Source organism: Ranitomeya variabilis, chromosome 2 (genome assembly GCF_051348905.1).
Source record: "Ranitomeya variabilis isolate aRanVar5 chromosome 2, aRanVar5.hap1, whole genome shotgun sequence".
NCBI lineage: Eukaryota > Metazoa > Chordata > Amphibia > Anura > Dendrobatidae > Ranitomeya > Ranitomeya variabilis.
Window position 1 is genome coordinate 1,068,732,668 of NC_135233.1, and position 72,089 is coordinate 1,068,804,756.

Sequence of the window (72,089 nt, forward strand, 5' to 3'; positions counted from 1 at the left end):
AACGCTGAGGAGCCGGGGCGCGGCGGCGGGGGGGTAGTAATGATGGCTGTGCTGCGTCATATTACGAAGGAAAGTCCCACCTCCGGGACGGTTTCACGGCTTCAGGGGACACATTTTAAAAGTGTTTAGTTCTGTGTTTGCAAGGAGCATGATGAAAAGAGCCACCTTTTCCTTTTGCATCTTTTGTGCTGCACAAGCTGGCTCTTTCAGCTACAAACGCCTTGGGGGGGGGGTTAAAGGTTCCCTTTCGACTTTCTCAGGCTTCGGCCTACATTGTGTTCCTCTGCTTTTCCACCTGCCCCTGGGCTCCAACACCGCTAGTTGCCGTCCAGAAGTGCTGTACGCACAGTCAACAGTCGCTCCTCTGTTATTGGGGTTCAGTAACGTCAGCTGTTCCCCTGCTGTGTGTGTGGCAATCCCTCCTACCTCCTCCAACCTCCTCCAACCTCCTCCTCCTCCACCTGTCCCTGGGCTCCAACACCGCCAGTTGCCGTCCAGAAGTGCTGTACGCACAGTCAACAGTCCCTCCTCTGTTATTGGGGTTCAGTAACGTCAGCTGTTCCCCTGCTGTGTGTGTGGCAATCCCTCCTACCCCCTCCAACCTCCTCCAACCTCCTCCTCCTCCACCTGTCCCGGGGCTCCAACACCGCCAGTTGCCGTCCAGAAGTGCTGTACGCACAGTCAACAGTCCCTCCTCTGTTATTGGGGTTCAGTAACGTCAGCTGTTCCCCTGCTGTGTGTGTGGCAATCCCTCCTACCCCCTCCAACCTCCTCCAACCTCCTCCTCCTCCACCTGTCCCTGGGCTCCAACACCGCCAGTTGCCGTCCAGAAGTGCTGTACGCACAGTCAACAGTCCCTCCTCTGTTATTGGGGTTCAGTAACGTCAGCTGTTCCCCTGCTGTGTGTGTGGCAATCCCTCCTACCTCCTCCAACCTCCTCCAACCTCCTCCTCCTCCACCTGTCCCTGGGCTCCAACACCGCCAGTTGCCGTCCAGAAGTGCTGTACGCACAGTCAACAGTCCCTCCTCTGTTATTGGGGTTCAGTAACGTCAGCTGTTCCCCTGCTGTGTGTGGCAATCCCTCCTACCCCCTCCAACCTCCTCCAACCTCCTCCTCCTCCACCTGTCCCTGGGCTCCAACACCGCCAGTTGCCGTCCAGAAGTGCTGTACGCACAGTCAACAGTCCCTCCTCTGTTATTGGGGTTCAGTAACGTCAGCTGTTCCCCTGCTGTGTGTGTGGCAATCCCTCCTACCTCCTCCAACCTCCTCCTCCTCCACCTGTCCCTGGGCTCCAACACCGCCAGTTGCCGTCCAGAAGTGCTGTACGCACAGTCAACAGTCCCTCCTCTGTTATTGGGGTTCAGTAACGTCAGCTGTTCCCCTGCTGTGTGTGTGGCAATCCCTCCTACCCCCTCCAACCTCCTCCAACCTCCTCCTCCTCCACCTGTCCCTGGGCTCCAACACCGCCAGTTGCCGTCCAGAAGTGCTGTACGCACAGTCAACAGTCCCTCCTCTGTTATTGGGGTTCAGTAACGTCAGCTGTTCCCCTGCTGTGTGTGTGGCAATCCCTCCTACCCCCTCCAACCTCCTCCAACCTCCTCCTCCTCCACCTGTCCCTGGGCTCCAACACCGCCCGTTGCCGTCCAGAAGTGCTGTACGCACAGTCAACAGTCCCTCCTCTGTTATTGGGGTTCAGTAACGTCAGCTGTTCCCCTGCTGTGTGTGTGGCAATCCCTCCTACCTCCTCCAACCTCCTCCAACCTCCTCCTCCTCCACCTGCCCCTGGGCTCCAACACCGCTAGTTGCCGTCCAGAAGTGCTGTACGCACAGTCAACAGTCCCTCCTCTGTTATTGGGGTTCAGTAACGTCAGCTGTTCCCCTGCTGTGTGTGTGGCAATCCCTCCTACCCCCTCCAACCTCCTCCTCCTCCACCTGTCCCTGGGCTCCAACACCGCCAGTTGCCGTCCAGAAGTGCTGTACGCACAGTCAACAGTCCCTCCTCTGTTATTGGGGTTCAGTAACGTCAGCTGTTCCCCTGCTGTGTGTGTGGCAATCCCTCCTACCCCCTCCAACCTCCTCCAACCTCCTCCTCCTCCACCTGTCCCTGGGCTCCAACACCGCCAGTTGCCATCCAGAAGTGCTGTACGCACAGTCAACAGTCCCTCCTCTGTTATTGGGGTTCAGTAACGTCAGCTGTTCCCCTGCTGTGTGTGTGGCAATCCCTCCTACCTCCTCCAACCTCCTCCAACCTCCTCCTCCTCCACCTGCCCCTGGGCTCCAACACCGCTAGTTGCCGTCCAGAAGTGCTGTACGCACAGTCAACAGTCCCTCCTCTGTTATTGGGGTTCAGTAACGTCAGCTGTTCCCCTGCTGTGTGTGTGGCAATCCCTCCTACCCCCTCCAACCTCCTCCAACCTCCTCCTCCTCCACCTGTCCCTGGGCTCCAACACCGCCAGTTGCCGTCCAGAAGTGCTGTACGCACAGTCAACAGTCCCTCCTCTGTTATTGGGGTTCAGTAACGTCAGCTGTTCCCCTGCTGTGTGTGTGGCAATCCCTCCTACCCCCTCCAACCTCCTCCAACCTCCTCCTCCTCCACCTGTCCCTGGGCTCCAACACCGCTAGTTGCCGTCCAGAAGTGCTGTACGCACAGAGCCAAACACCTCGCCAATGTGTTAGTGGGGTTCAGCACCGCCAGCTGTTCCCCTGCTGTGTATACGGCAACGTGTACTGCGACCGCCACGCAGGCACAACAAGTTAAATGTAAGGGAACCTGACCCCCCCCCCCCCAGGCGTTTGTTACTGAAGGAGCCACCTTGTGCAGCAGTAATGATGCAAAGGGAAAAAGTGCCTCTTTTCGTGATGCTCCTTGCACATGCTGAACCAAACACTTATGAAATGTGTCCCCACACAGCGTTAAACCGTCCGGTAGGTGGAACTTTCCTTTGTCGTGTGACGCAGCACAGCCATCATTTTTACCCCCTTGGCGCCGGGCGCCGCCTCCTCAGCGTTGTTTTAATCTGTCCCGGAGCCTGCGCTGTTAGGTTAGCCCTTGGCCATGCACACATGTTGCGCTGCCCGTCTTCTGACCTCATTTGGTGTCAGGCTGGCTGCGCCTGTGCGGGTGCGGTGGCCGAGATCCCGCCTCGCAGTGTCGTCTAATGTAATCCCACCGCGGGCCTGTGATCCGTGCCCGTGCGCAGTGCATATCCTCTCCTCTCACTCCCCTCCCTACGGCTTCTTCAGACTGTGCGATGTCAGCTGGTCCCTAATAGCATGCCACGGCCGTGACACCGCACAGTCTGAAAAAGCCGTAGGGAGGGGAGTGAGAGGAGAGGATATGCACTGCGCACGGGCACGGATCACAGGCCCGCGGTGGGATTACATTAGACGACACTGCGAGGCGGGATCTCGGCCAGCGCACCCGCACAGGCGCAGCCAGCCTGACACCAAATGAGGTCAGAAGACGGGCAGCGCAACATGTGTGCATGGCCAAGGGCTAACCTAACAGCGCAGGCTCCGGGACAGATTCAAACAACGCTGAGGAGGCGGCGCACGGCGCCAAGGGGGTAAAAATGATGGCTGTGCTGCGTCACACGACAAAGGAAAGTTCCACCTACCGGACGGTTTAACGCTGTGAGGGGACACATTTCATAACTGTTAGGTTCCGCATGTGCAAGGACCATAATTAAAAGAGCTAAGTTTACCTTTTCCAGCATTAGTGCTGTACACAATGGCTCTTTCAGCTACAAACGCCTGGGGGGGGGGGGGTTAAAGGTTTCCTTTCAACTTGCTCGAGTGCAGGCTTCGGCCTACACTCCGCTCCCCCTGCTCCTCCTGCTGACCCTGGGCTCCAACACCGCCAGTTGGGGCCCGGTACTGCTAGCTGCACAGAGAAAAACACCTCGCCAATGTGTCAGTGGGGTTCAGCACCGCCAGCTGTTCCCCTGCTGTGCAGCCGGCATCGTGTCCTGCAAAAGCCACGCAGACACAACACACCCAAAGCTGCCGCCAGTGCAGGCTTCGGCCTACACTCCCCTCCCCCTGCTCCTCCTCCTCCTGCTCCTCCTCCTGCTGTCCCTGGGCTCTAACACACCGCCAGTTGGGGCCCAGATGTGCTAGCTGCACAGAGAAAAACACCAGCCAATGTGTCAGTGGGGTCCAGCACCGCCAGCTGTTCCCCTGCTGTGCAGCCGGCAACGTGTCCTGCAAAAGCCACGCAGACACCAGAACTGAAATTGAAGGGAACCTGTCCCCCCTCCCCCAGGCGTTTTTACGTTATCCAGCCACCTTGTACAGCGGTAATGCTGCATGTGTGCAAGGTGGCTCAGAAACGTATTCTCCTCGCACATGTGGAACTGAAAACACGTCTGCAATGTGTCCTCTGTGTGACCATTTAACCGTCCCGGTGGTGTGACTTTCCTTTGTAATGACACGCTGCAACCCCCTTGGTAGCGCTGCCCGTCTTCTGGCATCATTGTTTGGCTGGCTGCGCCTCTGCGGCCGCCCTGACCCACACAACGCCCCTCGGTGTCTTATTTATTGGGACTGCGAGGGTGTGTTTGATGGGCATGAGCAGTGCATCAGTTCGCCTGTCCCTCATCTCCTTCCGCCTTCTTCAGACTGTGCGGCTTCATGGCCGTGGCATGCGATAAGGGATCAGCTGACGCCACATAGTCTGAAGCAGGTGTAAGAACCCAAGCGAGAGGCGAACATATGTACTGCGCCAGGCCATGAATCCCAGCCCCGCAGTGTTTTAACTATGTCAAGACACTGCGGGGCTGTGATTCATGGGCATCGCGAACCGCACCAGCCAACATTAAATGAGGTCAGAAGATGGGCAGCGCTAGGCCAGGGGATAACACGACAGCGCAGACTCCTGTACAGCAAATAACAACGCTCAGGAGGCTGCACCCAGCACCAAGGTGGGATTCTTGACATCTGTGCTGCGTCTCATTACAAAGGGAACTCGCGCCTCCAACACAGTTTGACTGTATAAAGGGCTAAATGTTATACGTGTTCCATTCAGCGTGTGCAAGGAGAAAAATTACAAGAGCAACCTTTGACTTGCGCAGCACTGCTGCTGCATAAGCTGTGGCTCTTCTACTTTGTAACCCCTGAGGGGGGGTTAAAGGTGACTTTTGAAATCGGTTCAATTAGGCTTCGGCCTACACTCTGCTCCACCTGCAGAGCCCGGGCTCCAACAACGCTAGTTGCTGTCCGGAAGTGCTGGCTGCACAGAGCCAAACACCTCGCCAATGTGTCAGTGGGGTCCAGCACCGCCAGCTGTTCCCCTGCTGTGTAGCCGGCAACGTGTCCTGCAAAAGCCACGCAGACACAACACACCCAAAGCTGCCGCCTGTGCAGGCTTCGGCCTACACTCCCCTCCCCCTGCTCCTCCTCCTCCTGCTCCTCCTCCTGCTGTCCCTGGGCTCTAACACACCGCCAGTTGGGGCCCAGATGTGCTAGCTGCACAGAGAAAAACACCAGCCAATGTGTCAGTGGGGTCCAGCACCGCCAGCTGTTCCCCTGCTGTGCAGCCGGCAACGTGTCCTGCAAAAGCCACGCAGACACCAGAACTGAAATTGAAGGGAACCTGTCCCCCCTCCCCCAGGCGTTTTTACGTTATCCAGCCACCTTGTACAGCGGTAATGCTGCATGTGTGCAAGGTGGCTCAGAAACGTATTCTCCTCGCACATGTGGAACTGAAAACACGTCTGCAATGTGTCCTCTGTGTGACCATTTAACCGTCCCGGTGGTGTGACTTTCCTTTGTAATGACACGCTGCAACCCCCTTGGTAGCGCTGCCCGTCTTCTGGCATCATTGTTTGGCTGGCTGCGCCTCTGCGGCCGCCCTGACCCACACAACGCCCCTCGGTGTCTTATTTATTGGGACTGCGAGGGTGTGTTTGATGGGCATGAGCAGTGCATCAGTTCGCCTGTCCCTCATCTCCTTCCGCCTTCTTGAGACTGTGCGGCTTCATGGCCGTGGCATGCGATAAGGGATCAGCTGACGCCACATAGTCTGAAGCAGGTGTAAGAACCCAAGCGAGAGGCGAACATATGTACTGCGCCAGGCCATGAATCCCAGCCCCGCAGTGTTTTAACTATGTCAAGACACTGCGGGGCTGTGATTCATGGGCATCGCGAACCGCACCAGCCAACATTAAATGAGGTCAGAAGATGGGCAGCGCTAACAGCGCTAGGCCAGGGGATAACACGACAGCGCAGACTCCTGTACAGCAAATAACAACGCTCAGGAGGCTGCACCCAGCACCAAGGTGGGATTCTTGACATCTGTGCTGCGTCTCATTACAAAGGGAACTCGCGCCTCCAACACAGTTTGACTGTATAAAGGGCTAAATGTTATACGTGTTCCATTCAGCGTGTGCAAGGAGAAAAATTACAAGAGCAACCTTTGACTTGCGCAGCACTGCTGCTGCATAAGCTGTGGCTCTTCTACTTTGTAACCCCTGAGGGGGGGTTAAAGGTGACTTTTGAAATCGGTTCAATTAGGCTTCGGCCTACACTCTGCTCCACCTGCAGAGCCCGGGCTCCAACAACGCTAGTTGCTGTCCGGAAGTGCTGGCTGCACAGAGCCAAACACCTCGCCAATGTGTCAGTGGGGTCCAGCACCGCCAGCTGTTCCCCTGCTGTGTAGCCGGCAACGTGTCCTGCAAAAGCCACGCAGACACAACACACCCAAAGCTGCCGCCTGTGCAGGCTTCGGCCTACACTCCCCTCCCCCTGCTCCTCCTCCTCCTGCTCCTCCTCCTGCTGTCCCTGGGCTCTAACACACCGCCAGTTGGGGCCCAGATGTGCTAGCTGCACAGAGAAAAACACCAGCCAATGTGTCAGTGGGGTCCAGCACCGCCAGCTGTTCCCCTGCTGTGCAGCCGGCAACGTGTCCTGCAAAAGCCACGCAGACACCAGAACTGAAATTGAAGGGAACCTGTCCCCCCTCCCCCAGGCGTTTTTACGTTATCCAGCCACCTTGTACAGCGGTAATGCTGCATGTGTGCAAGGTGGCTCAGAAACGTATTCTCCTCGCACATGTGGAACTGAAAACACGTCTGCAATGTGTCCTCTGTGTGACCATTTAACCGTCCCGGTGGTGTGACTTTCCTTTGTAATGACACGCTGCAACCCCCTTGGTAGCGCTGCCCGTCTTCTGGCATCATTGTTTGGCTGGCTGCGCCTCTGCGGCCGCCCTGACCCACACAACGCCCCTCGGTGTCTTATTTATTGGGACTGCGAGGGTGTGTTTGATGGGCATGAGCAGTGCATCAGTTCGCCTGTCCCTCATCTCCTTCCGCCTTCTTCAGACTGTGCGGCTTCATGGCCGTGGCATGCGATAAGGGATCAGCTGACGCCACATAGTCTGAAGCAGGTGTAAGAACCCAAGCGAGAGGCGAACATATGTACTGCGCCAGGCCATGAATCCCAGCCCCGCAGTGTTTTAACTATGTCAAGACACTGCGGGGCTGTGATTCATGGGCATCGCGAACCGCACCAGCCAACATTAAATGAGGTCAGAAGATGGGCAGCGCTAACAGCGCTAGGCCAGGGGATAACACGACAGCGCAGACTCCTGTACAGCAAATAACAACGCTCAGGAGGCTGCACCCAGCACCAAGGTGGGATTCTTGACATCTGTGCTGCGTCTCATTACAAAGGGAACTCGCGCCTCCAACACAGTTTGACTGTATAAAGGGCTAAATGTTATACGTGTTCCATTCAGCGTGTGCAAGGAGAAAAATTACAAGAGCAACCTTTGACTTGCGCAGCACTGCTGCTGCATAAGCTGTGGCTCTTCTACTTTGTAACCCCTGAGGGGGGGTTAAAGGTGACTTTTGAAATCGGTTCAATTAGGCTTCGGCCTACACTCTGCTCCACCTGCAGAGCCCGGGCTCCAACAACGCTAGTTGCTGTCCGGAAGTGCTGGCTGCACAGAGCCAAACACCTCGCCAATGTGTCAGTGGGGTCCAGCACCGCCAGCTGTTCCCCTGCTGTGTAGCCGGCAACGTGTCCTGCAAAAGCCACGCAGACACAACACACCCAAAGCTGCCGCCTGTGCAGGCTTCGGCCTACACTCCCCTCCCCCTGCTCCTCCTCCCCCTGCTCCTCCTCCTGCTGTCCCTGGGCTCTAACACACCGCCAGTTGGGGCCCTAGGAAGACAAGCTTGAATAGGTCCCCATCCGGGTTCCAGTACCGTCAGCTGGTTCTCGGCAGTGTCTTTTGCTCTTGTACCTTCTGCTCCCCATCCTGGTTCCAGTACCGTCAGCTGGTTCCGGGCAGAGCCTTTGGCTTAGGTGCCTCCCTCTGGGTATCCGAGTTCCACCAACGTCAGGTGGTCCTTGGTAGTGCTTTCAGGCACGGGTACCTCCTGCTTAGTAACCGGGTTCCAGTAACGTCAGCTGGTCCTCGGTAGTTCCATTGGCTCTTGGACCTTCGGCTACCCATCCGGGTTCCAGTACCGTCAGCTGGTTCTCGGCAGTGTCTTTTGCTCTTGTACCTTCTGCTCCCCATCCTGGTTCCAGTACCGTCAGCTGGTTCTGGGCAGAGCCTTTGGCTTAGGTGCCTCCCTCTGGGTATCCGAGTTCCACCAACGTCAGGTGGTCCTTGGTAGTGCTTTCAGGCACGGGTACCTCCTGCTTAGTAACCGGGTTCCAGTAACGTCAGCTGGTCCTCGGTAGTTCCATTGGCTCTTGGACCTTCGGGTAGCCATCCGAGTTCCAGTTCCATCAGCTGTTTCTCGGCATTTTCTCAGCCTTCTTGTACCTTCTGCTACATTTCCAAGTTCAAGACCCGAAAGACGATGACCCGGAAGACCACCCCTAAGATGATGACGACACCAGAGACGACAACCACCGAGATGACGACGACCCTGGAGACGATGACCCTGAAGACGACCCCGATGACGACGACCCCGATGACGACGACCCCGATGACGACGACCCTGGAGATGACGACCCTGGAGATGACGACGACAACCTGGAAGACCGAGAAGCAGAAGAACAAGAGGCTGCAGAACAAAGAGCAGAAGAACATTAAGCATAAGACTAAATATCAGAGCAAAAGATATTATCTAAATTATAAGCAGAAGAAGACTAAGCAGTGTATGGGGGTGAGTCCGTTCCTCCTCGTGGTGCCCCTGGATAAAGCCTGATGCTGCAGGCCAAACTGAACGCGGACAAATGTAACTGTTTTGTGACAGGCAGAACGGAAGGTGTAATCTTCAAACTTTTATAGATAACAACTACGGGAATGCCTGTCACAAATAAGAATATGATGAAGAAGTTGAATATAAAAAAGATAATAGTTAAATAAAAAGAATATGAACAATGTAAAAAAAAAATATATATATACGTAGAAAAGAAGAAGATGAATAAGGTGAAGAAGTTGATGTCACAGAAGCCGATGATGAGGATAATGAAGAAGAAAGTGTGGGAGAAGTAAAAAATAGGGTGAAGGGCGTGGAAGTAGTGAAACATCAATATCTGACAAAATAAATAAAAAATTAACATAGTCAAATTCTTTCTAACGCCGAACGTCATAAAAAAATTAAAAATACTGCTATTCTATTTGATTGGGATAAACCCCTGTGCCTTTAATGTCTCCGCCACCTCCCCCAATACATCCTACATTATTCTTAGTTGTTTTCCTTCATGTAGAATTAACCTACAAGGAAAGAAAGGGTTTATTTTAATTCCGATATTTTCGTCCCATTGACTTGCATTGGGATCGGGTATCGGTATCGGATTGGATTCCGATACTGTGATGGTATCGGCCGATACTTTCCGATACCGATACTTTCCGATATCGGAAAGTATCGCTCAACACTAGTGATGAGACATTATTGAAAATATGCATTATTGACCGGATATTGACATCAAATTGTGGTGGTGATTTGAAGAGACGTTTAGCCCAAAAAGAAGTGGAGTGGACCGACAAACTAAAAATGCAGAATCCACAGGGGTTGAACGAATACACCTTGTGCGTTATCAATTTAACAGGTTTTATTTCTGTTTTTATAGTTTTATTTTGCATTTCTCTCTATATATGGTTTTTTAGTCTTAATGACCATGCTTGCCTGGTTAGCACAAACTACATATTTGTTGCTTACATATAATCTGCTGTCTTCCTTCTTTTACAGCTTTTATTTCACTTACACTACCATACCACTTTGGAATATGGATTTATTATCTATTTTCTTTACATATCCAATGGCAACAGAGCCAGTGTTAGGGGCAGGCAGACTAGGCATCTGCCTAGGGCCCCCAGCCAGTGATGTGCCCCTAACAGGCAGACCACGCAGCCGCTATGGGGCTCGTGAGTCATTCGGGCCCGGTGCCAGTGCCCCCCTGAAATTAGTATTTCATGACAGTGATGAGCTCACCTACTACAGGTGAAATAGTAATTTCTTCCCTTGGTATGTGTTAATTTTACTTTACTACTACTATTGATTACTATATACCGATGGGATATTTGTACATATAACTCTATCAGCCAAATATATTAAACATTTTATGTTCATGCATACAAGCACTTACTTACTATTATAGGATCATACTTTTTTGATCACCTGTGATAGTGCTTTCCTTGTACACATGTACTGGTGAAATTTCTATGATTAACTCACCTACCACATACACACTGTGAGGGGTTGACACGCTTAGCTGCTCCTTGAGATAGACGCAGGCACAAGTGAGGTTAACGTCTCTGGGTGGTTTATTGCATCATAAACCCAAAAAATGGTAACAGAAAACAGCCTGTCCAGCTCAAATGAAAAGAAACACTTCATACACTGTGCTGCCTAGGTCCTCTGGGACAACACATATGGCAGCTGTCTCAGGAGCTAACAATCAGGAGGCTTGCTTTCCTCCACACACATAGACAGAGGGGAAAAAACTGGCTGGACATTTAACTCCCTCCAGCCACACCCTGGAGGTGGATATATGGTGGGTAGGCATCCCGCCCATCTCTGACCTACCCACCATAAAAGCCATGCCCAGATAGCGACTGGATTGCTCTCAGCACATATAATGCTGGAGATAACAATTAGGGCTTTTACATCACGCAGGAAAGCAACCTTTGTGACACATATCTCCCCTTAAGTATTACACCAGTGACTCTGTCACAACACTTATGGTTATATCTATACACATGAATGTATGTACAATATAACTTTGTTTAAGGTGTCTCTGTTTGTCTTTTTGTGTTTGCTGTAATAATTTTGCATACACATGTTCTTAATAAATTTATACAATAAAATGTTACTTTTTTAAATGATTCTTGTCATATATTTCATCTCTGGCATCATCTTTTTCTTTCCTAGGTTATCTAATTACATTTGTGTGCCACATGGGTAAGAGCTATACCTTTAGGTTTTGGCTACTTTCACACTAGCGTTAACTGCATTACGTCGCAAATCCGTTTTTTGCCGAAAAAACGGATGCGTCAAAAAAGTGAAAAACGTATGCAACGCATACAGCATTTCGATGGATCCGTCGCAAATCCGCTAAACGTTTCCGTCGAAAATACTGGATGCGTTGCATACGTTGCATCCGTTTTTACCATCCGTTGCATCCGTTTTTACGACGGATCCGTTTTTAAAATGGGAGGCTCCCAAATTTGATTGGCTACTGGAAAATATGGAAAACTATATAGTTACTGTTTTTACAGCCCATCTTTGAGGGTTTTAGTTTTGTGGCAGCGATGGAAGGTGTTCTTGTGAGGATTGCTAGTTTGGTTACCGACGTTATCTTTGAGACGAATCGCCTGGATATCATAGTGCGGGAGAAGGAGGCGGCAGCGGAAAGACGTAGGATGCTTCTGCAGCAACGGAGACGGAGACGACTGTGGATTCATCCGATTAATGAACTACGGATGATGATAAAGGGATCCAAACCCTAACCCTACCCCTAACCTCACACCTAACCGTTTAATGAACATTTTCTGACAGTCATAGTGCCACGTATTTCAGTGCCACGTACTATAAATACTATAACTACGTGGTTATATGTGGCACTGAAATATCGTGGCACTTAAATACGTGGCACTTAAATACGTGGCACTTAAATACGTGGCACTTATATACGTGGCACTTAAATATGTGGCACTTATATACGTGGCACTTATATACGTGGCACTTATATACGTGGCACTTATATACGTGGCACTTAAATACGTGGCACTTATATACGTGGCACTTATATAAGTGCCACATATATAAGTGCCACGTATATACGTGGCCATATATGTGGGGTTGAAGGCCCAGGCCAGGTTTATATAGATTTGGGGGTGTCTGGCCAATTGGCAACAAAATCCAGCTTCTGAGCATGCTCAGTGTAAAAAAACGTATTGCAGCGCTGCATTGCGTCGTACGACGTGTCCCGACGCATCCGTCGCTCATAGGCTTCCATTGTAGCCAACGGCGCATGCCGCAGGATGCGTCGCGACACGTTTTTTAGGCGGAGACAAAAAACGCTACAAGCAACGTTTTTTGCCGACGACGTATCGCCAAATTTCGACGCATCCGTCGTAAAACGTACACGACGTATGTCAATCCGTCGCAATCCGTCGCCAATACAAGTCTATGGGGAAAAAACGCATCCAGCTAAAACTTTTGCTGGATGCGTTTTTTCGAAAAAAAAGACGTTTTGAGACGTAATGCAGTTAACGCTAGTGTGAAAGTAGCCTTATTGAGACATATTGGTAAATAGTTTAAATATACCAGCGAAATGTAACAAGAGCCACGTTACTGTGTATGGATGAATCATTGTGTTCTGTCCCCACATGAGGTGAATGGAGATGTAGTTAACTAATAAGGGTTGTAAGAGAATCGTACCTTCAGTTTTCCTCACTGAAGGGCAGACAGGACCAATGCTGTTCAGTGTCCGGAGAGATGATGCACACCAGGGATTGTGAAATCCAGACTTGTTTATTTGGAAATCTGGACATACAGCGTAGGATGGTCTACAGTAACTTCTCCAGAGTTGAGCCAGGTACAGCGAGTGTATTAGTGACAGCGAGTGAGCAGCAAGAAGTCGAAAGACTGATGCCTTCCTAAGCCCGGTTCAAGCGTGTCCTCTCAAAACAGCAAGTAAACTAAAAATGAAATGGCTGCCAGAGTAAGAGAAGACTTGACCCCTGAACCGGACATGGAAGACATGCCCACATGACTTAATTATAACAAGCTGCCATATGGAAAAAGTCCATTGGGTGGCAGCAGAGCAGAAATGTAAGAACATACATAGCATACAAGTATAACTGAGCACGTTATTTCCCTCATCCCTAGTTATAATGTATACTAGATGGTGGCCCGATTCTAACGTATCGGGTATTCTAGAATGTAGGTAGTATATAGCACAGGCTACGTGCTATATTGCACAGTGACGTAGTATATAACACAACCGACATAGTATATAACATAGGTACATAGTATATAACAGAGCTACGTAGTATGTAACACAGGCACATAGTATATAACATAGCCACGTAGTGTATTGCACAGCTACGTAGTGTATAGCACAGGCCACGTAGTATATAGCAGAGCCACGTAGTATATAACATAGCCACGTAGTATATTGCACAGGCGCGTAGTATATTGCACAGCCACGTAGTATATAACACAGTCACGTAGTGTATTGCACAGCTACGTAGTGTATTGCACCGCTATGTAGTATATTGGTGAGCGACGTAGTATATAGCAGAGCCACATAGTATATAACATAGCCACGTAGTATATTGTAGAGGCACGTAGTATATTACATAGCTACGTAGTATATTGCACAGCCACATAGTATATAACAGAGCCACGTAGTATATTGCAGTCGACGTAGTATATAACAGAACCGACACAGCCACATAGTATATTGCACAGCTACGTAGTATATAACACAGAGCACGTAGTATATTGGACAGTCGACTTAGTATATAACACAGAGCACGTAGTATATTGCACAGCCATGTAGTATATTGGACAGTCACGTTGTATATTGCCCAGCTACATAGTATATACGTAGCACAGATGTAGTATGTAACAGAGCCCACGCAGTATGTAACACAGCCCATGTAGTATATAGCAATATGGGCACTATATGCGTGGTTAAAAAAGACTTAAAATAAAAAATAAACATATACTCACCTTTCGAAGGCCCCTTGAAGTCCTGCCGCCTGTGTGCGGTGCACGCAGCAGCTTCCGGTCCCAGGGTTGGTATGAGCGCAGGACCTGTGATGACGTCGCGGTCACATGACCGTGACGTCATGGCAGGTCCTTCTTGCATAGCATCCTTGGCACCGGAACCTGCCGCTTACACTGCCGAGGACAGCGCGTGACGTCGGAAGGTCAGAATAACCTTTTTTTATTATTATTATTAGTAGTAACAGTAGATCTTTTTACTATTGATGCTGCATACGCAGCATCAATAGTAAAAAGTTGGTCACACAGGGTTAATAGCTGCGTTAACGGAGTGCGTTACACTGCGGTCCGTTAACGCTGGCATTAACCCTGTGTGTGCGCTCAGCGCTGACTGCAGGGCAGTAAAGCAGCGGCCATTTCGCTGCCAGACTATGGCCATCGCTGATTGGTCGTGGCAATGGTCGTGGGCTTTTTGCCATGACCAATCAGCGACTTGGATTTCCATGACAAACAGAGGCCGCGACCAATGAATATCCGCGACAGACAGACAGACGGAAGTACCCCTTAGACAATGATATAGTAGATGATATCCATTTAAGGAATAACAAATGCTTTATTCAGTTATATTTGTTCTGTATTGTAATGTTTGGAAAATTTTTGAAAAAAAAAGATATTTGGAAAAAACAAAAACACTTGCTAATCGCTGAAACAAAAATAAAATGCCAAAATTGCATCCTTTAAAGGGATTTCGAATAAAGTTTGTGTTCGTGACGCCACCTGTGGTATTCGGTCAGTGGGGACCGACGCTGCTTAAAGGGGTCCACTGGAGTGATGTTAAGGCAGCTGAGATGGTTTTGAACAGCTGACATGTGCCCGTAATAGCGGCGGGTGGAACATGATCCACCCGCCGCTATTAACTAGTTAAATGCCGCTGTCAAACGCTGACAGCGGCATTTAACTAGAGCTTCTGGCCATTGGGCTGGAAATGAGCGCATCGCTGACCCCCGTCATGTGATCAGGGGTCAGCGATGTTTCGGTATGACAACCAGAGGACTATTGAAGACCTCTATGGTTGTTGATGCCGGCTTGCTGTGAGCGCCACCCTGTGGTCGGCGCTCATAGCAAGCCTGTAATTCAGCTACATAGGAGCGATCTGATGATCGATCCTATGTAGCTGAGCCGATCCAGTTGTGCCAACTTCTAGCTTCCCATGGAGGCTATTGAAGCATGGCAAAAGTAAAAAAATTAAATAAATAAATAAATAAAATATATATATAAAAGTTTAAATCACCCCCCTTTCGCCCCATTCAAAATAAAGCAATAAAAAAAATCAAACTTACACATATTTGGTATCGCCGAGTTCAGAATCGCCCGTTCTATCAATAAAAAAAAAGGATTAACCTGACCACTAAACGGCGTAGCGAGAAAATAATTCAAAATGCCAGAATTACTTTTTTGGTCGCCGCGACATTGCATTAAAATGCAATAATGGGTGATCTAAAGAACATATCTGCACCAAAAAGGAGACGCTACGGATATCGGAATTTTTTTTAATTTTTTTAGCAAAGTTTGGAATTTTTTTTTTACCACTTAGATAAAAAAGAACCTGGACATGTTTGGTGTCAATGAACTCGTACTGACCTGGAGAATCATAGTGGCAGTCAGTTTTAGCATTTAGTGAACCTAGCAAAAAAGCCTAACAAAAAACAAGTGTGGGATTGCACTTTTTTTTTGCAATGTCACCGCACTTGGAATTTTTTCCCCGTTTTCTAGTACATAACATGCTAAAACCAATGATGTCGTTCAAAAGTAGAACTTGTCCCGCAAAAAATAAGCCCTCACATGGCCACATTGACGGAAAAATTAAAAAGTTATGGCTCTGGGAAGGAGAGGAGCGAAAAACGAAAACGAAAAAAGCTAGGGTCTTGAAGGGGTTATATAAGTGTTACACATCTATGACGTGTAGTTTCACCACACTTCCTGATAGGTGCAGCAAATGTTTTTATCAGGGTGTATTAGGAAATGAGTGAGCTCATTATGTGCGTTCATAGCTCAGAGAGTTTACAGACATGACTTATGCCCCAGTAATTCGCACCATGATCTAATGTGAACTTCAAAGAAAGAAAAGTTCAGTCCCTCCCCCAGTCACCAATGAAAAACTTCAGGAAAGAACTTGTACCCTCCCCTCTGATGCACAGTACAAGCCCTGCCTGAGTCAGCTGGAGGCTCACAACACAATATAGCACAATGGTGCTGGAGCAGTGAGAGCCAGGCCAGGATTACAGCTGCAGCTGCGAGGACAGTCCCTGCCAAGTCTGCTGTCAAGGTTTGTAAAAAAAACTTTTCTGATATACTTCTACACATACAGCAGATCAGGAAACTACTCACTGCCATGCTGTGTAAATGCAGACCCTTAAGTCCTGAACCTGTGGCTATCCTGATGTTCTTGAACTATGCTCCAACTCCTAGCTTGCCTGACTGCCTGCAGCGGAATGTAGATGTATCAGTGGCAGCTCTGCTACATTTTACTTTGGAGAAGGGAAGGGTAGTAGTATTTATTTTCTTAGTGTCACTACTTTGATATTTACTTTCCTCCAATGGCTAGAACACCGCCGATCTGAGGATATCCTGCATGTGCCATGAAACGCTTTTGATCACTTTTATTCTTTTCTTATCAATTAGACAGGTCACAATAATATGAAGGGTGTGATCTAATTACTAAAACACTCTTCTTTTACTGAGATGTCTTATTTTACATAGTTGTTATAGTTGAAAAGAGAGGCTTGTGCACAGTGTCCAACCTATAAACCTGATGTCTTGATCCGAAGGAAGGCAAAAATCCCATGAGGAAGATGCTAATTGCTAGAGTTGGTGCAAATCGATTTGCAGGACCAGGTCCATTGCCCTCATCAGTAATCTGTGGCTGCTAGATGGGAGCCCTGAGAACCACCTCCTGCCTTACATGCATTTGTCGCTCGTCCTTAGATTACTCGACTTGGTGCTACATCATCGTTGTGGCGTAATGCTCATTTCACATCGCGCCAAGACAATCAAAAGAAGAGCCGCAGATTGTCAGGTAGACCGTGACCCCTTAAAGCTTTTGTCAAGCAGTCAGAGATTACTGACATAGCGGAGTCAATTAAAAGCCACTCTACTGATTGCTCAATATTAAGATAATAAGAAAAAATAGGAATGATATAAATAAATCACTGTATCATTTCATCACAGACTCTATTACTCATGACCTGTACTATTAGATTTATTGAGCGGCATCCAGGCCCTGCTCAAACTTTAGAAACGCAGCCATTACATGTTGTGGCAAAGAGTTCAATAGTCTCATTCATTGCTTGCACTGTTGATGATTAAACTTTCTTTCCTCTAATCGTAGAGGATTCCGTCTTATCGTCATTGCAGTAAAAATATCTTTAAAAAGATCTCTATACTGTCCTCTCATATATAAGTATACTGTAATTAGATTGACCCTAAACTGACTATCACAAAGTTTGATAACCTGTCTCCTGCTGTTTACCCTTTCCCTTAACAACCTTGGTTGCTCTCCTCTGAACAAGCTCTAGTTCAGTTATGTCCTTAGGCCGGTTGCACACGATCCGGAAGTTGCATCATTTTGGACACGGGTGAATCCACATGTGTTCACTGAACCATCAGATTCACCACAAGACAAATTGACATGCTGCGGTCTGAAAAGACGCACTGCATGTCAGTCTCCGCAGGTGAGCCACGGGCGTCTGTGGACATGGGATTTCTAGAAATCCAATCCGTCATGCTGTAACATCTGGCTGCTGCAGTTTTGATGCTGCATAAATATGTAGCGTCAAACCCATAGCAATAACTGGTCATGTGCACATACAACCCTTAGACACTGTAGACCAAAACTCTACAAAAAAAAAACCTGTGTGGTCGCACTTGTGACTTGTCTGAAAGAAAAACTATGTCCTTGTCATCTATGCCTCTTTATCACGTATCTTGGCAGCAGCTGCCTGGTACTGCTCACTAAAGTAGAATTTGCTGTCTACCAATACCCCCAAATTCTTTTCAGTGATAGGTTTCGCCAATGTCTTTTAACATTCAATACATAATTTAGTATTGACCTCATACTTATATACATTAAACCTGATTACAATTTCTTAGCCCAAGCCCACAGCTACCCTATACTTCTCTCTAAGGCTAGGGTCAGACTAGCCTATATTTTCTCATCCGAGAGACTCGGGTCAATTATGCTAATCACACGGTTGAGAAGACAGAAAAAAAACTCTCTGTCTTCTCCATTCTGTCAATCTGTGAAAATAGTACTGCACTGAGATGTCATCCGAGTGCAATCCAGTGGTTTACACTGACTTATTGATTTGCATAGTGGAGTATGATCTGAGCATCAGATCCTTCTTAGGCTTGCCGCAATTTTTTTCTTCTGACTCGGGGAAAAAAATCGGAGTTTTGCACGACAACGTAGAATATCATGAGTGCACTGCAATATTTTGTGAGATAGCACTCGTGCTGGTAATGCAGGTCTCTTCACAAGCCCTAATAATAAACTATTACAGTGGGTACTGGAAAGTATTCAGACCCCTTTAAATTTTTCACTCTTTGTTTCATTGCAGCCATTTGGTAAATTCAACAAAGTTCATTTTTTTCTAATTAATGTACACTCTGCACCCCATTTTGACTGTAAAATAAAACAGAAATCTGGAAATTTTTGCAAATTTATTAAAGAAACACTGAAATATCACATGGTCATAAGTATTCAGACCCTTTGCTCAGACACTCATATTTAAGTCACATGCTGTCCATTTCCTTGTGATCTTCCTTGAGAATCTACCCTTTCATTGGAGTTCAGCTGTGTTTAATTAAACTGATAGGACTTGACACCTGTCTATATAAGACCTCACAGCTCACAGTGTATGTCAGACCAAATGAGAATCATGAGGTCAAAGGAACTAGCCAAGGAACTCAGAGATAGAATTGTGGCAAGGCACAGATCTGGCCAAGGTTACAACAGAATTTCTGCAGTACTCAAGGTTCCCAAGAGCACAGTGGCCTCCATAATCCCTAAATGGAAGAAGTTTGGGACCACCAGAAGTCTTCCTAGACCTGGCCGTCCAGCCAAACTGAGCAATCGTGGGAGAAGAGCCTTGGTGAGAGAGGTAAAGAAGAACCCCAAGATCACTGTGGCTGAGCTCCTGAAATGCAATAGGGAGATAGGAGAAAGTTCCATAAAGTCAACTATAACTGCAGCCCTCCACCAGTCGGGCCTTCATGGCAGAGTGGCCCAACGGAAGCCTGTCCTCAGTGCAAGACATATGAAAGTCCCCATAGAGTTTGCTAAAAAACACATGAAGGACTCCCAGACTATGAGAAATAAGATTTTCAGGTCTGATGAGACGAAGATAGACCTTTTTGGTGATAATTCTAAGCGATATGTGTGGAGAAAACCTGGCACTGCTCATCACCTTCTCAATATAACCCTAACAGTAAAACGTGGTGGCAGCATCATGCTATGGGGGTGTTTTTCAGCTGCAGGGACAGGACGACTGGTTGTCATTGAAGGAAAAATGAATGCGGCCAAGTACAGAGTTATCTTGGATTAAAACCTCTTCCAGAGTGCTCTGAACCTCAGACATGGCCGAAGGTTCATCTTCCAGCAAGACAATGACCCTAAGCACACAGCTAAAATAACAAAGGAGTGGCTTCAGAACAAATCAGTGACCATTCTTGACCGGCCCAGCCAAAGCCCTGACCTAAACCCAACTGAGCATCTCTGGAGAGATCTGAAAATGGCTGTCCACCAATGTTCACCATCCAACCTGACGGAACTGGAGAAGATCTGCAAGGAAGAATGGCAGAGGATCCCCAAATCCAGGGGTGAAAAACTCATGGCTGTATTAGCTCAAAAGGGTGCTTCTACTCATTACTGAGCAAAGGGTCTGAATACTTATGACCATGTGATATCTCCAGTTTTTCTTTTTTAATAAATTTGCAACAATTTCTACATTTTTTTTTCAGTCAAGATGGGGTGCAGAGTGTACACTAATGAAAAAAAAATGATTTTTTTTAATTTGCCAAGTGGATGCAATGAAACAAAGAGTGAAAAATTTAAAGGGGTCTGAATACTTTCCTAACCAACTGTATTATTATTAGTGATGACCTTACAGAACTTAGTATCCTCTAATGATTTTTGACAGTCCTATTATTTACTTCAGCCGAGAACAAGAACGTGGAGTTCTAATCTATAATTGGCTGAAAAATGTTCTCTGGGAGTTAAATAGTGAAGCCTATTTTGGGGGGCATGACAAATCTTGGGGGGAATTCATATAAAACTTCTTTTATGCAGCTTCCCCAGACCACACAACCTTTTTTCCAAGAGAGCAGGGTGCAACCACATGGTCTGCTCTCAGTCAATCAGTAAAAGAGGTCTTTGTTTTTGTGTATTACTTCTGGAACCCAACAGCAGCTCCTACGGTTGCTCTGTACTCTGATCAGTGGGTGCAATAGCCCACACTTACATACTGGGAATATTTCAGAGTTGGTATTATAACTGCTAAACCCAGAACCTTAACCAAATGTTTTGTGAGCCTGAAATCCCTATTATGAACATAAAACTTCAAGGAAAGCATGTAGGATGGTGATGTAGGAGTATCTGTGTGATTAATAACACTGTATTACTCTAAGCAATCTTCCTTGTATAGATGTCATTTCCATGTATCATCATCGTCTCCGTGATTCACAGCATTACACAATTCATCCTTTGGGATACGTAAATGGAATTACATAAACAGTCTGCAGATTTCAGTGCTTGGTGGTTGCCAATTTAGTTGCAGGACAGGATTTCATATTAAAAGGAAAGGGATTGCCTAATTCTTTTGTATTAATTTATCCTCTTCAAGATCTCTGACATAAATGTATGTCAAAGGTCATATCCCTGACTTTGATGCAGGCTTCTTTTCAAATACAGCTTTTTTTTTTTTTTTTTTTTACAGCAATCCTACGAGCAGCTCTCACTGAAATTCTACTTGGTCTTACAGACCTTATCTTCACCTCCACTGTTCCTGGTAATCGCCATTTCTTAATTACATTTGAACTGAGGAAAGGACAGCTTAAAAACGCCTTGCAAGTTTCTTATAGCCTTCTCCTGCTTTGAGGGGCTCCACAATTTTCATTTTTTGAGTGCTAGGCAGCTGCTTAGAGGTTGGGTTTTTATAAAGCTGTGAAATTTCCATCACCTGGCCTTTCCTAATGATGAAAGTGAACAAGCCATTACCCTAACTGGCTAATTAAGGTCTGAAACCTTGGTCAATTATCTGAGCACACAAATCTCCAAGGGTTCCCAAACTTCTGCATCAGCCCATTTTTCATTTTGTATTTTTAACTCCTTCACGACCTTGGACGTACTCAGTACATCCTGGTTAGGAATTGCTTTTTGGCCTTGGATGTACTGAGTATGTTTTATGTATGTATGGGTTTTTTTTGTTTTTTTTTTTCTCTCACAGAGGCTGTGTGTGTGCGGTCGCTGCCGGGTGTCAGCTGATTATCACCTTAACCACCTAAATGCTGCGGTGGTACATTGCAATGCATTAGGACTGCGATCAACCTACAGAATGCTAAAGTCCTATAGTGGGACAAAGTAAAAAAAAAAAGCTACTATGCAGCTCAATCAGCGAAAAAATTAAAAAGTTATAGCTCAGAATAAGGTGATGCATAAATATATATATATATATATATATATATATATATATATATATATATATATTATATAAAATAGTTTTTGTGTGAAAGCGTCAAAATAAACTATATAAATGTGATGTCAATGTAATCTTACTGACCCAAAGAATAAAGCTGCCTTATCAATTTTAACACACGTGGAACGGCATAAAAAAAACCCCATTCCTGAATTACTGGATTTTGTTCATTCATTCCCAAAAATCAGAATAGAAAGCAATAAAAAAATGCAATGTGCCCGTAAATAGTACTAATAACATCAACTTGTCCTGCAAAAAACTAGCCCTCACATGACTCCGTCGGTTGAAATATGGAAAAATTATAGCTCTCAACATATGGCGATGAGGGAAAAAAAAAAGCATTTTTTAGTGTGTGTGACAGCAGCCAAACATAAAAAAACTATATAAATCTGTTATTGCTGTAATCGCACCGACCCAAAGAATAAAGTTGTCTAATTACTTCACCCCTTAACGACCGCCGATATGCCTTTTAACGGCGGCAGTTAAGGGTACTTAAACCACAGCGCTGTTAATTAATGGCGCTGTGGAAAAAGTGTTTAGAGCCCCCCCAGAGTCAGATTTTCTCTGGGGTCTCTGCTGCCGGGGGTAGCCGAGACCCCAGAGAACATGATTCGGGTCGTTTTCTACCGACCCCCGAGTTGCAATCGCCGGTAATTAACCGTTAACCGGCGGTCGCAAAAAAAAAAAAAAAAAAAGGGGTCCCCAATCGCCCCCCGATGCTGCTCGTGGCTCCCCATGGGCGCCGCCATCTTCTTCCGGCAAAAAAAAATGGCAGGCAGTGCGTCCGCCGGCCGGCACCCGGAAGATCTTTGGGGTCTCGGCTGCCGGGGGTAGCCGAGACCCCAAAGAATATGATCGGGGTCGGTTTTTACCGACCCCTGTTTTGTGATCGCCAATAAATAACCGTTTACCGGCGACCACAAAAAAAATGCGGTGTGTTTATTCTCTGATGTGATCGCACATCAGAGGACAGAAAATAGGGGGATCGGGGACCCTGTTATACTTACCGGAGTCCCTGGGTCCTCTTCTGGCCACTGGCATCTTCCTCCGGGAAGAAAATGGCGGACACATGGGCAGTGCGCCCGCCGTGATGTGTCGGCCAGCAGAGGAAGATTCTACCTCTTGTTTTATTTTGGTCACTGAGATCCTATCACAGTGATCAAAATTAAAAAAAATAGTAAATACCCCCCCTTAGTTAGGAAAAAATAATAAAATTAAAAAAAATTATGTATTTCCATTTTCCAATTAGGGTTAGGGCTAGGGTTAGGGTTGGGGCTAAAGTTGTTGTTGTTATTATTATTATTCATTTTTATAGCGCCATTTATTCCATGGCGCTTTACATGTGAAGTACGGGGCAAATCTAGACAAACACATTAAACAGGAGCAAAAACAAGGCACACGGGTACATAAGGAGGGAGGACCCTGCCCGCGAGGGCTCACAGTCTGCAGGGGATGGGTGAGGATACACTAGGAGAGGGTAGAGCTGGTTGTGCGGCGGTTCAGTAGGTTCAGGATCACTGCAGGCTGTAGGCTTGTCGGAAGAGGTGAGTCTTCAGGCTCTTTTTGAAAGTTTCTATGGTAGGCGAGAGTCTGATGTGCTGGGGTAGAGTTCCAGAGTATGGGGGAAGCACGGGAGAAGTCTTGGATGCGGTTGTGGGAAGAAGAGATGAGGGGGGAGTAGAGAAGGAGGTCTTGAGAGGATCGGAGGTTGCGTGTTGGTAGGTACCGGGAGATCATGTCACAGATGTATGGAGGAGATAGGTTGTGGATGGCTTTGTAGGTCATTGTGAGGGTTTTGAACTGGAGTCTCTGGGCGATGGGAAGCCAGTGAAGGGCTTGGCACAGGGGAGAGGCTGGGGAATAGCGGGGAGACAGGTAGATTAGTCGAGCAGCAGAGTGTAGGATGGATTGGAGTGGTGCCAGAGTGCTAGAAGGGAGTCCAGAGAGTAGGAGGTTGCAGTAGTCAAGGCGGGAGATAAGGGCATGCACTAGTGTTTTTGCGGTGTCGCGGTCAAGGAATGTGCGGATCCGGGAAATGTTTTTGAGTTTGAGGCGGCAGGAGGAGGCAAGGGCTTGGATATGTGGCTTGAAAGAGAGGGCAGAGTCGAGGATCACCCCAAGGCACCGGGCGTGTGGGACTGGGGGAAGTGAGCAGCCATTGACATTGATGGATAGGTCGGGTGGAGGGGTGGAGATGGGGGAAAGATGATGAATTCTGTTTTGTCCATGTTCAGTTGTAGAAAGCGAGCAGAAAAGAAGGCTGAAATAGCAGACAGACAGTGCGGGATTTTGGTAAGTAAGGAGGTGAGGTCAGGTCCGGATAAAGTTAAAGTTTAGCATTTCTGTAGCGATGAGAGCCCACCTAATTTACAGGTGGATGTCTCCAGAAGCATGAGCTGGGCATAACATAGTGGTGACTACAACGTATTGGTGACTACAACGGCAGTTTTCAATTTTCACTCTGCAACATTCATTGCTGCTTGTTTCTGGAAAACACCCATGGAGTCAAAATAGTCACTACAACTCTAGATAAATTCCCAAAGGGTTATAATTTCCAAAATGGGGTCACTTGAGGGGTAATTCTGTTCTTCTAGCACATAGGGCCTCTGTATATGGAGTCCCCAAACTATTTTAGGAAAATCTGAGCTCTTTGAGGAAAATAGTGCTCCATCCCTCCCGAGTCTCTCCGCATGGCTAAGCAGCACTGTACAGCCACATATTGGATATTTCTACATTCAGCAGAAATTGTGGAACACATTTTGGTGCAATTTTTACCAATTTCTCAGTGAAAAAATTTTAAATCTGGGGCTAAAACAAAATTTTGGTGGTAAAGATGTAATTTTTTTCTTCTTCTTCACAGTCCAATGGTATAAAATTCTTTGATGCACCTATGGTGTCAATATGATCACTGCACCTCTAGATAAATTAATTGATTTAGTTTGTAAAATGGGATCTCTTATAGGGAGGGTTCTGCTGTTACGGTACCTCAGGGGCGCTGCCAATGTAGCATGGCACCAGTCCAGCAAAATCTGAATCTCCAATATGGTGCTTCTTCCCTTCTGAGCTTTGCACTGTGCCTCAAAATAGTTTTTGATCACATATGGAGTATTGGTATTCTCAGGAGAAATTGCACAACAAATTCTGGGGTACATCTACTGTTAGCTTGTGACAATAAAAAAAATAACATTTTAGGGGTAAATATTTGATTTGCTTAGTTTCACGGCTCGACATTATTCACTTTTGTGAAGCACCTGAGGGTTCAAGGTGCTCAGCACACATTTTGAAAAGTTACCTGAGGGGTCTAGTTTCAAAAATGGTGTCACATGTGGAGGACTTCCACTGTTTAGGCAAACCGGGGCACTCCAAATGCAACATGGCATCTGCTAATCATTCCAGAAAATTTTGCATTCAAAAAGTCAACTGGCGCTCCATCCTTCCAAGCCCTGCTGTGTGCCCAAACAGTAGCTTTCCTCCACATATTGGGTATTGGAGTGCTCAAGAGAAATCGCACAACAAAGTTTGGGGACCGTTTTTTCCTGTTACCCTTCCAAAAATAAAAAAAATTGGGTCTAAAGTAAAATTTTAGTGAAAATAAAGTTCCTTCCACATTCCAAAAATTCCTGTAAAGCACCTGAAGGGTTAATAAACTTCTTGAGTGAGGTTTTGAGCACCTTGAGGGGTGCAGAATTTAGAATGGTGTAACTTGTGGGTATTTTCTGTCATATACAGGTCCTTCTCAAAAAATTAGCATATAGTGTTAAATTTCATTATTTACCATAATGTAATGATTACAATTAAACTTTCATATATTATAGATTCATTATCCACCAACTGAAATTTGTCAGGTCTTTTATTGTTTTAATACTGATGATTTTGGCCTACAACTCCTGATAACCCAAAAAACCTGTCTCAATAAATTAGCATATCAAGAAAAGGTTCTCTAAACGACCTATTACCCTAATCTTCTGAATCAACTAATTAACTCTAAACACATGCAAAAGATACCTGAGGCTTTTAAAAACTCCCTGCCTGGTTCATTACTCAAAACCCCCATCATGGGTAAGACTAGCGACCTGACAGATGTCAAGAAGGCCATCATTGACACCCTCAAGCAAGAGGGTAAGACCCAGAAAGAAATTTCTCAACAAATAGGCTGTTCCCAGAGTGCTGTATCAAGGCACCTCAATGGTAAGTCTGTTGGAAGGAAACAATGTGGCAGAAAACGCTGTACAACGAGAAGAGGTGACCGGACCCTGAGGAAGATTGTGGAGAAGGACCGATTCCAGACCTTGGGGAACCTGAGGAAGCAGTGGACTGAGTCTGGTGTGGAAACATCCAGAGCCACCGTGCACAGGCGTGTGCAGGAAATGGGCTACAGGTGCCGCATTCCCCAGGTAAAGCCACTTTTGAACCATAAACAGCGGCAGAAGCGCCTGACCTGGGCTACAGAGAAGCAGCACTGGACTGTTGCTAAGTGGTCCCAAGTACTTCTTTCTGATGAAAGCAAATTTTGCATGTCATTCGGAAATCAAGGTGCCAGAGTCTGGAGGAAGACTGGGGAGAAGGAAATGCCAAAATGCCTGAAGTCCAGTGTCAAGTACCCACAGTCAGTGATGGTGTGGGGTGCCATGTCAGCTGCTGGTGTTGGTCCACTGTGTTTCATCAAGGGCAGGGTCAATGCAGCTAGCTATCAGGAGATTTTGGAGCACTTCATGCTTCCATCGGCTGAAATGCTTTATGGAGATGAAGATTTCATTTTTCAGCACGACCTGGCACCTGCTCACAGTGCCAAAACCACTGGTAAATGGTTTACTGACCATGGTATTACTGTGCTCAATTGGCCTGCCAACTCTCCTGACCTGAACCCCATAGAGAATCTGTGGGATATTGTGAAGAGAAAGTTGAGAGACGCAAGACCCAACACTCTGGATGAGCTTAAGGCCGCTATTGAAGCATCCTGGGCCTCCATAACATCTCAGCAGTGTCACAGGCTGATTGCCTCCATGCCACGCCGCATTGAAGCAGTCCTTTCTGCCAAAGGATTCCCGACCAAGTATTGAGTGCATAACTGAACATTATTATTTGATGTTTTTTTTGTTTGTTATTAAAAAACACTTTTATTTGATTGGACGGGTGAAATATGCTAATTTATTGAGACAGGTTTTTTGGGTTATCAGGAGTTGTATGCCAAAATCATTAGTATTAAAACAATAAAAGACCTGACAAATTTCAGTTGGTGGATAATGAATCTATAATATATGAAAGTTTAATTGTAATCATTACATTATGGTAAATAATGAAATTTAACACTATATGCTAATTTTTTGAGAAGGACCTGTAGACCCCTCAAGTAACTTCAAATGTAAAAAAAAAAATATGGTTTTGTAAATTTTAACCCTTGTAACTTCCTAACCAAAACAAATTATGATTGTGATGATGTAAATTAGACATGTGGGAAATGTTATTTATTAACTATGCTGTATGATATACCTCTCCGAATTAGGGGCCTAAAATGTAAAAGTCTGAAAATTGCTATATACTAGATGGTGGCCCGATTCTAACGCATCGGGTATTCTAGAATATGTATGTATGTATGTATGTATGTAGCAGCCACATAGTATATAGCGCAGCCCATGTAACACAGACAGCCACGTAGTATATAGCTCAGCCCACGCAGTGTATAACCAAGGCTGCATCAACAGTAAAAAGTTTGTCACAAAGGGTTGATAGCAGCGTTCACAGACTGCGTTACACCGCGTTATGCCGCGCCGTAACGCAGTCGGTTTAACGGACTGCTACAACGCTATGTGGGTGGCAGGCGCTGACGGGGGGGGGGGGGGGTTGGAGGGTATGGAGGGGGCACTGACTGCAGGGGAGTAGGGAGCGTGCCATTTCGCGGCCGGACTGTGCCCGTCCCTGATTGGCCGCGGCCAATCAGCGACTTGGGATTTAGAGACAGACATACAGAAAGACGGAAGTGACCCTTAGACAATTATATAGTAGAATCGGGCCACCATCTAGTCTAACGCATCGGGTATTCTAGAATATGTATGTAGTTTACAGCCACGTAGTATATAGCACAGCCCACGTAGTATATAGCACAGTCCACGTAGTGTATAGCAATGTGGGCACCATATCCCTGTTAAAAAAAAAAAAGAATTAAAATAAAAAAATAGTTATATACTCACCCTCCGTTGGCCCCCTGGATCCAGCCGAGGAGTTTACCGATGCTCCTTGTGACGCTCCGGTCCAAGAGTGCATTGCGGTCTCGCGAGACTGCTACGTCATCATCTCGCGAGACCGCAATGCACTCTTGGGACCGGAGCGTCGCGGTCTCGCGAGATGAAGTAGCGGTCTCGCGAGACCGCTACGTCATCTCGCGAGACCGCAATGCATGGACCGGTCACCGGAGCGTTACGAGGAGCGGGAAAGTCCTCGGCTAGATCCGGCGGGGGCCCACGGAAGGTGAGTATATGATTTTTTATTTTTTTCATTAGATCTTTTTACTATTGATGCTGCATAGGCAGCATCAATAGTAAAAAGTGGGTCACACAGGGTTAATAGCAGCGTTAACGGACTGCGTTACACCGCGGCATAACGCGGTCCGTTACCGCCGCCATTAACCCTGTGTGAGCGCTGACTGGAGGGGAGTATGGAGCGGGCGCCGGGCACTGACGGCAGGGGAGTAGGGGGTGGCCATTTTGCCGCTGGACTGTGCCCGTCGCTGATTGGTTGCAGCAAAACGGCCAATCAGCGACTTGGGATTTCCGTGACCGAAAGACAGCCAGAAAGATGAACAGACAGAAGGACAGACAGAAAGACGGAAGTGACTCTTAGACAATTATATAGCAGATATATAAAATACTACACAAGCATGGGATCTCCGTACTCCTACTGACCAGGAGAATCATACAGACAGCTCATTTTTACCGCCCAAGGAATGTTCTAAAGAGAAACCCTCCCATCCCATCAAAGAATCAAAGTGTTTTCTATTATTTCATATGATTTGGGAGTTATCAACATTTTTCAGTACATTATATAGTAAAATGAACGGTGTCACTCAAAGATACAAGTCATCCAGCGAAATAAGCCATGCGGATAGAAAAATGTAACTTGTGTCACTACTGCAGCCATTGCCTCATACTCGGCCCCTCAGGCGGCTCCCTCCCTCACAGCCCCCACACTGTATCGGCTGAGGGTCGCTGTGGCTTCCTGTGGTTACCTAATGGCTGCTCTATGACACTGCACAGGAAGCCCCATCACACACTTCCTATCTCCCGCCCTGTGTCAGCCCTGTGCCTGTGTGAGGTGGTCTCTGTGCTCAGCACCCAACGCGCCGCCCTCCCTGATGCCCCCGCTGTGAGGTTACGGTAATTATAGTAATCACCTGGGCGAGTAGTGACAGGATTGGGCGGGAAATATATAGTGACGTCATGGTCGTGTGTAAACGGGGCTCCCCACAGCAGTCCGCAGGGACTAGTGTGTGATGATGTACGATGAGAGATACATACAATACACAGTGTGCACAGTACTGCATAATATGTGTAATGTGCTGTGTGTAATAGTGTGTATTCCTATGTAATACATCACGCTGTACAGTATACACAGCACGCTGCAGTATAATATGTGTAATGTGCTGTAATAGTGTGTATATAGTCATGTAATATATCACTGTACACAGTGCACTACAGTATATGTGTAATGTGCTGTGTGTAATAGTGTATATTCCTATGTAATATATCACGCTGTACAGTACACACAGCACGCTGCAGTATAATATGTGTAATGTGCTGTAATAGTGTGTATATAGTCATATGTAATATATCACACTGTACACAGTGCACTACAGTATATGTGTAATGTGCTGTATGTAATAGTGTATATATTCCTATGTCGCACACTACACTATACACAGTGCACTACAGTATGTGTATTGTATAATATTTGTCATGTGCTGTATGTAATATTGTGTGTATATTCCTGAATATGTAATATATCACACTACAGTATAGTATGTACTGTATATACATATGTGTATGTAATGTGGGTCTGTGTGTAAGGTCCTGTATGTAATATAGTGTATAATGTGCTGTGTGTGATATACTGTATAGTGTATAAATTACATTGTGTATTACATAATCTCTATATGGGTGCGCTGGTTGAATTGTATATAGGTTTCATGTACTATGTGTGGTATATAGTGCATGTTTTATATACAGCAGTGTGTAATGTGTACTGTTTATATTACATAGTGTATCTTGTGCGGTGTGCTTGTATAATGGGCTGTTTACATTCTATAATGTGTGCATATTATATCAGTATGTATGTTATGTAGCATGTTGTGAGCACCATATAGTGTGTTGTGCATTGTCTTTATTATGGAGTATAACGTACTGTGTGGTTTTGTGTGTAATTAAAATATATATATATATATATATATATATATATATATATATATATATATATATATATATATATATATATATATATATATATATATATATATATATATATATATATATATATATATTTATTTGTCTAAGGGTTTTTCCGTCTGTCTTTCTGTCTTTCTGTCTGTCTGACTTTCTGTCTGTCTGTCTGTCCTGGAAATCCCGCGTCTCTGATTGGTCGAGGCCTGGCGGCCTCGACCAATCAGAGACGGGCACAGCATGGCGACGATGATGTCATAAAGGTTGCCTCGACCAATCAGCGACGGGCACATTCTGCCGCGAATTCGCCTTGACCAATCAGCGACGGGCACAGTATCGACGTAGATGTCATAATGGTTGCCATGGCGATGATGTCATAAAGGTTGCCTCGACCAATCAGCGACGGGCACAGTCTGCCGCGAATTCTGGAATCATCATTGACCATATACTACGGGGACATGCATATTCTAGAATACCCGATGCGTTAGAATCGGGCCACAATCTAGTGTATATATATATATATTACACCTCTCATCTGTTCCTGCACGGAAGGTAGAGCACACAGTCCATGAAAAAAAATAAATAAAGTGGGATAAATCCAGCAGGAAGTTTAAGTAAAATTTTCTGTTTATTTCTTCATGTTAAAAATAGTTATAATGGTAAACCATTTAAAAAATGGCAGATGATATTCTCTCACAGCATGAAGCACAAAAGTTCGTGGTATAGCAGCGTGAAAAGCGTCAGAATAACGCTGCTATACCACAAACTTTTGTGCTTCATGCTGTGAGATATTATCTTCCATTTTTTTGAGTGGTTTACCATTATAAGTATTTTTAACATGAAGAAATAAACATAAAATTTTACTTCAACTTCCTGCTGGATTCATCTTATTTTTTTTTTTTTTTCCAAGTAAATTAAACTTCTGTGAAATCAAACTGTCCACTTAGGAAGCAACACTGATTGACAATCAATTTCACATGCTGTCGTGCAAATGGAATAGTCAACATATGGAAATTATTGTCAATTATCAAGACATAGGGCCCTCCTAAATAAAGGAGTGGTTCTGCAGGTGGGGCCACAGACCACATCTCAGTACCAACGCTTTCTGGCTGATGGTTTGGTCACTTTTGAATGTTGGTTGTGCTTTCACACTCGTGGTAGCATGAGACAGACTCTACAACCCGCACAAGTGGCTCAGGTAGTGCAGCTCATCCAGGATGGCACATCAATGCGAGCTGTGGCAAGAAGGCTTGCTGTGTCTGTCAGCATAGTGTACAGAGGCTGGAGGAGCTACCAGGAGACAGGCGAGTACACCAGGAGACGTGGAGGGGGCCGTAGGAGAGCAACAACCCAGCAGCAGGACCGCTACCACACCTTTGTGCAATGAGGACAGAAGGAGCACTGCCAGAGCCCTGCAAAATGACCTCCAGCAGGCCAGAAAATGTGCATGTGTCTGCACAAACTGTTTAGAAACCGACTCCATGAGGATGGTCTGAGTGCCCGACATCCACAGATGGGAGTTGTGCTCACAGCCCAACACCGTGCAGGACGCTTGGCATTTGCCACAGAACACCAGGATTGGCAAATTCGCTACTGGCACCCTGTGGTCTTCACAGATAAAAGCAGGTTCACACTGAGCACATGTGACAAAAGTGACAGAGTCTGGAGATGCCATGGAGAGCGATCTGCCTGCAACATCCTTCAGCATGACCGGTTTGGCAGTGGGTCAGTAATAGTGTGGGGTGGCATTTCTTTGGAAGGCCGCACAGCCCTCCATGTGCTCGCCAGAGGTAGCCTGACTAACATTAGGTTCCGAGATGAGATCCTCAGACCCCTTGTGAGACCATATGCTGGTGCAGTTGGCCCTGGGTTCCTCCTAATGCAGGACAATGCCGGACCTCATGTGGCTGGAGTGTGTCAGCAGTTCCTGCAAGATGAAGGCATTGAAGCTATGGACTGGCCTGCCCGTTCCCCAGACCTGAATCTGATTGAACACATCTGGGACATCATGTCTCGCTCCATCCACCAAAGTCACATTGCACCACAGACTGTCCAGGAGTTGGCAGATGCCTTAGTCCAGGTCTGAGAGGAGATCTCTCAGGAGACCATCCGCCGCCTCATCAGGAGCATGCCCAGGCATTGTAGGGAGGTCATACAGGCACGTGGAGGCCACACACTACTGAGCATCATTTCCTTGTCTTGAGGCATTTCCACTGAAGTTGGATCAGCCTTCAATTTGATTTTCCACTTTGATTTTGAGCATCATTCCAACTCCAGACCTCCGTGGGATATTAGTTGTGATTTACGTTGATCATTTTTAGGTTTTACTGTTCTCAACACATTCCACTATGTAATGAATAAAGATTTACAACTGGAATATTTCATTCAGTGATATCTAGGATGTGGGATTTTAGTGGTCCCTTAATTTTTTTAAGCAGTGTATATGTGTGTGCACAGTTCGGCAGAGTCTTTAGAACACAGGTGGCGCAGTTCCCATGAAATCACATCGACTTTGCTTGGACAACTAACCTGTAGAATTTCGGTGCAAAAAAAAAGCAGCAGAAAATAAGCCGCATTTACTCTACATGGGAACATGGTCTAAATTTATTAGCAAAGTGGATGTACTTTCGTGAAATCTTCGCTATCTAAAGTCTGAGGACTGCTGTACTCTGCAGTTTTTCTCGATAGTCTTCTTCTGAAAAAAGCGCATGAAAAAAAATGCTGTTGCATTTTTAATCCCAGAATCAAAGCTTTTCTGTATCTGTACTATTAAAATGCATTATTATATGGTGTGCAATATATAGCGTATTGTGTTCTGTGTGTGCATTATGTTGTGTGTTCTCTGTGTGTGCTATCTAGCACATTGTGCGCTGTATTATGGTGTATAACGTACTGTATGGTTTCATATACTATATAATGTATGTTGTGCATATTATATAGTGTGATGTTTTGAATAATACATAGGTGTAATGTTCTTTGTTTATTAAATAGTGTTATATTGTGCACTGTGTATATTTTATTAATGTGTCGTATTCTGTGTTAAGTCTGTTTTGTACTGTTTTGTGTGTGTATTATGTAGCGTGGTGTGTGTGTGTGTGTGTGTGTGTGTGTGTAAATCTAATATGCAGGGTGTGAATTATATTAGCATGTCATGTTCTGTGTATGTGCTACGTGTGTGTACTATATAACTTGTATTGTGGTGTATAACATGTACTCTATGATTTTATATAATATACAATGTGTTGTGTGTATTATACAGTGTGCTTTTTGCATTATATAGATGATGTTCGTGGTGTATTACATATATTATATAGTGTGCTTGGTGTGTAATATATAGCACTCTGTGCGTGTATTGTATTAGTGTATGCTAGTCAGTATATGTGTATTATATAGTGTTATGTTTTGTGTATTACGGTATATTAGTGTGATGTCACATACCTGGTCTAGCCATGATTTCCTCGGACAGAACATGTACCCAGCATAATCTATGGTGCTATACCCTTTTTTTTTTTTTTTTTTTGTAGACCATTTGGCCATAAAAAAATCAGAGACATGTCTTGTTTTTGACATGAGTTATGGATCAAAATTTCTCCTACAAGTCTATGGATCTGTGAAAATCACAGACAGCACCCTGATGACATCTGTGTGTTGCCCATAATGTATAGGAGGAACATTGTAATTCATTTTTTTTCATATGTGAAAATTATTAATGAATCACGGATGGTAAAATCCGACACGCTGATGAGTCAGACTGTTTTTTGCCGCCATGAAAAATCACTGATGCCTGAATGATGCTTTATGGTGAATATCATCTACTGTATGGTTTTATACCCTGCACAAAGCCTTGTGTGTCGTGCTTTATATAACGTGACCTTCTGTTTACTACACATTATACCACGTCACTTCTCTCTCCATTCTTTTCAGTGTAGTTACCCATCTTCTCTTGTGGGAGTTGCTCTGTGCTTCTGCTTTTGATTTTAATCATTTTAAAGGGAATCTGTCAGTAGGATCAATCCTTCTAAGTTTTCTATATGTGCACGTAGGTCATAGATAACTGAATAAAATGGTACCTTGATATCTGCTATCCGATGTAAATGAGCTGTTGAGATCTATGGGCGGGACACAGATCTCCCTGAGAATCTGCCTCCAGAGCTTATTATAAATGAAAGGTGGCGTTACCGGTGTGTGACATGTAATGACGGACAGTCTGCTCTCCTGAACTACATATCTCACATTGGTAACGTAACTTTTCATTTAATACAAGCTTTGGAGGCAGATTCTCAGGGAGTTCTATTCTCCGCCCATAGATCTTAACAGCTCATTTACATATAAGAAAAAAATGTGGTTTTCTCTGGACAAAGACATCGGATCACAGATATCAAGGTATCGTTTTGTTCAGCTTCCTATGACCTGCATACCCATAAAGACGGCTTAAAAGGGTTGATCCTATTGACAGGTTCCTAGTGGTCTCATCAGCACTACCATATAATGCCACAATATGGTTTCAAGGCTTCATGTGTATATCATGAGCATGGGCGGACATATCATTAGTGCAACCTGTGGGACCCATTTCAATTTCCAGAGAAGAAAGAATTGTGAATTATAATGAGCTATTGGAGGTCAAAGGGCCCATGCATTGTTCCTTCTCAGCGGCCCTTTTCTGTCTTTGTCCGCCTGTCATGAGAGCACAATTAGTTGTCACATGGCCAGCACTATGTTCTCTTGTGTTTGTTTCTTGTGGTCTCTGAATGCCAAGATGGACTCCGAGGATGTAATAAGCTCTGAGCTGTGTACACTAATGATAGTCTTTATCGAGTCTCGTGAGAGCAGTCCGCAAGATTACAAGCCGTTCAGTGTATTCAAAAATAGTTACAGGCCATGCGTAATCTTCTGATATCGAGAAAGAAGAGGCGCTGCTGCCTGCTAGGTTGTCAGGTGTCGGGGCAATCATCTGATGCCAGGCAAATATTGTGTACTTGTTCAATTAATATCCTGACTGTACTGCCCAGCATGCCACAGTGTCTCCCACCTGTGGAAGTCAATTCGTGACCAAAAACCAGATCACAAAATGGCTGCATTTTGCCGTAAAATGGGCGGTCTCACTATGCGGCACAAATTAGTGCCATTTAGCAAGTGTAAAAGCGCCCACAGTGACCTCACAAAGTCTACATGTAGCCCGGTCTACAGACAGATGTCCTTTTCAGACCTCACATACCTGCCTAATTTCAATGCATGTAGAAAGCCGCGGATACACCATGACGTGTTTCTCAACGCAAGCAATGAATAGCCAGGTCTTTCACCCTTATGTTTATTGCCTAATTTCAATGTCAGGAAAGATGGACAAGTGCTGCACCTCCCCTCCACATCGTATGAGGCGACACAATGGTCCCACACACACACACACGCATTATGATGACCCCCAGACACGTAGTCCTGTGCCCCTCATACATTATAATGCTCCCACAGTGCTTCTCGTAAAACATGATGCCTGCACAATGAGCTTAGCTGTCCCACGCTGCTCTATGGCATGGTGCCAACCTTGCAGAACGGCTCCCCAAATCTGGGCATGTCCCACTGGATCCGGGAAGCTTAAGAGTGATTATAATTTTACTGTTCACCCAGATAGGACTTAAAAATGGCTGAATGAGGTTTTTCAAATTTCCTGAACATAATGTTTTCTGGACCCTGCCTGGTATGACGGCTCTGTGCACACAGCTGCTGATGTGTAAGGTCCGGTCTACGCTCTCCATGTTACTGGCAGATTAAGCTTTTTTTACTGTTCAGCTTTATGTTGTGTTTTGTTCAATATGAATGCACAGGCCGGGCCCTTTAAACCTCACACCATTGTGTTCACAATCTATAATGTTCTTTTCCTGACCAAGCACATTTACATTGATGGAGGCTACATTTAGCTGTCTAGTGCGTGAAACAAGCCATGGATATAGAAGTACCCAAAATCAGAAAACCATATGTATTAACACAAGACATACCTTCCATCAGAAACTCTCCTGAGTATATATTTATTTCCTTGACCAAAAACGCATTGACTTTTAAATGAACGAAAATGAATGGATCCCGATAAAGGATATGGACACACAGGATAGGTCAAAACATCTTTATCGGTGGAGTTACCAACCGATCGGCAGAATGGGGGATTATTACTCACCTTAGGGCGCAGGCAGACCACCTCATAAATTGGGCGGAGATCAGAACGCTATTCGTGAACTGGTCAGCAGCTCTACCAACCTGAGAATCACAGCTACATAGAAATACATGAAGCTTTCACGCTCTGGTAGGGAGAGCCGCCGGCCAGTCCATGCACTGTGTTCTGATCTTCGGCCAATTTATACAGCCCTTAGAATGAAGAGTGTAGGGGTTGCTGTGTTTTTATTTTTTTTTATTCTGGCAGGACCATGAAGCGGCAGTTGGACGTCCAACTTGCCATGCCATTATGTAACTGGATAAACATTTCCCAATCAATGCAGATTCCATTGTTGGGCAGCAAGTTATCACCGATCCTACGGTGACTATGGTGTGTCAGAAGTTCAGCATACACATACATGGATTCTGCATATAAAAACAAAAAGTTGTTCACTGCACTCCTGATGTGAATAAACAGGAATTTGCAGTTACGTTTAGTAAGCTTCCGAACAATGTAACGGAAGAACAGAACATTCCGGGATTATGAGTTTATTATTACGGTGTTTTTTAAGTTTTCAACATGGACTGATGAGTTTTAATAACACAGGATTTGCAAATAAAACCAGTTTGGCGGCATTACCCAGCATGGCTCATCTTCCACGACTGCATTCCTTAGACGTGTATTATATAATTATTATATAATGTCAATATTTTTTTTTCTACTGAACATTTCAAAATTAGCAGATGAATTTACAGCCATAATTATTGGTCTATCTGACCTATATAGAAGCTGGTCACTTCTTCTGTTCCGGATCGGCCTCCTACACTAGTCTATGGGGAGAAAGGAAAATTGTGCACTATGAGATTTTTAATTAAAAAAAATGTAAACATTAATACTTTACACTTTTTTTTTTTTTAATTATTGAAAAAAAATTTTGGGGGGGCAAATTCCCTTTTACCCCTTCCTGACATGGGCCGTATAATATATGGCACCATGATCGCACAGGCTCATGCTGAGAGCAGTCACTATTGAGTGCATGTGACGGCTCTATGTGAGAGCTGACACCCTGCAGTGACGCCCACCATCGGTACTAGTACCTCTGTGATACCGATGTCAATAGTGACAGCGACATTGCAGGGCATCGCAGAGGGAGGGAGCTTCCACTGCCCATAATAATAGATAAAAATCATACAGGGGGTGACAGATTCCCTTTAAGGATAAAAAAGCGTTTCAGACTGAGATTTTGAGCCCCTTAAAAATAGTATAGCTGACAAGAAGTCGCTTCAACAAACAGTTGATCAGACCAGAAAGATTGCACAGAAATTATGGAAAATTGCTTTTGTAAAATTTTTTTTTTTTTACTGTGGCTAGTAGAAGGGGGTTTTAAGCAGGAGCATATGAGACAACCCTTTTATTTTTCACCTGGAGGTATCCTAACTAAATTGTGAAACTCTCTGCTCTGCATTGCAATATGAATGCTTGGTGATGATGTAGCTGTTTTTTTGCAATCAAGGGCTCATACCCATGTCATGGTAACTGGCACATGTCATGTTGCATTATAGGAGCACCTGTCATGCTAGCCTTGTACATGAACTGATACAGTAGACTGGGTGAAGAGTGTGTTTGGAATGGTCCATATCACAAGGTTCTCGCGACCTTTGATCAGTGTCTTCCGAATCATTCATTGGGTGAGAATTTGTGTTTTTCATAATTACTATTTAACATTTATCTGCCTTTTAATACAAAATCTGTAAAAAAGCATGGTCTTGCTTGGTTTTGCTGCACTAAACTCCCACATTAAATTAAAACTTCTTTTGGAGCATATACCCGTCTAATATATCCAGAAAGTGTACAATTCTCATACTCACCATTTACTCTTTTTCAGTGGTCGGATCCTCTTTATCAACATTCTGTCAGTACTATAGGAGCTGGAACCTCCCAGCATGTGCTACACTTGCCATTGTCCAATGACGTTCCTGTCCTAAACTGAAAGCCTGCCTCTGTGTCTGTATGCAGTTTGACAGACAGGAAAGCGACAGACTCCCATTCACTATTTTCTGTAGAGAGATAAAGACCCGCCCCCGCTTCCTGTAGGGGGGCAAAGACCCGCCCCCGCTTCCTGTAGGGGGGCAAAGACCCGCCCCCGCTTCCTGTAGGGGGGCAAAGACCCGCCCCCGCTTCCTGTAGTATATTCATTGTCTTGCACCAACTACTAAATCTTTCTGTAAGGAAATAACTTTGTGTAAGTAAAGGCATATTTTCTAAAACAGTTTAATATTTTTTTTTTTCCAGGCTCGGGAGAAATCTCCAGCCACTAGCTTTGTGACACACCAGACAGCGCAAGCGATGGGGAGTTACAGTAGCGTCCAGTTCTGCGGGATACCCCAAGGAAAAGGACCCCATACTGTAGGCTGCACTGACCTGATGACCGACCACACCATTCAGGTAAAACATATAACCTTTTGCGTTCCTTTTATGGAATTAATTATTACAAACTACTAGTAGCATAACTACCGGAGGGGGCAGAGGGGGTGTTACCCCAGGACCTGTCACATGAAAGGGCCCACCCAGAGCCACGGATGCTTTTTCTTCATAAGGAAGGTGGCCCTCTGAGGTGTCAGGGAGAGAGCAGCAAAATGCCTCATCCCCTGAGAGAGACCCTGCACATTGGCTAGCATAGTCTCAGTCTGCGTAGTACAGGGCTATTCTCTGGTTGACGCACGCTGGACCCCCCTTGGTTCCTAGTGCCCACTATAGATTTGCCATAGACCTTATCTTATGCTCTTTGCTTGCCCCAGCAAGTTGGATGACAAAATTGCCAGTGCTACCTATTAACTACCTGACTGCAACCTTCAGCTGAGGGTGGCCCGAATTTATTGGGTTAATTAAATTCAGGTAATCCATGTAAATGTGAGAGGATGGGGGTATCGTGTGAGCTGAAGGGGTGGTGGAGGGAGGACCGGGAGCTGGGGGCCTTATTATACTTATTATTAGTGTCAGTCAGTGGGCGGGGAGAAGTCACCGGGAACCCAGCTGTACGACTAGTCTACAGCGCAGCTCAGTCCCCAGTAGATATTAAAAGTTTTTTGTTTTTTTTCTGAAATGCCACAGCGTTATAAAGGCAACCACAAAAAAAGGCAGCACACTGTTGGGCCATAGCATATATCAAAATATAACATTAACCTGTATAGTAAGTGCCATAAAAATAAAAAAAAAGCACCAGAAAAGCAATCAAAACGTTGTATGTACCAAAAATGGTATCGATAAGAACACGGGCTCGCCACGTAAAAATCCTTGCGCTGGTCCATCCTAAAACTAAAAAAGAAATGGATCCCAAAAAATGGCGACACAGATCAAATTATAATTCATTTTTAAAAATTTGAAAATGGCCTCTTCAAAAGGGAAGATTTCCCCCCTAGGCCACATTCAAATGTTAGAGTTGGGTCAGTATTTTACCTCAGTATTTGTAAGCCAAAATCAGGAGTGGAACAATCAGAGGAAAAGTATAATGGAAACACGTCCCCACTTCTGGATTTATCACCCACTCCTGGTTTTGGCTTACAAAGACTGATATAAAATACTGATCAATGACTGAACTTGTGAACGTGGCCTTAGACTCCCTATCGGAGACCTCTCACACAACCAAATCGGTTCTCCTCCTTCTTTGCACTGATGAGGAGAAAACACTCCAGAACATGTCTGCAAATGGAGTTTCTAGTTTGGCTTCTTGTCCTAAATCAAAGTGATTAAGTTACCAGGTCTTTGTTGCTGCACAATAAAGAACATAAAAACAAAAATAAAAAAATGATTGCAGACTTTTGGAATTTGTTTTCACGGAAGAATAAAAAGTTTTGATTCTTGACAGAAGAGAGAGAAAAATTTAAAATTTACGAGTGAAGAATTTGTTTGTCACATGGCCCCTTCTCCTCTATGCACGCTTTTTCACATACACTATGTCCTTACCATTGTGTAGTCCTAAGTTTTACTTACATAATCTTGTTGCTCAATTATTAGGTAATTCATTTACAACCAATTATAAAAGAACGAGGAAGAGAATGACAACAAAGGCCACATGCCAATGAAAGAAACATTATTACCTGAACTTAAAACATCAGTGAATGTACATATCCTTACATAGGGTACCGTCACACAGTACCATTTTAATCGCTACGACGGCACGATCCGTGACGTCGCAGCGATCGTATGATTATCGCTCCAGCGTCGTAGACTGCGGTCACACGTTGCAATCACGGCGCTGGAGCGATGCCGAAGTCCCCGGTAACCAGGGTAAACATCGGGTAACTAAGCGCAGGGCCGCGCTTAGTAACCCGATGTTTACCCTGGTTACCAGCGTAAACGTAAAAAAAACAAACAGTACATACTTACATTCCGGTGTCTGTCCCCGGCGTTCTGCTTCTCTCCACTGTGTAAGCGCCATAGCCGGAAAGCGAGCACAGCGGTGACGTCAGACGTCACCGCTGTGCTCGCTTTCCGGCTGGCAGACGCTCACACAGTGCAGAGAAGCTGAGACGCCGGGGACAGACACCGGAATGTAAGTATGTACTGTTTGTTTTTTTTACGTTTACGCTGGTAACCACGGTAAACATCGGGTTACTAAGCGCGGCCCTGCGCTTAGTTACCCGATGTTTACCCTAGTTACAAGCGAACACATCGCTGGATCGCTGTCACACTCAACGATCCAGCGATGTGAGCGGGTGATCAAGCGACGAAAGAAAGTTCCAAACGATCTGCTACGACGTACGATTCTCAGCAGGATCCCTGATCGCTGCTGCGTGTCAGACACTGCGATATCGTAACGATATCGCTAGAACGTCACGAATCGTACCGTCGTAGCGATCAAAATGGTACTGTGTGACGGTACCCATACCCAATGTGTAGTACATTGTGTACTACCCATTGTGTAGCTTTTCCGTTATATAACACCTTTTTTTTTTTTTTTTTTTTTTTTACAATGGATGGACGCCAAAAGCCACAATGGCAGGCATTTAAGTAAAAGAAAAAATTTCACCAGAGGTCAACAACACCCTTTATAGACTGCTTAAAAAAATAAATTTTATGAGAAATCCACACTGCTGTTCATAAGGTGAAATGTTTTCCTTTTTTTTTTTTCTTCTTCTTCAAGAAGTTTTGAAAAACTTCTGGTGGAAAAACAATGGCTTGCCACATATTTGATGCAGAGTCAATGTTCGATTAAACGGCTGCAAAGAATGATTCCGGAAAAGAGACATTTTTCAAAAACTCTGAAAAAGAAAACGTCCACGAAAAGGAGTGTTTCTTGAAAAATTGTATGAAAAAACACTTGTGGGTTTCACAACCTATATAGTTAAAAACTGGGGGTTAAATGAACTGGCCCAGAGAATCCTAAAATGAATCGTAAAATTAAAAAAAAAAAACAATTTCCCAATTGCGCTTTTTTTTTGCTATTTTATCAAACTTGGATTTTTTTCTTTGCTTTAACGTACATCACATAATAAAATCGATGGTGACATTCAAAAGTACAACCCGTCCCGCAAAAAAAGCCTTCAAACAGCTATGTTGACCAACAAATTAAAAGGTTATGGCTCTTAGAATCAAGGAAGGAAAAAACGAAAGATCAAAAAAAATAAAATCGCCCTTTCCTTAGGGGGTAAATTTCTTCAAAATGGGGGAAAAAGTGGTGATGATGATCATTTTTAAAGCTTAATTTTATTTTATTCATTTTCACTTTTTTTTTTTTTTTTTTTTACTTCCCTGCAGTTTTTTTGATCACTTGTGTGGTAGACTTCAAGACCCCAGGTTGGGATTCAGGGGAGTACAAAGGTGGTGGCAATGTTGGACCTTCATTGGTCCCCTGGATGCCCTCGTAACACATCGGTACCCTACAATATAGTTGCAGACGGGTGGATTGGGCACTCATACACATAACGATATAGATGCCATTGTCGGAGATTGACAGTGGCATCTAAACAGTTAAACAGCATTTCTAGCTTTGTACGGTTAGTCAGTACCTACCATGAATGGAGCAGGCTTCCAAAAACAGCGCCATGACGGTGTACAGGTTGTGGACGGCATTGCGGCTCATCCCGATTCAATGGATCCCTACACACAGTGGAGCTAAGCTGCAATACCAGACATGACCTGTAGGTGGGTGTTGTACTTATCCGAGCACGTCCGTGCATCACTATTAATAACCAGATAAACAGTGTAGGGGATGGCGGCACTGATTGTTGGTGCGTCTGCTTCTTCCGCAGGGAAGCTTCCTCCGGTTATTTTACCCATGTGTGGACAGTGATGAGTATGAAGAGGCCGTGTGGATCCCGAGGAGAGAGTACTACCTGGGAATAGCGGACATGATAAAGCTCAACCGTACAGTGATGGATGCTATCTTCAGCTACTATTTTGGTAGGTTTTCCTAGACGACACTTATTGTTTGTGTCACTTCTTATTTTGTCTTATAAGTTAAGGGTCTGCTCTTCACTAAACACTAGGATACGTATTATATAGCAATTTTCTAATATTCGTATCACAGACAAAGGCCTATAAATAATTATTAAAGATCTGGGTGCTGATACCAAAGGATGTCTGAACTTTGCAGTTATAGAGTCAGCAGAACGGTGGTGACTTTTCTGCCCTCTGCTCCTCAGCACCCGGCGTTCCACTCTGTAACATTACGGGGTCTACACTTCGTGGCTGAATTGCTGCAGTTTTTTCCACTTCTCAATAATATCACTTACAGGCAATGAGGGAAGATTTAGGAGTCATGAACAGACTTGTTACCCCAGTGGCTTCTATTACAGGACTGTGCTGGTATCAGTGAGATCTGCACCACCAGCCATTGTGTCACATGTTGGTAAAGGCAGGCAGCATGGTCGGGGGCCGGAGGTTATACATCGGGGGCAGGGACTGGATGTTATACATTAGGGGAGAGAGGCCGGACATTATATACCAGGGGCCATAGGGCCGGATGCTATACACGGGGAGGGGGGGGCCAGATGCTATACACCGATGGAGAAGGGCCGGACATTATGCACCGGGGGCCATAGGGACGGATGTTATACACGAAGGTGGGGGGAGGGTGCCTGATGCTATATACACCGATGGAGAGGGGCTGGATGCTATACACAAGGGGCGGATGGCCGGATTTTGGATTTTATACACCGAAGAGGGACCAGATGCTATACACCGGGGAAGGGGGGCCGGATGCTATACACGGGGGGGGAGAGGGGCCGGATGCTATACACCAGCATTTTCTAGCAATTGCTCAAATGCAGAAATGATTGCTTCTATATTTGGGAGCTTGGTACAGATGATTTGTAGAGGTTTTTTTAGTAAATGGGAACCGATTATTTCAATTCCCTACCACAGTGCACTTTTAGCCTCTAAGTGCTGCAGCTCGTTCCTGCAGATTGTGGTGTGTGCACAGACAGGAGAACTCTCATCAGCGATATCACCCATCAATCAGATGATTTCTCTTGGCTTCTCTAATCCCTGATGATTCGCTGTTATTGGAATTTGCTTCTAGCCCAACATTTGCACAAGACCTAAAAAATATCAGTAGTCATTACACATAATGTCTGGACTGTCCGGCAGAACCAAGGATGGCAACAGCAGTCCTAGGTGGTCCCTATTTACTATCCCCCCAGTAATGATGTCCCTAATTAAGCATATGGAGAGGGGTTGTCTTCATTATTGCTCCCTTGTTCTGCTCATGGAGGTGGTTACAGCAAGTTCTACATATAATCTGTTCTCTCTCTTACGTAGGATCAGTAAAGTGTCCTGCAAAGATGAACGCACCTTTCCATCCCGGAGAGAAATATCCTTTGGTTATATTCTCCCACGGCCTTGGGGCTTTCAGGTAATCCATCATGCGCTCCTCCTGGAGAATTATATAGGACATTTTCGGAGATTTTCCTCCATGTTGACATGACGGCATAAGATGTAGAAACTCTGCAGAGATGGTTGACTGAAAGGGGTACTTTTATTTTAAAAGATATGGAACATTTTCTCTGTATTTAAATATATGTATTTTAGATTGAAAATAATTTTGATATATAGTCCCTAAAACAAATAAATGCATGTTTAGTGTTCTGATTGCTGCCTCCTTTTAAAAAGAAATACATGTCCATATCCTTTGAGCATTTATGGCATAGCTAAAGTTAATGCCATACGTTTTCGGATGTAACGTGGCTGTAACATTCTCCATACATCCACGGAGAGGTGGACTCGCCTGCATGCAACCTTGCCCATTGACACCAATGGGAGTCACACAGAGAGCAGAGCAAACGGAGCAGATCACCCCTCACCATTGAACTGTATGCAGACAGTGGTCCCAGGGGTGCTCACTCATCCATCAAACATTTGCAGGGGATCCCTCTGTTTAGCTTGGCTGTGCGTTGCCTTCTTCATTTTGTGCCCTTTTTCTCTGCAGGACATTGTATTCCACCATCTGCATCGCGCTGGCCTCGCAGGGATTTGTAGTTGCTGCGGTGGAGCACAGGTAAATATGGGGGCGCACAGTTTGCAGCTAATTTTAATTCCACAAGTAGATCAGGTGTGGGTGTATGGGGCAGGCCTCAGTAAACAATTGCTGATGTGCAGCAATAAGGTCAAAATTTAATCTATTATAACAAATAACCTAAATTCATTTATTTATTGATGAAATTGATTAAAAACTTCAATTTTTATTGTACCTCAGTTAAAACCATGACACAACTACAACAGATAGACACATAAAACACATAACCGTGCTCTCTATTCTGACCCTACGATGGGGCTTCTATGTCATGCACTGCCTGACAGCGGAGGTTGGCACCCTAAACATAAAAACGAGATTGGCGCCCCCACTCGTCGGCGGCTGACCCTAGTACTCCTGCAAATGGCTCTAAATAAAGTGCTTCAGGCTCACTCTCACTTGTAACCAACAGGAAATTGATAGAGTAACTAGAGGAGCTGATTAAATCTGTATGTGTTGCACGGAGCTCTTTTTTACAGGGTGAGAGACACGGACTAAGACAATAAGTGAAAAATCAAAGAAAAATGTGCTCGTGCTCAAAAAAGAAAACAACTCACTCAACCTGACCCCTATTGATAACAAGCCTGCCTGGCTGTGGGGGTTGGCACCCTACTGTGCAGCGGATATGGCGCCCCCACTCACCGACGGCTCACCCTAAACTTGCCCTATTGATAATGGGCTAATAGGAAATGCCATAAAAACATGCCGATAACACCCCAGGCAGTAGACAATAATTGCCAATACATACAAAAACCTGTGACCCTCAACCGAGGACTTCACAGCGATATTTGCAAACAAATGGGTAGGGAGTGAGAGTAGTTGATACTTATCAGAAAAGTAGATAGACTGAACGCCTCATTGGCAATTATTGTCTACTGCCTGGGGTGTTATCGGCATGTTTTTATGGCATTTCCTATTAGCCCATTATCAATAGGGCAAGTTTAGGGTGAGCCGTCGGTGAGTGGGGGCGCCATATCCGCTGCACAGTAGGGTGCCAACCCCCACAGCCAGGCAGGCTTGTTATCAATAGGGGTCAGGTTGAGTGAGTTGTTTTCTTTTTTGAGCACGAGCACATTTTTCTTTGATTTTTCACTTATTGTCTTAGTCCGTGTCTCTCACCCTGTAAAAAAGAGCTCCGTGCAACACATACAGATTTAATCAGCTCCTCTAGTTACTCTATCAATTTCCTGTTGGTTACAAGTGAGAGTGAGCCTGAAGCACTTTATTTAGAGCCATTTGCAGGAGTACTAGGGTCAGCCGCCGACGAGTGGGGGCGCCAATCTCGTTTTTATGTTTAGGGTGCCAACCTCCGCTGTCAGGCAGTGCATGACATAGAAGCCCCATCGTAGGGTCAGAATAGAGAGCACGGTTATGTGTTTTATGTGTCTATCTGTTGTAGTTGTGTCATGGTTTTAACTGAGGTACAATAAAAATTGAAGTTTTTAATCAATTTCATCAATAAATAAATGAATTTAGGTTATTTGTTATAATGGGTGTATGGGGCAGGCTCAGGAGCCGAGCCCGCTCCATACATGGCTGATGTCGGCTGTGTGACTCAGCATCTGCTAGCTCTTTGTTACTGTTTACCCCTTTATATGTTGCTGTCAGACTCTGGCTGCGGCACTTGAACGGTTTGAAACTGTGCTGGCATTTGTTCAGACACCCATTCTTTCCCCCTTGGTACGATTACAGGGTACTGATGATGTGATGGGTTATCATGTCCGGCATGGGCCTAATGAAGGTGCTTCGATGAATATTTATATTGTAGTATATTGTAAAAATAACAGTCTTGATATAATACAAGCAATGAAAGGATTGCAGGGTCTAGTCCACTAATGGGTGTGGGGAGGGTTTATTTAAAAAAAAAAAAATGTAAAAAATATATGTAAGAATATACACAAATGTGAAGCTTGACTCCCACTCCCACTTTTTCTAATCCAAAAAAATTTATAAATAAAGTGAATAAACATATTGGTATCACCGAAAAAAGTCCAATCTATGAAAATATAAAATTAAAGAGGTTGACCACTACTCGGACAACTTCTTCTCAATCTGCATGTTTGCCCCAAGTAAAATAATAACACTTAAACTCACCTCTGGCGTCTTTCCATCGGTGTCGGCACTTTCTTTCCCAGGGATCTTGTGACATTGTCATGCAATCCCTGCTGCCAAACAAATCCCATACATCTGGAGGAAGTAAGATCAAATCCCATATGTCTGGAGGAAGTAAGATCAAATCCCATATGTCTGGAGGAAGTAAGATCAAATCCCATACGTCTGGAAGAAGTGAGAGCTGCTGGAATGGTACTGGAGGTGATTGTAGATGTTTTTATTTTTTAAGGGGCAAACATATGGACTGAGAAGGGGTTCTTTGATTAGTGGACAACTGCTTTAATTAACCTATAATATAAACAATGAAAATAGAAAAAAAAAAAAGTAATTTTGGTGTTTCAATTTTTTAATCACTACACTTCTCCAAAATATGCAATACGAAGCAATCAAAATATGTTCCTCAAAACACACAACACCCAAAAACAGGTAGTCGCACAGCTCCATCGACAGGAAAAATGTTAGTTATGAGACACCGAAGTGATGATACTAGCCAAAATTTAAGAAGGGAATTTTTTTTTTTTTATTAAAGCAGTAAAATTAAGAAAAAGATATGAATTTGGTATCGATATAATCATTCATATTTACTGAACGGTGAACATGGAGAAAAAAAAACAGAATTGTGGGTTGGTTCAATTTTTTTTTTTTTTTTTTCATTTTTCAGTCCATGATATGGTAAAGTAAATGGTGAACTGGTGTCATCCAAAGCTACAACTACACCTCATATGGGAAAGGAAAAGTAAAAAACATTATGGCTCTTGGATTAAAAGTAGGGAAAAAACAAAGGGCAAAAGTGAAAAATGGCTGCTTCTTTCGGGGTTAAAATTATTTGGTGGATTTCCAGCATTTCATACACTATATAAGAATGAATTAGAATCTTATGGTCCATGAAAATGTATTCCATGTGGAATTTCTATAGAATTACTGAGGTTGCAATCTGCTACAATTTTGCATCAAAATCCACATGAAATATGTCACAATTTTTGCGGATTTGTCAGGGGCATAAAATTTCAGCCTGTGCAACCCAGCTCTAAGATGTTTTTATTTTTTACATTGTTTGCTTTCGACAGAGATGAATCTGCGTCTGCCACATTTTACTTCCGAGAGAGCTCCTCCGCTGACACCTGTCAGGGGGACGAGGAGCGTGAACCCCTGGAGGAGGTTTGGCTGTACAAAAAGACTCCAAAACCAGGAGCGGACGAGTTTCCTCTTCGATATGAACAGGTATCAACTATTTGGGTCTGTTTGGGTTCTGTTCACATCTATGGTGCACATTCATTCAGAGCCTTCATTGCAGAATCTGTCAGACACCTATCAGACCTTATTGGTCAGTGGATCTCTGATTGTTTCCACCATTTTATTTTTCGGTTCCTATGATTTTTTTTTATCTGTAGGTCCAGAAGAGAGCGGATGAATGTTTACGAGCCTTAGAGCTCATGCTGGACATCAATGCTGGGAAACCAGTCACCAATGCATTGCCGTCCAACTTTGACTGGTCATTATTAAAGGTGGGTACAGAAGAAGAACACATTCTACAGATGCATTCAAAATTGTTCATTTCCCATTACAAATTTGGCTTATTTGCAAAATTTCAAAACTTTCTGATGTTTGCAAAAAAAAAAATCAAACAGGAACAATGAATATGACAAGTGGCTTCTCCAAATTCTACACAAAATTCCACTGTTACGGACGACTTCAGTCTCAGAATTATTCACTCCTTCATGACTTAGTAGATTTCCTCTGGCTGTTATGACCTGCTGCAAACAAGATGTGTAGTCAAGACACCAAGTTGTGTCAGCATTCATGGGGGATTTTATCCCATTCCTAATGAGCAATGGCCTCTGGTTTTCTAAAATTCTAGGGTTTGCTGCAATTGCCTTCTTCAAATCCCACCAAAGATTTTCCGCAGGGTTTAAGTAAGGTGATGGTGATGGCCGCTCCACAATCTTTTAGGGCTTCTTTTGAAACCAAGGCTTGGTGGACTGTGATATGTATGCTTTGGATCACTGTCCTGGTGGAAGGTCCAATGACACCGAGACTTCAGTTTCCTTATAGAAAGCATGACATTTACTGCAAGGATTTCCTGATACTTATTTAATCCATATTGCCCTCCACAAACAACAGGTTTCCAGTGCCAGAGGAAATAAAGCAGCTCAAGAGCATTGCCAAGCCACCGCCACATTTAACTGTAGGCACCAATGAGCTTTTTCCATACTTCACTGTAGATATCACCAAGCCACCAACATATTTACTGTAGACCTCACAGAGACACTGCCATGCTTCACTGTAGGCATCACTGAGCCACCACCATGCTTTACTGTAGACATCACGGAGCCGCCACCACCATGCTTCACTGTAGGCAGCACTGAACCACCACCATGCTTCACTGTAGGCAACACTGAGCCACCACCATTCTTCACTGAACTCATCACTGAACCACCACCATGATTTGCTGTACAGTAGGTAACACTGAGCCACCACCATGCTTCACTGTAGGCAATCACCGAGCCCTCATAATGCTTCTCTGTAGCCATTACTGAATCACTACCATACTTAACTGCAGACATCATTTTGTCACTGCCATCCTTCATTGTAGATATAAACAAACGCCAACTTTGCTTCATTATAGGTATCACTGAGCCATCGCCGTGTTTGACTTTAGGCAACACTGAGAAACTACCATGCTCTTCTGTAGGCATCAGCAAGCCACTGCCATGGCCAAGCCGCTGCCATTCTTTACTGTACGCATCACTAAGCCTCTTCCATGCTTTGCTGTAGTTATTATTAGACATAGGTGAAACCGAACAGTAAATTGCCCTACTGTTCGGGCACGGACACTGAACACAGACTTTTCTGGTTTTGCCCCCTGAAAATCTGGCTTTTGTCATGCTGTAAAGTGCATGAAAGCACAGCAAACACTGCCTCTGATTGGCGGTAAAATCATCAACACCTGACAGACAGTCGCGGTTCCCATGCTGTCAAAAGAGAGCTTGAGCTTGCAGCTATGATCAGAGGTATAAAGTTTACCTCCGGTCATTGGTGTCGGCTCCCATCTGCCGACGCCTGCTGCCGCTAATAACAGAGCAGGAGCAGCTGATGGGAGTATTCATCAGCCGGGTCCTGCACTGTAAATAAAAAAAAAAATGGCGTGGGTTCCCCTGTATTTTTGATAACCAGCTAGGCAAAACTCGCTGCTGGGGGCTGCAACCCTCAGCTGTCAGTGTTGGCAAGGCTGGTTATCAAGAATAGAAGGGTCCGCACGCCGTATTTTTTAATTATTTAAATAAATTATTTAAAAACACGGTGTGGGGTCCTCCCCATTTTTGACAACCAGCTAAGCTGAAGCAGACAGCTGGGGGCTGGTATGCTCAGGCTGGTAAGGGTCCATGGATATTGTCCCCCCCAGCCTAAAATAACAGCCCGCAACCGCCCAGAAAAGGCACATCTATTAGATGCGTCAATTCTGGCGCTTTTCCCAGCTCTTCCTACTTGGCCAGTAGCGGTGGCAAGTGGAGTTCATATATGTCGGGTTAATGTCAAATTTGTATTGTCTGGTGACATCAAACCCACGGCTTAGTAATGGAGAGGTGTCTATAAGGCACCTATCCATTGCTAATCCTATAGTTATATGGTAAATAAAGACACAGCCAGAATAAAGTCTTTTATTTTAACCCCTTCCCGACCTTTGACGCATACGCTGCGTCATGAAAGTCGGTGCCAATCCGACCTGTGATGCAGCGTATGCGTCATGGAGGGATCGCGCTCCTGCAGATCGGGTGAAAGGGTTAACTCCAATTTCACCCGATCTGCAGGAACAGGGGGAGTGGTGCTTCAGCCCAGGGGGGGTGCTTCACCCCCTCGTGGCTACGATCGCTCTGATTGGCTGTTGAAAGTGAAACTGCCAATCAGAGCGATTTGTAATATTTCACCCAAAAAAGCGGTGAAATATTACAATCCAGCCATGGCCGATGCTGCAATATCATCGGCCATGGCTGGAAAACCTAATCTGTCCCCCCCCACACCCACCGATCTCCTCCCCAGTGCTCCGTTACGTGGTCCCCCCCTAAGTCGTCCTGTCCGCTCCTCCTGTCCGCTCCCCCCGTGCTCCGGTCCCCCCTCCCTGTGCTCCGGTCCCCCCCCCCCGTGATCCGATCACCCCCCTTCATACTTACCGGGCCTCCCAGTGTCCGTCCGGCTTCTCCATGGGCGCCGCCATCTTCCAAAATGGCGGGCGCATGCGCACTGCGCCCGCCGAATCTGCCGGCTGGCAGATTCGTTTCAGATGTATTTTGATCACTGCGATATAGCCTATCACAGTGATCAAAATAAAAAAAATAGTAAATGACCCCCCTTTATGACCCCCATAGGTAGGGACAATAATAAAAGTAAATAAAATATATATTTTTTCTTTTTCTACTAGGGTTAGGGTTAGAACTAGGGTTAGAATTAGGGGTAGGGTTAGGGGTAGGGTTAGGGCATGTGCACACAGTGCGGATTTGGCTGCGAATCCGCAGCGGATGGCCGCGGATCCGCAGCGGATTGGCCGCGGATCCGCAGTGGATTGGCCGCTGCGAATTCGTAGCAGTTTTCCATCAGGTTTACAGTACCATGTACACCTATGGAAAACCAAATCCGCTGTGCCCATGGTGCGTAAAATACCGTGTGGAAACGCTGTGTTGTATTTTCCGCAGCATGTCAATTTTGTGCGGATTCCGCAGCGTTTTACACCTGTTCCTCAATAGGAATCCGCAGGTGAAATCCGCACAAAAAAACACTGGAAATCCACTGTAAATCCGCAGGTAAAACGCAGTGCCTTTTACCTGCGGATTTTTCAAAAATGGTGCAGAAAAATCTCACACGAATCCGCAAAGTGGGCACATAGCCTTAGGGTTAGGGTTGGAATTAGAGTTAGGGTACCGTCTCACAGTGGCACTTTGATCGCTACGACGGTACGATCCGTGACGTTCCAGCGATATCCATACGATATCGCTGTGTCTGACACGCAGCAGCGATCAGGGACCCTGCTGAGAATTGTACGTCGTAGCAGATCGTTTGGAACTTTCTTTCGTCGCTGGATCTCCCGCTGTCATCGCTGGATCGTTGTGTGTGACAGCGATCCAGCGATGCGTTCGCTTGTAACCAGGGTAAACATCGGGTTACTAAGAGCAGGGCCGCGCTTAGTAACCCGATGTTTACCGTGGTTACCAGCGTAAAAGTAAAAAAACAAACAAACCGTACATACTCACATTTCGGTGTCCTTCAGGTCCCTTGCCGTCTGCTTCCCGCTCTGACTGTCTGCTGGCCGGAAAGTGAGAGCACAGCACAGCAGTGACGTCACCGCTGCGCTCTGCTCTCACTGTACGGCGGCACTCAGTCAGAGCGGGAAGCAGACGGCAAGGGACCTGAAGGACACCGAAATGTGAGTATGTACGGTTTTTTTTTTGTTTTACTTTTACGCTGGTAACCACGGTAAACATCGGGTTACTAAGCGCGGCCCTGCGCTTAGTAACCCGATGTTTACCCTGGTTACCCGGGACCTTGGCATCGTTGGTCGCTGGAGAGCGGTCTGTGTGACAGCTCCCCAGCGACCACACAACGACTTTCCAACGATCACGGCCAGGTCGTATCGCTGGTCGTGATCGTTGGTAAATCGTTATGTGAGACGGTACCCTTAGGGTTGGAATTAGGGCTAGGGTTGGAAATAGGGTTAAGATTAGGCTTGTGGTTAGGGTTAAGGATAGGGTTAGGGTTGTGTTGGGGTTACAGTTGTGGGTAGGGTTGGGATTAGGGTTAGGGTTAGGGTTGGAATTAGGGTTACGGGTGTGTTGGGGTTAGGGTTGTGGTTAGGGGTGTGTTGGGGTTAGGGTTGTGATTAGGGTTATGGCTACAGTTGGGATTAGGATTAGGGGTGTGTTGGGGTTAGTGTTGAAGTTAGAATTGAGGGGTTTCCACTGTTTAGGCACATCAGGGGTCTCCAAACGCAACATGGCGCCACCATTGATTCCAGCCAATCTTGCGTTCAAAAAGTCAAATGGTGCGCCCAAACAGTGGTTTACCCCCACATATGGGATACCAGCGTACTCAGGACAAACTGGGCAACAATTATTGGGGTCCAATTTCTCCTGTTACCCTTGCAAAAATAAAAAATTACTTGCTAAAACATAATTTTTGAGGAAAGAACAATTATTTTTTATTTTCACGGCTCTACGTTATAAACTTATGTGAAGCACTTGGGGGTTGAAAGTGCTCACCACACATCTAGATAAGATCCTTTTGGGGTCTAGTTTCCAAAATGGGGTCACTTGTGGGGTGTTTCTACTGTTTAGGCACATCAGGGGCTCTGCAAATGCAACGTGACGCCCGCAGACCATTCCATCAAAGTCTGCATTTCAAATGTCACTACTTCCCTTCCAAGCCCTGACGTGCGCCCAAACAGTGGTTTGCCCCCACATATGGGGTACCAGCGTACTCACAACAAACTGGGCAACAAATATTGGGGTCCAATTTCTCCTGCTACCCTTGTGAAGAAAAAAAATTGCTTCCTAAAACATCTTTTTTGAGGACAGAAAAATGATTTTTAATTTTCACGGCTCTGCGTTGTAAACTTCTGTTAAGCACTTGGGGGTTGAACGTGCTCACCACACATCTAGATAAGTTCTTTGGGGGGTCTAGTTTCCAAAATGGGGTCATTTATGGGGTGTTTCTACTGTTTAGGCACATCAGGGGCTCTGCAAATGCAACGTGACGCCCGCAGACCATTCCATCAAAGTCTGCATTTCAAATGTCACTACTTACCTTCCGAGCCCTGACGTGTGTCAAAACAGTGGTTTACCCCCACATATGGGGTATCAGCGTACTCAGGAGAAACTGCACAACAACTTTTGGGGTCCAATTTCTCCTGTTACCCTTGGGAAAATAAAAAATTGTGGGCTAACAAATTATTTTTGAGGAAAGAAAAATAATTTTTTATTTTCATGGCTCTGCGTTATAAACTTCTGTGAAGCACTTGGGGGTTCAAAGTGCTCACCACACATCTAGATTAGTTCCTTGGGAGGTCTAGTTTCCAAAATGGGGTCACTTGTAGGGGAGCTCCAATGTTTAGGCACACAGGGGCTCTCCAAACGCGACATGGTGTCCGCTAACGATTGGAGCTAATTTTCCATTCAAAAAGTCAAATGGCGCGCTTTCCCTTCCGAGCCTTGCCGTGCACCCAAACAGTGGTTTACCCCCACATATGAGGTATCGGCGTACTCAGGAGAAATTGCCCAACAAATTTTAGGATCCATTTTATCCTGTTTCTCATGTGAAAATGAAAAAATTGAGGCTAAAAGAAATTTTGTGTGAAAAAAAAGGACTTTTTCATTTTTACGGATCAATTTGTGAAGCACCTGAGGGTTTAAAGTGCTCACTATGCATCTAGATAAGTTCCTTGGGGGGTCTAGTTTCCAAAATGGGGTCACTTGTGGGGGAGCTCCAATGTTTAGGCACACGGGGGCTCTCCAAACGCGACATGGTGTCCGCTAAAGATTGGAGCCAATTTTTCATTCAAAAAGTCAAATGGCGCTCCTTCCCTTCCGAGCCCTGCTGTGCGCCCAAACAGTGGTTTACCCCCACATATGAGGTATCAGCGTACTCAGGACAAATTGGACAACAACATTCGTGGTCCAGTTTCTCCTTTTACCCTTGGAAAAATAAAAAAATTGTTGCGAAAAGATCATTTTTGTGACTAAAAAGTTAAATGTTAATTTTTTCCCTCCATGTTGCTTCTGCTGCAGTGAAACACCTGAAGGGTTAATAAACTTCTTGAATGTGGTTTTGAGCACCTTGAGGGGTGCAGTTTTTAGAATGGTGTCACTTTTGGGTATTTTCAGCCATATAGAACCCTCAAACTGACTTTAAATGTGAGGTGGTCCCTAAAAAAAATGGTTTTGTAAATTTTGTTGTAAAAATGAGAAATCACTGGTCAAATTTTAACCATTATAACTTCCTAGCAAAAAAAAAATGTTTCCAAAATTGTGCTGATGTAAAGTAGACATGTGGGAAATGTTATTTACTAACTATTTTGTGTCACATAACTCTCTGGTTAAACAGAATAAAAATTCAAAATGTGAAAATTGCAAAATTTTCAAATTTTTCGCCAAATTTCCGTTTTTTTCACAAATAAACTCAGAAATTATCGACCTAAATTTACCACTAACATGAAGCCCAATATGTCACGAAAAAACAATCTCAGAACCGCAAGGATCCGTTGAAGCGTTCCTGAGTTACCTCATAAAGGGACACTGGTCAGAATTGCAAAAAATGGCAAGGTCATTAATGCCAAAATAGGCTGGGTCATGAAGGGGTTAAATAAAACAAAACACACTTACTTTTTATGTAGAAATAACAAACACAATTATTCGGAATATATACTATAAGTTATAAAGAGAGAACTTTTTTATTTTAGCATCATGATTTAGTTATGTTTTTCTGCAGGTTTGTTCTTTTACAGCTTTTCTTCAGTTTGTGTTTATTTTATTTTCTATTACCTTTCTTCTTCTATTTATAGGATTCTATTGATGTTCAAAAAGTAGCAGTCGCCGGACATTCATTTGGGGCAGCGACTGCGATTAAAGCTCTGGGGAGAGATTCACGATTTAGGTAAGAATCTATATAAAGATCAGGAATAATCTATGTTAGCAAAATAATTATGTCCCACGTACACAACACAGGAGGCAGTATTATAGTAGTTATATTCTTGTATATAGCAAGCAGTATTATAGTAGTTATATTCTTGTACATAGGGGCAGTATTATAGTATTTCTATTCTTGTATATAGGAGCAGTATTATAGTAGTTATTTTCTTGTACATAGGGACAGTATTATAGTAGATATATTCTTGTACATAGGAGCAGTATTATAGTAGTTATATTCTTGTACATAGGAGCAGTATTATAGTAGTTATATTCTTATACATAGGGGGCAGTATTATAGTAGTTATATTCTTGTACATAGGAGCAGTATTATAGTAGTTATATTCTTGTACATAGGAGCAGTATTATAGTAGTTCTATTCTTGTATATAGGGGCAGTATTCTAGTAGTTATATTCTTGTACATAGGGGCAGTATTATAGTAGTTATATTCTTGTATATAGGAGCAGTGTTATAATAGTTATATTCTTGTACATAGGGGGCAGTATTATAGTAGTTATATTCTTGTACATAGGGGGCAGTATTATAGTAGTTATATTCTTGTACATAGAAGCAGTATTATAGTAGTTATATTCTTGTACATAGGGGCAGTATTATAGTAGTTATATTCTTGTACATAGGGGCAGTATTATAGTAGTTATATTCTTGTATATAGGAGCAGTGTTATAATAGTTATATTCTTGTACATAGGGGGCAGTATTATAGTAGTTATATTCCTGTACATAGGGGCAGTATTATAGTAGTTCTATTCTTGTATATAGGGGCAGTATTATAGTAGTTATATTCCTGTACATAGGGGCAGTATTATAGTAGTTATATTCTTGTATATAGGAGCAGTATTATAGTGGTTATATTCTTGTACATAGGAGGCAGTATTATAGTAGTTATATTCTTGTACATAGGGGCAGTATTATAGTAGTTATATTCTTGTACATAGGGGCAGTATTATAGTAGTTATATTCTTGTACATAGGGAGCAGTATTATAGTAGTTCTATTCTTGTATATAGGGGCAGTATTATAGTAGTTATATTCTTGTACATAGGGGCAGTATTATAGTAGTTATATTCTTGTACATAGGGAGCAGTATTATAGTAGTTCTATTCTTGTATATAGGGGCAGTATTATAGTAGTTATATTCTTGTACATAGGGGCAGTATTATAGTAGTTATATTCTTGTACATAGGAGCAGTATTATAGTAGTTATATTCTTGTACATAGGAGCAGTATTATAGTAGTTATATTCTTGTACATAGGGGCAGTATTATAGTAGTTATATTCTTGTACATAGGGGCAGTATTATAGTAGTTATATTCTTGTACGTACATAGGGGCAGTATTGTAGCAGTTATATTCATCAAAGGGTGCAGTAAAACTGTGCTTAATGCTGAGTATTATATGAGCTCACCATGTATGATGTGTCGGTGTTAGGTGTGGGGTGGCCCTGGATTCCTGGATGTTCCCTTTGAGAGATGAGATATTTTCCACTATCCATCAACCTGTTTTATTCGTCAACTCTGAGAAGTTCCAGTGGGTGGATAATATTCTACTCATGAAGAAGATGGATTCCACCAGCCTAGAGAGAAAGATGATCACAATCAAGTAAGTGTATACTCGCTCTAGTCACTATCTATCTGCAATATGTGCATGTTGGGTATACTAGTAATATACATGCAGAAGACTCCCCTTTATAAATGATATTTTGGCATTTATTTTAGAGGTGAACTTCATATAACTCACATAAGTAAAGAATCTTCTGTGTAGAATATTTGTATGTTTATTTGCACAATGCTGTACAATGCATGTGTATGATAGGTGACTACTTATTGATCGGGGTCAGATTGCTGTAACCTACTCCGGTTGGCAGAATGGGGAACTTTTCCTCCATTAGCGCAGAGCGGCGGAGCATTGCAATAGACTTTTTGTGGCAGCTTCACAGAGAATTTCTGCCGACTGGTTCCAGTCTCAGCAGTGGAACACCTACAGATCAGTAAGTTATCGCCTATACATGATCCTTTTTTTTTTTTAATGGACAACCCCTAAAAAGCTTACATATTAGGTTTTGTTAATGGTGATCTTATTTATTTGTTGTTGTTTTTCTCTGTAGGGGCAGTGTTCATCAAAGCTTTCCAGACTTCACCTTTCTGACTGGTTACTTGATAGGGAAAATATTCAAGTTGAAGGGAGAAATTGACCCGTACGTGGGGATGGACATCATTAATAATGTCACATTAGCCTTTCTACAGCGGCATCTAGGTGAGTACCCGAATGGCGTAGGGGGGAACAGCAAGGCCACTTACACAATCTGAGCACAAACTGACCACGAGCTTCCTGACCTAAACTTCTACTGAGGGAGGAACGTCAGGAGGACCCCCATACATCAGATGGTCGACGACATCCCTATGATGCGTTTGGACGTCTATAGCTTAAAGGGCAATTATTTTAGGCTCATAAAAGGGTTGTGTGGCTCCACTCACTGACACATTGGAAGGTGAGTGATGATGATGATCATGATGTTGCATCGGCCAGGACACATTCGCGACCGGCAGGTATCATAAACATGTCCTAATTTCTAGGATTAGTTGATCATGCATGTGTCCTGGTAGACATATACAGGCACGTTCACGTTTCAATTGGAAATCAGAGGCAGAAGATGCAAACATAGGCTGGACCGACATCTGTCTGAGATGGTTTAGTGAATCCTGTATTGAGCAGAGGGTTGGACATGATGACCCTGGAGGTCCATTCCAACTCTAACAATCTATGATTCTGAGGCATCGAACATCCCTTTCTAAGGTCTAGTTTTATTTTTTCCACTTAGGGCTCCAGAAAGATTTTAACCAGTGGGACCCTCTCATCGATGGAGTAGGAGAATTTGTCATTCCTGGAACCAACATCGATCTACCTCCGGCACAAGCCAAGTCCTCCAAGTGACCTCCCAACAGTTTCCGATCACCAGTGTTGTAACCTATCTGCCATCAGAGGCGCGGAGCCTGCACGTCACAAGTGGACAACACGAGCTGAGACTACGTCCTTCATTTTACAAGGGATGGGAAAACGTCCTGGATCCATTTCTTTACAATGTTTGTTCTTCCTGGATGGTTACAGACTGTGGGGTCTGAACATTTGGATAGGTGTAGAAGTGTGTGATCCCCGTAATCTCCTACAAACTGCACTTTTTATGATTCTGGGAACCTGTATATACTTGAAGCAGAAGTGAGTTACTAACATGAGTATTGCTGTAATCCACATTCTGCCTCCGCAAAGGTCAAAGGTGCTGCTCTACGCCTCCCCTGTTCTTTACACTGCAGCTCTGCTTTGTCAGACTGAGTGCTGTGTTTAAGCAGAAGCTCGGCAGTGCATTGAGGGATGATTTCCATTACAGCAGGAACAGATTGAACTATAAGCCAATAATTGCTGTAAAGATAATGGGGAAATCAGCCTTAATAACTGGGGAAGCCGGAGATCTGACAAAGATAAATAAGCACAATGATTGCAGAGACTACAAGACTAGCAGGACCACCATGGACCAATGGTGCTTTATATAATGTATACATATTCCAGGTGCCTGTTATTAAGAGTGTAAATTATGAAGATTTGGTATAAAACACTACTGCGTTCATGACGGCTTTGCCAGCAACTCGTGGCTGAACACCGATTCCTGTGATGTTTGCACTATTATTATTAAGATTACAATAGAATATTACCTGTTTCTGATAATGTCATAAAATGTGCATATAATAGCTCCAGTCTAGGAGTATTCTATAACAGCTCACCGCTGCAGGGGATACTGGTTAGTAAGGATGCACTGGACCTCACAGGTGAGGCCGAGAGTCCATTGGTTTCCCTACTTAACGGACCGCCCATGTCTTGCGCCATCAGTTTTATACTTGATGCAGAAGACTTGGCATGATCATAAGTGAGGCTACACCTGAAAAACACCACTTAAATGGTTGATCTAGAACTTTTCCTTTTTTCCTTATGGAGCTAAAAACTACCTCCCTGTTCTGCCCTGCGACAATGTCTCTATACCCGTCCCCCCTGTATACTAGAGTTTACGAATAACAATTATTGATAACAGTGGTGGGGATCTTTTGAAGATAGCCATGCACTTGGCTTCAACATCTTCATCAGGTAACTTTGTGAAATCGGTGTAGAGAAGAGCAGGGGTAGCAACGCTTTTGGTTTCATCATTAGTTGTCTTAGTGCAGAATTTCAGTGCGATGCGTGGATCCACGTCGACCTTCCTTCCAGCTTTACTGACATAGGAGTAATGAGGAGAACTTGGTAGGGACCGTCATACAAGGGTTCTAGTCTGTGTTTTCTGACATGCCTTTTAACGACTACAAAAGCACCAGACTTTAAATTGTGACAAGTGTAGGTTTCTGCTGAATCTGGAAGGGAAGGAAAAAACTAAAACATAGGTGTTAGCTAGATTTTTACTAAGCTGAATAACATTGAACAGCACGGTCAGTTTCTTCTGATAACTACTGAGACTGGACATTTTCAACTGGGGGCCTAGCACCAAACAATATCTCATATGGGGACAGGCCATGTTTTGCCTTAGGGGTAGTGCAAATGTGGTACAGTACAATGGGTAGGAGCCCTGGCCATGGAGCCCTAGTCTCCTGCATCATTTTGGTCAATTGTCCCTTCAGTGTGCCGTTCAGCCTCTCAACTTTCCCACTGGATTGTGGAGAGTATGGAGGGCTACAGTGGATCCAAGCATTGTCAGAACCTCCTGATACACATGAGAAAAGGCCAGACCTTGGTCACTTTCGACAACTTCTGGAACACCATATCTGCATAAGACTTCCATCACCAGTTTCTTTGCTGTGGTCTTTGCAGTCATGTTGGTAACGGGGAATGCTTCAGGCCAACTGGAGAACATGTCGACAACCACCAGACAATATTCATACCTTCCAGACTTAGGCAACGTGATGTGGTCCACCTGGAGCCTTTGGAAAGGATAGTCGGGCTTAGCAAGATGCTTCGGGGGTACACGTTGAAGTTGACCGGGATTGCAGGTCTGACAGATATTACATGCACGGTTGAATGCTGTCAGGACTGTAGAAATACCTGGAGCCCAGTAGAATTTTTGTACCAGGGCTTGGGCCTGTTTTTTGTTTTTTATTTCCTTGATGTGTGGGCCCATGTGCCCACGTGGCAATAGCAGGGTACATCCGCTTAAGGAGACACACAAATTGGTCCTTTTTCCAGAGACCATTGTCCATACATGCTCCATCAGCCTTTCACTGCTTCACTTCTTCCTTTGGGGACATTCTCTGCATCGTCATTAAGCAGTCTCGCGGGCTCCGACAGAGAAAACCTCAGTCTGTTGTGGATCATCAGGTTCCTGTAGAGTCAGTGTTTCTTGTAACTGTTTACGCTGAGAGCGTGTGGTCACCATACCTGGTATGGTCAGGTCAACGGGTAGGAGAGCAGCAGCTTTTGCTTGCATATCCACAAAGGCGTTACCAACAGTCTGTGGACTGTTCCTAGGACCGTGCGCCTTAACTTTGATAATGGCCACCTGGGTAGGTAATTTGATTGAGTCCATGAGGGTTTTAACAGCTTCAGCATTCTTCACTGGAGTCCCAGCGGTAGTAATAAACCCTCGATTGGCCCATAGGGCTCCGAAATCATGAGCAATACCAAATGCATACTGTGAGTCCGTGTATATATTAGCCCGCCTGTCTTTGGCCAGAATACATGCAGTAGACAGAGCCTGAAGTTCTACTTCTTGTGCTGACAGTGAGGGAGTGCAGCTGCGTGCACTATACCGTATCCAGTGTGGAACCTGCCAAAATCATCAGCATATCTTGAACCGTCTTTCAGGGCATTGTAGAGAGGTTACATTATGCGGGATGCGTCCAGTATCCACTGACGACAATAAGTACATAGTCCAAGAAAACGCTGGAGTTCAGTCTCGCCTTTCGGAAAAGGAAGGGAGCTGACGGCTATTTTTCTTTCTTTTGTGAGGTGTCTGACACCCTGAAGGAGACAGTGACCCAAAAATACCACTTGACCAAGGCAGAACCGAAGTTTCGAGGCCGAAACCCGACAGTTCAGATCTGCCAGATACTTGAGGAGGCTAACAGTGGCAGCAATGGCTTCCTGCTCTGTTCGTGCACACAACAAAAGATCAGCCACATATTTTTTGCAAACTGATTGGGACTATTTTGGGCCCATTGTGGCATAAATGTCCACGTCAATTGTCGTCCCTGATAAGTGAATGCAAACAGAACTGGTAATTTGGGTGTAATGGAATGCTGAAGAAGGCATTGGTGAGGTCGATAACTGAACCAAGCAGCATCCTGAGATATCTGGGACAAAAGAGTATGGTTCTACAGGCATTATTGGGGGTGGATCTGGGCCTATCAGGGCCATCATAACCGTAGGAAGGGCATGTAGGATACAGGGGTAATATAATATAAGAACCAGCTGACCATCATCTTGGAATTGTATTCTGGAGCAGAACTGTGATAATATATCTGCCCCCAGTAAATTTACCGGACATATAGGAGAGATTACGAACTGAGCAGTAACATCAGGGAAAGGTCCCACAGGGATGGGTTTTGTAAGAGTATATTTATTGTGTCTGCCATCTACTCTAATTAAAACAAGCTCTTGATCTGAAAATTGACATGGCGGGGCTGGGGAGTGAGATTCCCAGACATAGGGTTAAAAGGGATATTGGAGAACTGAATTTGTGTAGGGTGGGAGGGCTGGAGCTGAAGTCTGTTACGTGGGCCACTGATAAGGAACGGAGCTGCGTCCTTGCAGCTGTGGGGGGGGGGGCTGAGATTGGAGCAGAAATCGCTGCGGCTACTGATTTAACCTTTAATTTCCCTGCTGATGCAGAACGGGCTAAGTTCTTTTGAATACTCTTTACTACTTTTAATGCATCATCCGGAGTGGAAGTCTCGATATCAGGTCTAACTGACATTATTGCCTCTTTCAATTCAGATTTAAGGCCGGACATTAAAGCTACTACAAAAAGGTTGTGAATGGGCTTTATTTTACAATGAGAATCCCAGATCTTTAAATACTACCATAAGACACCCATAGAACTTCTCGGCAGTCCAGGATATATTGGTGCCTTGGAGTTAAGGAGCATAGGGTTTACAGTCGGGCGTAGAGGCTTAATTTCCTGGGGAGGGACCATATTTCACTTTCAACTTACAATATTTCTTTATACTGCAAAACAATATTGTCGCTTTAAACAAAACACAAATCTCCCAGCGCGTTCTACACCAAGGATAAAAAATACAGAGAAACTTAGAACGCAGCTACGTGCCCTGTTATGAACTGGTGGTTTAGGAGCAACATGGGACGTGCTCTGGAGGAGGTGGTACCTGTACTGACCGCAGTTCCTGAGCTAAACACAACACTAGAAGTAGCCGTGGGATGCTCCTGTCACTCCCTAGACACCTCGTCACAGCCGGAGGACTAACTACCCCTAAAGATAGAAACAGGAAAGCTATCTTGCCTCAGAGAAAATCCCCAAAGGATAGGACAGCCCCCCACAAATATTGACTGTGAGTGGAGAGGGAAATGACATACGCAGAATGAAACCAGGATGTAGCAAAGGAGGCCAGTCTAGCTAGATAGATAGAACAGGACAGAATACTGTGCGGTCAGTATTAAAAACTAGAAAAATCCACCACAGAGTTTACAAAAATCTCCACACCTGACTAAAGGTGTGGAGGGTAAATCTGCTTCCCAGAGCTTCCAGCTTAACTGAATAAATACATAATGACAAGCTGGACTAGAAAAAAAACATAGAAAGTGCAGAAAGATTAAGTCCACAACAAGTGGACTGCAAAAGAACAAAGCAAGGACTTATCTTTGCTGAACTGGTCAGAATATCAGGGAAATCCAAGCAGAGATGTGAATCCAACCAGGAACCATTGACAACTGGCACAGGCTGAAGGATGGAACCAGGCTAAATAGCTGAGCCAGAAAGACAATCAGTGGAAGCAGCTGCTGACTACTAAATCCAAGGAGGAGCAGTACCACTTAAAACCACCGGAGGGAGCCCAAGAGCAGAACTCATAAAAGTGCCTCTTACAACCACCGGAGGGAGCTCAAGAGCGGAATTCACAACAGTACCCCCCCTTGAGGAGGGGTCACCGAACCCTCACCAGAGCCCCCAGGCCGATAAGGACGAGCCAAGTGAAAAGCACGAACCAAATCGGCGGCATGGACATCGGAGGCAACAACCCAAGAATTATCCTCCTGGCCATAACCCTTCCACTTGACAAGATACTGAAGTGTTATGGTTCGGTGGTTAGGAACACATGAACTGACCTGATAGTTAAACCAGAAATAAAGGACAAGCTCTGAGCCACCAGAGGGAGCCCAAAAACAGAACTCACAAAGTACCACTCATGACCACAGGAGGGAGCCCGAGAACGGAATTCACAACACTGAAGCCTCCGCCTCGAAAAACGAGAATCCAGAATTTTCTCTACCACATATTCCAACTCCCCATCAACCAACACCGGGGCAGGAGGATCAACAGAGGGAACAACGGGCACCACATATCTCCGCAACAAAGATCTATGGAAAACATTATGGATGGCAAAAGAGTCTGGAAGGGCCAAACGAAAAGATACCGGATTGATAATCTCAGAAATCTTATAAGGACCAATAAACCGAGGCTTGAACTTAGGGGAAGAAACCTTCATAGGAACATGACGAGAAGATAACCAGACTAAATCCCCCACCCGAAGCCGGGGACCAACACACCGACGGCGGTTAGCAAAACGTTGAGCCTTTTCCTGAGACGTCAAATTGTCTACCACATGAGTCCAAATCTGCTGTAACCTGTCCATTACAGAATCCACACCTGGACAATCAGCAGGCTCAACCTGCCCCGAAGAAAAACGAGGAAGAAAACCAAAATTACAAAAGAAAGGCAAAACCAAAGTAGCCGAACTAGCCCGATTATTAAGGGCAAACTCGGCCAACGGCAAGAAAGCCACCCAGTCATCCTGGTCAGCAGACACAAAGCATCTCAAATAGGTTTCCAAGGTCTGATTAGTTTGCTCAGTTTGGCCATTTGTCTGAGGATGAAACGCCGAAGAAAAAGACAAATCAATGCCCATCCTAGCACAAAAGGCCCGCCAAAACCTAGAAACAAACTGGGAACCTCTGTCAGACACAATATTCTCCGGAATGCCATGCAAACGAACCACATGCTGAAAAAACAATGGAACCAAATCAGAGGAGGAAGGCAATTTAGGCAAAGGTACCAAATGGACCATTTTAGAGAACCGGTCACAAACCACCCAGATAACAGACATCTTCTGGGAAACGGGAAGATCCGAAATAAAATCCATGGAAATATGCGTCCAGGGCCTCTCAGGGACCGGCAAAGGCAAAAGCAACCCACTAGAAAGGGAACAGCAAGGCTTGGCCCGGGCACAAGTCCCACAGGACTGCACAAAAGAACGCACATCCCGCGACAAGGAAGGCCACCAAAAGGACCTAGCAACCAAATCTCTGGTACCAAAAATCCCAGGATGACCAGCCAACACCGAACAATGAACCTCAGAAATTACCTTACTTGTCCATCTATCAGGAACAAACACCTTCCCCACAGGACAGCGGTCAGGTTTATCAGCCTGAAATTCCTGAAGCACCCGCCGTAAATCAGGGGAGATGGCAGAAAGAATCACCCCTTCCTTAAGAATGCCAACCGGCTCAAGGACTCCAGGAGAATCAGGCAAAAAACTCCTAGAGAGGGCATCAGCCTTAACATTCCTAGATCCCGGAAGATACGAGAACACAAAATCAAAACGGGAGAAAAAGAGGGACCATCGAGCCTGTCTAGGGTTCAACTGCTTGGCCGACTCGAGGTAAATCAGATTCTTATGATCGGTCAAGACCACAACGCGGTGCTTGGCTCCCTCAAGCCAATGTCGCCACTCCTCAAATGCCCACTTCATGGCCAACAACTCCCGATTGCCGACATCATAATTGCGCTCCGCTGGCGAAAACTTTCTGGAAAAAAAGGCACACTGTTTCATCAAAGAACCATCAGAACTCCTCTGAGACAAAACGGCCCCTGCCCCAATCTCAGAAGCGTCAACCTCAACCTGAAAAGGAAGAGAAACATCCGGCTGACGCAACACAGGGGCAGAAGTAAATCAGTGTTTAAGCTCCTGAAAGGCCTCAACAGCCGTAGAGGACCAATTCGTCACATCAGCGCCTTTCTTTGTCAAATCGGCCAGGGGCTTAACCACACTGGAAAAGTTGGCAATGAAACGGCGATAAAAATTAGCAAAGCCCAAAAATTTCTGAAGACTCTTCACAGATGTGGGTTGAATCCAGTCATGAATGGCTTGGACCTTAACAGGATCCATTTCTATAGACGAGGGAGAAAAAATAAAACCCAAAAAAGAGACCTTCTGAACTCCAAATAGGCACTTAGACCCCTTCACAAATAAAGCATTATCACGAAGGATCTGGAATACCATCCTGACCTGCTTCACATGAAACTCCCAATCATCGGAAAAAATCAAAATATCATCCAAATACACAATCATGAATTTATCAAGATAATTGCGGAAAATATCATGCATGAAGGATTGAAATACAGAAGGAGCATTAGAGAGCCCGAATGGCATCACAAGGTATTCAAAATGGCCTTCGGGCGTATTAAATGCAGTTTTCCATTCGTCACCCTGTTTAATACGAACAAGATTATATGCCCCTCAAAGGTCAATCTTAGTAAACCAACTAGCCCCCTTGATCCGAGCAAACAAATCAGAAAGCAAAGGTAAAGGGTATTGGAATTTGACCGTGATCTTATTAAGAAGGCGATAATCAATACAGGGTCTCAAGGAGCCATCCTTCTTGGCAACAAAAAAGAATCCCGCTCCCAATGGTGACGAAGACGGCCGAATATGCCCCTTCTCCAAAGACTCCTTAACATAACTCCGCATGGCGGCATGCTCTGGCACAGACAGATTGAAAAGTCGGCCCTTAGGGAACTTACAGCCAGGAATCAAGTTAATAGCACAATCACAGTCCCTATGTGGAGGAAGGGAACTGGGCTTGGGCTCATCAAATACATCCTGGAAATCCGACAAAAACTCAGGAACTTCTGAAGAGGGGGAAGAGGAAATTGACATCAAAGGAACGTCACTATGTACCCCTTGACAACCCCAACTAGTCACAGACATAGATTTCCAATCCAGCACCGGATTATGTCCCTGTAACCATGGAAAACCCAGTACAACAACATCATGCAAATTATGCAGCACCAGAAAACGGCAATCTTCCTGATGTGCTGGAGCCATGCACATGGTCAGCTGAGTCCAATACTGAGGTTTATCCTTGGCCAACGGTGTAGCATCAATGCCCCTCAAAGGAATAGGGCTCTGCAAAGGCTGCAAGGAAAAACCACAGCGCCTGGCGAATTCCAAGTCAATCAAGTACAGGGCAGCACCTGAATCCACAAATGCCATGACAGAAAAGGACGATAATGAGCAAATCAAGGTCACAGATAAGAGAAATTTAGGCTGTACAGTACTGATGGTAACAGACCTAGCGACCCTCTTAGTACGCTTAGGGCAATCAGAAATAACATGAGCTGAATCACCACAGTAAAAACACAGCGTATTCTGGCGTCTGAATCCCTGCCGTTCTGCTCTAGTCAAAATCCTATCACATTGCATAGGCTCAGGACTCTGCTCAGAGGATACTGCCATATGGTGCACAACTTTGCGCTCGCGCAGGCGCCGATCAATCTGAATGGCTAGAGACATAGATTCGCTCAAACCAGCAGGCGTGGGGAACCCCACCATAACATCTTTAAGGGCTTCAGAAAGACCCTTTCTGAAAATTGCTGCCAGAGCCTCCTCATTCCATTTAGTGAGCACAGACCATTTTCTAAATTTCTGGCAGTATACTTCTGCCACTTCCTGACCCTGACACAGGGCCAACAAGGTCTTTTCTGCATGATCCACAGAATTAGGTTCGTCATACAATAATCCGAGCGCTTGAAAAAATGCGTCTACATTAAGCAATGCCGGATCCCCTGATTAAAGGGAGAATGCCCAGTCCTGAGGGTCACCACGCAGCAGAGAGATGACAATTTTAACCTGCTGAATGGAATCACCAGAGGAACGGGGTTTCAAGGCAAAAAACAATTTGCAGTTATTTTTAAAGTTCAAAAACTTGGATCTGTCCCCAAAAAACAAATCAGGGGTTGGAATTCTAGGCTCTAAAGCCGGAGTCTGGACAACATAATCTTGGATACTCTGTACTCCTGCAGCAAGATGATCCACACGAGTAAACAAACCCTGAACATCCATGCCAGCACCAAAATCCTGAACCACCCAGAGATTAAGAGGAAAAAAAGACAAAACAGACTGCAGAAAAAAAAATGGCTCAGAACTTCCTTTTCCTTCTTTTGAGATGAATTTAAATCATTTTTGGCCAGTTGTACTGTTATGAACTGGTGGTTTAGGAGCAACATGGGACGTGCTCTGGAGGAGGTGGTACCTGTACTGACCGCAGTTCCTGAGCTAAACACAACACTAGAAGTAGCCGTGGGATGCTCCTGTCACTCCCTAGACACCTCGTCAAAGCCGGAGGGCTAACTACCCCTAAAGATAGAAACAGGAAAGCTATCTTGCCTCAGAGAAAATCCCCAAAGGATAGGACAGCCCCCCACAAATATTGACTGTGAGTGGAGAGGGAAATGAAATACGCAGAATGAAACAAGAATGTAGCAAAGGAGGCCAGTCTAGCTAGATAGATAGATAGAACAGGACAGAATACTGTGCGGTCAGTATTAAAAACTAGAAAAATCCACCACAGAGTTTACAAAAATCTCCACACCTGACTAAAGGTGTGGAGGGTAAATCTGCTTCCCAGAGCTTCCAGCTTAACTGAATAAATACATAATGACAAGCTGGACTAGAAAAAACATAGAAAGTGCAGAAAGATTAAGTCCACAACAAGTGGACTGCAAAAGAACAAAGCAAGGACTTATCTTTGCTGAACTGGTCAGAACATCAGGGAAATCCAAGCAGAGATGTGAATCCAACCAGGAACCATTGACAACTGGCACAGGCTGAAGGATGGAACCAGGCTAAATAGCCGAGCCAGAAAGACAATCAGTGGAAGCAGCTGCTGACTACTAAATCCAAGGAGCAGCAGTACCACTTAAAACCACCGGAGGGAGCCCAAGAGCAGAACTCACAAAAGTGCCACTTACAACCACCGGAGGGAGCCCAAGAGCGGAATTCACAACAGTGCCCCCTCCATACCAGAGACACAGAGATAAGAAAATCGCAGCATTCCTCAGCACAGAAAGAAGAAAGCAATAGCGCAGCTGTTTGACCCCTTCCATCAGGTATCTTAGAGATTTCACACAGAAACGGAATACAGCAGTTCTCAGACTTAATTAATTTCTACAAAAACTACATCACACAATTCATGTGCCAGACCACTTTAGAAAAACCTATGATTGAGAATATCTTTCCCCATCTTTGGGCTAACAGTATCAGATTCATCACACAAATTCAAAGTCTTCTTTTTCTTCCACGGAAACTGATTCTCCTTTAGAGCTAAATATCCTTAATTAGTCGTGCACAATACCAGAGCGGCCGTATTAGTTTGTTCCACTAGGTTTGCCTGTCCCCCGCTGGGACAACCCAAAATCGCGGTACTCAGCGAAAGGAGGAGGGCGTCTCAGACTTTCCCTCCGGATACCCCGGAAATACACATATATATCTATATATTCCTGAGTTACGCATCCTACCCATCTTCGATCACCTCACCGCGCCTGATTCTAACAGTGATCAGGAATTCAGGATATTTTGACTATAAGGAGAATTACATCACTGGTCAATCCGGGGTGTCCGTCCCTTATGAGGTACAGTTCGAGCACTGGGCTCCCAACGGAACTACACCTCTATATGATTCCACCCAAGAATCACCCCACCATCGGGGACAAACCTCAGATCCTCTTTGCAGCAACAAACACAGGAAAACCACACCAAACGGTCAGTCTTGACAGTATAACTGCCAACTTACCGTGGTTGTTGTGGGGGATGATCAGTCCCAATTTTCCAGTTCCTGTGTCCGGTCCGAGGGTCCTTTGTCTTGTTGTCCTCCGGGGGGCAGAGGCGTTCCTGTTTGGGGCCCCACGTTTTCGGGCACCAACTGTTGAGGGAGGATCTAAAGTGATCCTTCACGGTTAACTCAGTGATTTCCAAATTAATCTACAGGACGTTGCCGGCAACTGAAAATGACCAGACGGAGACGTGTGTCTCTGGGGGGGGATCAAGCAGATCTCTGAGCCCCCATTTATTGTGTATGACTTTTCATTTTCATAATCATAGAAATTATACTTCAACCAATCAGCATAAGAACACGCTCACAGTTCTTAACCTATAAGAATGCAGGAACAGTCTGTGCGTCAAAGTCTAATAGAACAATACACTCTCAGTCTCATGTCCTGTCTAGATTGCAACAATCAAGGTGTCATAACAGCTGTAAACTTTAGCCTAGTAACAAAATTTATTTTAGAACAGCAAAATGGAGTCGAAAAGCACAAAATGGAGAATCTTTCTTAATTTGTCCCTTCACAATACTATAGCACACAGGAGAGCAGACAGATCCTCTATATACTACTCCACACAGAAGAGACGACAGATCCTCTATATACTACACCACACAGGAGAGCCGACAGATCCTCTATATACTACACCACACAGGAGAGCCGACAGATCCTCTATATACTACACCACACAGGAGAGCTGACAGATCCTCTATATACTACACCACACAGGAGAGCCGACAGATCCTCTATATACTTCACCACACAGGAGAGCCGACAGATCCTCTATATACTACACCACACAGGAGAGCCGACAGATCCTCTATATACTACATCACACAGGAGAGCTGACAGATCCTCTATATACTACATCACACAGGAGAGCCGACAGATCCTCTATATACTACACCACACAGGAGAGCCGACAGATCCTCTATATACTACACCACACAGGAGAGATGACAGATCCTCTATATAATACACCACACAGGAGAGCTGACAGATCCTCTATATACTACACCACACAGGAGAGCTGACAGATCCTCTATATACTACACCACTCAGGAGAGCTGACAGATCCTCCATATACTACACCACACAGGAGAGCTGACATATCCTCTATATACTACACCATACAGGAGAGATCCTCTATATACTACACCACACAGGAGAGCGGACAGATCCTCTATAATATAAAGGATATGTCAGCTCTCCTGTGTGGTGTAGTATATTGAGGATCTGTCAGCTCTCCTGTGTAGTATATAGAGGCTATATACTGCACAGGAGAGCTGACAGATCCTCTGTGTTACACCACACAGAAGAAACAACAGATCTTTCAGCAGTCAGGGTGCAAACAATCCGGACGTGTCAGCGCTTTGGATGTAGCTCATGATCGCACAGTCCAAAGCGCTGCCGTCAATGAACGCAGGTGAACCTGCATGTGTTCACTGAACCATGCGGATTCACGGGGTCCAATACATGCTTTTGGTGAAATTTATCTTGTGGAGACTAGCATCTCCGCAAGAGAAACGGATATGCTGCGGTGCCTCAGGACACACAGTGGACATGGGATGTCTTGAAATCCTATCCACTATGCTCTTACGTCTAGCTGCTGTGGGTTGGATGCTGCACAAATATGCAGAGTCCAACTCGGAGAGTTTACTGATAGTGTGCACATACCTTAAGATACAGATGTTAGTTAGGCCAGTACATTAAGCCTAAGGCCGGGGTCACACTTGTGAGTTCAATGTGAGAAACTCGTGAGAGTCTCTCGCATCAAGTCCCGGCACTGCCGCCGGCACTCGGGAGCAGAGCGTGCGGCTGCAGAAATACATGCAGCCGCAAACTCCGGTCTCGAGTGCCAGCGGCAGTGCCGGGATTTGATGCGAGAGACTCTCACGAGTTTCTCGCATTGAACTCGGAATTGTGACCCCGGCCTAAGGGTATGTGCACACGTTGCAGATTTGCCTGCGGATTTTTCTGCACTAAATCCGCAGCTCTTGGCAGAAAACGCAGGTGCAGTTTTGGTGCGTTGTTGATGCGGTTTTCAGTGACGTTTTTAATGCGGTTTTCCCTGCAGATTGTCTGCATTTTTGGCACCAAATAAAGCTTTGGAAACTTGACAAATTTCAGTAAGAAAAAAAAAAAATGATGTCATTTCCTTGTCCAACCCCTTCTTCCATCCTCCATTTTGTGAAAACACATCACAATGAGCGGAAGTATTTTCAACCAT

The 72,089-nt window shown here is 44.8% G+C and overlaps 1 protein-coding gene across 5 annotated transcripts; it reads left to right on the top strand.

Moving 5' to 3' along the window:
• Nucleotides 1-16,170: 16,170 nt before the first annotated feature.
• On the top strand, nt 16,171-59,518 carry PLA2G7 (phospholipase A2 group VII). Of its 5 annotated transcripts, none has more exons than XM_077291551.1 (12): nt 16,326-16,468; nt 38,027-38,152; nt 38,757-38,909; nt 42,716-42,866; nt 44,226-44,319; nt 44,893-44,961; nt 48,156-48,309; nt 48,480-48,593; nt 55,634-55,725; nt 57,205-57,375; nt 57,881-58,029; nt 58,595-59,518. In XM_077291551.1, exons 2-12 carry the CDS (start codon nt 38,093-38,095, stop codon nt 58,705-58,707), a joined length of 1,320 nt encoding a protein of 439 aa, XP_077147666.1. In that variant the 5' UTR covers nt 16,326-16,468; nt 38,027-38,092; the 3' UTR covers nt 58,708-59,518. The 5 variants fall into 5 exon arrangements, with proteins under 5 accessions (XP_077147668.1, XP_077147666.1, XP_077147669.1 ...); XM_077291554.1 differs by lacking the exon at nt 38,027-38,152 and adding an exon at nt 21,135-21,206 and having other exon boundaries at nt 16,372-16,468; XM_077291552.1 differs by lacking the exon at nt 16,326-16,468 and adding an exon at nt 29,178-29,263.
• Nucleotides 59,519-72,089: the final 12,571 nt, after the last annotated feature.

Coding starts and splice junctions, on each gene's coding strand:
- PLA2G7 (XM_077291551.1), top strand. CDS start 38,093: ATGGTCCATATCACAAGGTTCTCGCGACCTTTGATCAGTGTCTTCCGA. Junction 38,910..42,715: donor TGACCGACCACACCATTCAG/GTAAAACATATA, acceptor CTTCTTCCGCAG/GGAAGCTTCCTCCGGTTATT. Junction 57,376..57,880: donor AGAAAGATGATCACAATCAA/GTAAGTGTATAC, acceptor TTTTCTCTGTAG/GGGCAGTGTTCATCAAAGCT.